Source organism: Cuculus canorus, chromosome 2, assembly GCF_017976375.1.
Source record: "Cuculus canorus isolate bCucCan1 chromosome 2, bCucCan1.pri, whole genome shotgun sequence".
NCBI lineage: Eukaryota > Metazoa > Chordata > Aves > Cuculiformes > Cuculidae > Cuculus > Cuculus canorus.
Window position 1 is genome coordinate 55,877 of NC_071402.1, and position 59,355 is coordinate 115,231.

Consider the following 59,355-nt stretch of genomic DNA (forward strand, 5'->3'; position numbering starts at 1 on the left):
GCGGCTCCTGGTGAGCGAGCCCGGAGCGCCGCCATCAACCACACAAGGCAGCCACGCAGGCAACAGCGGCGCCATCAACCATGGAGCGCGCGCATGTGGGCTCAGCCAATGGGAGCGCTCCCTCCTCAGCCTGCCACCCTTGGCGCTCCACCACCGCTGATTGGCCATTGCTCATTGAATGACGCGAGGTTCACCCAATGGTAGTGCTCAGTTTTGGGCCAGCCCTGCCCCAGCGATTCCTGACACTGATTAGTTGCTGCTCGCTGAGTGATGTGCAAATTAGCCAATGGAAGTGCTCTGTTCTTGGCCCACCTCCCCAGGCCCTCTGCCACTGCTGCCCTCTGAGTGACGAGCGACTCAGAGGTCGCTGGCCTCTGAGTGACTTGCGTTTAAACCAATGAGAGTGCTCCATTCATGGCCCACCTCCCCAGGTGCTCTTCTGGTGCTGATTGGCCATCTCTGACTGAGTGATGCACTCCTCAGCCAATGGAAGCACTCTCTCTACTGCCTGCCCAGCTCTGTGCCACCTCTGATTGGTTGTGTTGCTAAGTGACGTGTGGCTCAGCCAAGGGGAGTGTGCCCTCTCCACCTGCCATCCCAGCTCTATGTCGCCGCTGATTGGCCGACACACTCCAATCCAGGTCAATCGACTGCCCACACAGCAAAGCGGGCTGCCAAATCTGAGACTGCACTGCACGGCCTGGCCTTCCCAGTGCCAGATCCCGGCTCACGGCGTGACTGTCACACACACTGAGTGGTCTTTGCCTTGTCCTTTCTTCGTTTGAAACACCGAAAAAGTACATCGCATACAGCACCCATGGACCGATCAAAAGCTTGAACGCAGACAATGCTGTTTTACACAGGGCTCCTCCAGCTTCCATGGGCCTGGGCAGAAGAGGCCAAAGGGTCCCTAGATACGGACACGCTGCTCCCGGTCACACAGCAAAGGTAGTGACAACGCGACCCATAGAGGGTCCGGGCAAGACTGCGCATTCAGCCTAGGCATGGGCAGCTGAAGAAGGGAACTCGCTTCCCACGCAGCACTGAGAAGAGGGACCTGCGAGAGGCAACGCACAGAAAGAAGTGTTAGCAGGGTGACGAGATTAAGCAGCCCTCGGCCCTGAGACAAAAGCACGCTCCTCCTTCGCCCATGTTTCCTTCTCTGACCTTCCAATTCCCCCCGTCTAGTGCTACAGCCCACCCAAAGAAAGCCGAGAAGAGAATCTCCTTCCAAAAAACGGCAAAAGTTTTCACTTGTCTGTCCCCTTGAACGGAAACTGCACAGAACGGGAGGACTTACGATATGGAAAGCAGTGTCACTGGGCCAAATTTCAGAAACATCCAGAGAGAATATGATTCATTTGAATATTTATTCTGTTAGACATACTTTGTCAAAAAGAGAAACCAAACCAAACTGAATTTTACCCAGTGGAAACTCATTATGCTAAGAAGTTCCAAATCACATCCACGTGAAAGTGAGATATAGAAAAGCAGCCCAGGCACACTGCTATTTTGTTGTCCCTTTGAGGCACAAAAGGGACTCCTGGCAGACCTCTTAACACAGACTACGGGCCTAAGAAACACGCACGGGAAAGCAAGGGGTACAACAGCAAGGCAGCTCTTCCAGACACACACATCATTGCAAGTTCAGCCAGTGCCTTTTACCAAAGCCTCTGCAGGAAAGGGATTCAGCCCAGTAGTGAGGGACAGCAATCGGATTAGGAATTTTGATATAGTTCAGGTACACGATACTTGTATAGAGTAACAAGGCCTGGTTTAGTCTCTGGAGGACAAGACACCTTAGACCCAAGGTGAGGCCACAGACTGTGCAGCACTGCCCGTGTGCCGTGCCTTGCACACCTGCCTCAGATGGAGCTCGCCTCCATCCGCATTTCAAGCGGAACAAGAACGGAACCAAGCATAGCATTAAGACAGACTGATGGCACAAAAGCAACTGCTCCCTCCCTTCTCTGCCTGTCCAGAGAGTGCAGAGGGATGAGACGCTCCCTCCTAGTATCCCACAGATGCCCATAAGCGCCAGAATATACCTGAGATGTCAGAAGACTTTGGCATGGTCACTGGCTGATCGCTGGGCTCCACTCCTACACTGCGGTATTTGAGGACAGGGTTCGCCTTGTGAACCTGTGAAAAAAGGGGAGCCAAAATGAGGCAAATGGTTGCAGTTTAGAGGAAGGTGCAACTCGCAGGGGAGATCATCGGTGCAACGAAGGCATGCATCTGTCTGTAAGACTGCTTGCTCCCTCGGGCACTGGAGTGAGCCACCAGGAACACACAAGACATACTTCAGAGTTGTGGATTTTACAAAGATCATTCCACTTGCACAGCTCTGAAACCCATCCATCTCAGCAGAGCTGCCTCTTTCATTTGTGGGGGTGGTTTTGTTTGTTGGGTTTTGGGGTTTTTTTTCAGACCAGCTGTAAAGTTAAGGAGGAGTCGGTTTGCAACAGGGAAACTCGAAAAGACTGCCTCGACGCAGCTCAGCTGCGATGATGGCTTATTTAGCGTACTCTCACGTCCCTTCGGGTCACTTTGCAGCCCCTGTTCACAAAGAGCTCACTTACCATTTTCTCGTCTTCGCGGAGCAACTTCTTCCTTCTCCTGCTGCTCTTGTCATCATCTGCCCCGCTCTCTGTGCCTCTTCCTTACGGCTTCTCTGCCTGCCAAACATTTCTCAAATGCTCGCAACTCCCTTTTTGTCACCAGCGCAAGGCTTTCAGGAATTTGGGCACCAAAAAGGCTCTCTACTCTAAGGTTAGAAGCAGAAGGAGACAACGTTGGTGCACGGGCAGTCTGGTGGAGCAGCGCAGTACTAGCGTCAAACGGAAGCCTCCCTCTGGAGTGCTTCACCTTGCGCAAGTAGTTACTTGGTACCTCCAGGCCTCAGGAAAAGAGAAAACCTTATGCCTAAACGTGAGATGTGTTAATGCAGGTGTTACCCCATCACAGATACTCTCATGGGAGAAGCAAGCACACAGTCGTTAGTGCAGATGAGTTTTTAGCTGGTTCTGTACCCTACAAAGCTCAGTCTGCCCTAGGCTGTAGATGTCTTCACCTCCTTAGAAATGGGAGAAGTGCCATCTCTCTCTACAGGGAGCTAACCCTTTTCCGAAGCTGGAACACACCAGTCACCCCTTCAATACAGAAGCCACCTTAGTGCGGGACAGGGGAATGGTGCAGATACGAAAACTCCCCCACTCCTTGGGGACACGAGCTGCCAGGGAATTGCTTGAGTAAGTGCAAAGCACTGTTGGCTCTGCTGACAAAGAAGAGGCAAAGGCTGGTCTAAACATCATTCAGCAGCATCAGTTCTGGGTTAGCAGCCAAGCCTCTGGCACTCAACCTGAAAACAGCTTCGTTTCCTTTCAAGGGACAGAAAGGTCCCAGCAACGCCACCAGTTAGAAAAGTAGAAATCATGATAACTTAGGAGAAAAGCATGTAAAATATGCAAAGCTAATTAATCAAGTAAGCATCTGATCTAGGTGCGTGGACAGTAGCAACTAGCCAATAGTAGTATAAAATAATACGCATGAACAGTTGTTTGTAAGCAATCAAAGGATGCCAAGTTTTAGATGCAACATAACATTGTGCATATAAGGAACTCGCTAAGAGCAATAAAGGTCTCCATTTACCACCTCACTGGAGTCCGTCTTGTCACTCATTCCTGCAGCCACCATGATGGGATGAGCTTCAAACCCTCCTGCCTTCCAAAGCCCTGTTTAAGCTTGTGAGAGAGGAGAGCCCATCTAGTGCCAGGAGAAATAAAAAGACAATCTCCTTCTGTCCCGACTTCACCACTTGCAGCACCGGAAAAGCCAGGTTGAGCAAATTCTTCACGTAGAAAATCTTATCAAAACCAGAAACTCACGTCCTGTATTGCCCGCCAGTTACTTTTGCCAAACATTGCCTCAAGAAAATTTCAGGCGCCTGCTGCAGGCTTCCCATAAGAAAAGCAGCAGGTTGTTTACATGCCAATAAATCCTCAGGCACAGAGAACAGTTAGCAAAGGGATCCAGATGCGCACGGTTGCTACTCGCAAAATACATGACAGCTCTTCATATGGTTGTGGGAAATCCCATCACTGACCTCAAAGGGGGAAGGAAATCCTCAAGTACACCAATCTCTAACCCAAGGAAAAGTCTCTCCCCCAGCACAGGACAGGTCGTTGCTCAAACTTGGATCCCCATACAACTCGTGTAGGACACTTTCTGAAAACAATTGCAACGACACACGCTGCTTCAAGTCCGGCCATGCCCCTTACCCTTCTCATCCTACCAGCTGGGTCCAGCTCTGTAGGGTGGCAGCTTCCCGCTCATCCATCCACAGACAGAATAGCTCAGGCTGAGTTGGGGTTCTGACCTACTTCTCTGGCAACCTCACATGGTCAAAGGAAGGCAGAGGTAGAGCTTTCAACCTGGACACCTGAAAGAAACAACTGGAAATATTTCTTGCCCTTTCCTCAGAGGCAGGGAGAAGCTTTGAGAGTTTTGTAGAATCATAGAATAGTTAGGGTTGGAAGGGACCTTAAAGATCCTCTAGTTCCAACCCCCCTGCCATGGGCAGGGACATCCCACTAAATCAGGCTGTCCAAGGCCCCATCCAACCTAGCCTTGAACATCGCCAGGGATGTGGCATCTACAACTTCCCTTGGCAACCTCTTCTAGTGTCTCACCACTCACATAGAGAAGAAATTCTTCCTAATGCCCAGTCTAAGTCTGCCCGTCTCCAGTTTATATACATCCCCCCTTGTCCTGCCACCACAAATCTTTATGAATAGCCCCTCTCCAGCTTTCTTGTAGGCCCTTTTCAGGTACTGGAAGGTCACTATAAGATCTCCTCTGAGCCTTCTCTTCTCCAGGCTGACCAAGCCCAACTCTCTCAGCCTGTCCTCATAGGGAAGGAGCTCCAGCCCTCCAATTGTTTTAACAGACGACAGTGCAAAGCAAGTTCTGCCACATCCACTTCACTTCAGCACCAGAACCCAAGGCTGCTTTGAGCTCTTACCCTCTCCTTCGGCAATTCTTCCAGCATTTTCTCTTTTCATATTTGCTGCACTCCATCACGGGCATCGGAAGAGAAGGGGCAAAATTTCATATGCCTCTGCTCTGGCGTTTTCATTTTGAAGGGCACCGCATAGGTTAGCTTTGATCATAGAGACCACCTCCTTTTCCTAAAGGGACGTTACTGTTAGGATCTGACACAGCACCGGAGTTCTAGATTTTTGTAGGGAGGCTACAACTCCTCCCAAACAAAGCCACAAGCGGTTGAGCTGCATTCATAAGCGGCACAACAGCAGCAAGCGATTATTCTGTACAAAAATGCATGCTTCAGAAAAAGATCTGATTGGACACAGTTTGCTCTAGAAAGCTTGCACCTCCCTGCTGGCCGGCGCACACGGTTGCTGTATGCGCATTTTGTTCATTAGAACAGACAATTTTGTTCCTCACCTTAAAAGCAAGGCTTCCCTTGCTCTAACCAAGGTTCGGTTAGAGAAGTACGTTTCACCCTGGCACTCCTGTCTCGATCTGGCATTCACTAAATGTGAAGCCATCACGTGCTTAAGTTGAAGTGGAGAACACTCTGGCCAGCGCCGCCAACTCAATCGACAGTGATTATCAAAGACAAGTCGTGAGAAAGCCACGTACCTGAACGATGCTGCCATGGAGAGCACATTGCTTCTCCCTCTCCCTGCAGAGGGATCAGGATCCCGCAGGGGCTCTGTCACCACCAATACTTCTGTCAGATTCTCTTTGTTGACAAAGCAAAAGGAATGAGTTGTTACGGCAAAATACTCCAAGTAACCGTTCTTTAAATGAACCATCCCTGCAGCTCTCACCACCACGCACGACACTCCAACGCCTGGAGAATTCTAAGCTATGCCAGACTGGCCTGAGCCCACCACATGATCAGGCAGAGCTCCTCTAACACTTCCTGCCACTCCGATGCCATCGAATGGAGGACAATCGACTCTCCCCAAACATAAGTTATTACCGCACATCTCCCTTCAAATACCCCCAAAAGACAACCGGGGAGGGAGTGTCCATGACTTCTCTGGGCAAGCTGGGTCACGGCCTCCCCACCCTCACAGAAAAACATTTCTTCCTAAGATCTCATCTAATCACCTTCCAATTTAAAGCTGTTCTCCTTCACCCTATCACTCCAGGTCCTTGGAAAAAGCCCCTCCCCAGCTTTCCTGCAGCCCCTTTCCAGACTGGAAGATGCTCTGTCTCCCCAGAGCCTTTTATGCTCCAGGCTGCACAACCTCAACTCTCTCAGCCTGTCCCAATAGCAGAGGTGCTCCAGCCCTCTGATCATCTCCATGGCCTTCTCTGGGGCAGAGAATTGGCACCTGCGCCAGGAACCGCTCAGACTCATCCAACACTCAAAAGCCCTTAAAGAAATCAAAGTCCATATAGGAGAGTGGCAGCAGCAGCTTCTTTGGGAGAAGAAATACATTCTGGGCGCAGCACATGCGCGCTACCAGTTACCCCTGCAGGAGGCACACAGCACAAATAGCAAACCCTCCAGCTCTCACAGGTTGGGATACATCCATTGACCTAAAGAACCACTTCTCTACCCCTTGCTCATGCCTAGACAGTCAGCTGTTGCGTTTACAGAGTAAATGTCCTGTGGGTGGATGAAGAGATTGGTTTATGTAGTGTGTGTTCAGCACGAAATCCAGACAGCTGATCTTCTAGGTAATCTCAGCTTTAACTTCCATGACACGTTTATTAAGACATTTGAAACTGCAATCCCTTCACCTCCCTAAAGAAAGAATCGCATTTCCTCTCTGAGCTCAGACTTGGAAGTTTCATTAGTCAGTATTTTTCCATGGGAAAACTGTAGCAATTGAAGGCCCAGCCTCCATTTGGGTGGTGCCCAGACTTCTCCTCACTATGCCCAAGCAAAGCTTTATATACCCCTATCACGTTGTTAGCACCTACCCCAATGATTTGCCACTACTAAGGACCTTAGAGCTGCAGCAATTAGGCCTAACTCAGCTGGCCACAAATTATGTCTTATCCAGCAACTGACAATTCCCTTTTATTTGTTTACAACATCACAGCTTTTCAGTTCTCAAAGTCTCTACCTTTTGGCACATCTTCTGAACTTCCTTGTCACACTCTGACTGTACCACTTTCTTCTGCAGCACTAATTCTTCGAAGGCTAGAGATTCTTGCTCCTCTTGTTCTTGAAGGGCTTCTAAACACTCACTGCTTTTTTTCCCCACCTTTTTTTTTTTTTCCCACCCCCAAGAGCTGCCCTCATTTTCTCCTAGAACTTCTTTTCTTGGGCCTGTAATCTCTCACTTAGCTCCTTATCTTTGGTGTGCTAGCTGCTCATCATACTTAGCACCCAGTTCTCGGTTGCTCACCTTCTTTCAGGTGTTGTACTGCTTCAGTGCTTCACCCCAGTTGCATGGTGGTCTCATCCTGATGTCCTCTTTCTCTTCAGCTCCAGGCACCTGCAGCTTTCCAAGGGCATCCTCGAGCTGCATGATCTAGAAACAGTTGGGCAGAGTCAGGGCACAACCCATTTATCGTCCCGGCACAGGGGCTCATTGCCTGCCCCCTCCGTGCCCAGCTCTTCCCTGGCATCCCCACAGCCCCCTGGGGCCAGCCGCTGGCTCACCTTGCCTGTCTCACCCTGCAGGTCGCTGGCTGGGCTCTGCAGAGAGGACAGCTGGCTCTGGAGGTCGGACAGGGCATTGGTGATGTTCTTCTGACCTGGAGAGTCGTGGTCCAAGGGGACAACACATGGTTGGTGAGGAGGTCTCGCCCTCAGGGCCACGCTGTGAGCATGGTGTTCCTCTCACCCAGAGTGCCCCCACCCCAAACAGCTCCCACCAGGACTCTCACCTCCCTCCGCGAAGAGCTGGTGGAGCTTTTCAAGCTCGGAGCGCTCCGCCTTGCTGGCTGCCAGCTGGGCCACCTGCTCCTTCAGGGTGGCATAAAGGATGCAGAGCTGCCCGATCTCCTGAAACCCCTGCACCTGTGTCCCTGAGCTGGAGGTCTGGCTGAAAGGGGACCCTGACTCTGCCCCCAGGGTGGCAGATAGGGTATAATGGGTCCGTGGCTGTGCCCCCAGAGTTGGGGTCTGAGTGTCAGGGGACCCGGCCTGTCAATCCAGAGTTGGGGTCTTGGTGACAGGGGACCCTAGCTCTTCCCCCAGGGTGGGGGTTGAGGTGCCAGAGGACCCTGGCTGTGTCCCTGGGGTGGGGGCCTGTGTGCCAGGGGATCCTGGCTGTGTCCCTAGAGTCGCGGTCTGGTTGTTGAGTGACCCTAGCTCTAGACCCAGCTTGGGGGTCGAAGTGCTAGAGGACCCTGCCTGAGTCCCCAGCGTGGGGGCCTGTGTGCCAGGGGATCCTGGCTGTGTCCCTAGAGTCGGGGTCTGGTTGTTGGGTGAACCTAGCTCTACCCATAGCGTGGGGGTTGAAGTGCCAGAGGACCCTGGCTGTGTCCCCGGAGTGGGGGCCTGTGTGCCAGGGGATCCTGGCTGTGCCCCTAGAGTCGGGGTCTGGGTGTTGGGTGACCCTAGCTCTGTCCCCAGGGTGGGGATCGAAGTTCCAGGGGACCCTGGCTGTGTCCCCAGGTTGCCGGTCTGGGTGCCAGGCGCTGATCTGGTCCCGTGCTGGGTGTCCTCTTCTGTCCTGGAGCTCTTGACAGGGCCTGAATGGCCCCCACTGCCCTGCTGGGAAGAGGAGGCAAAGGGCAGCACGTTTAGAAGCAGCCCTGCAGAGGTGAGGACAGAGCCCAGGTCACCCTCCCACCGTTTTCCCAGAGGGGAAATTCGAGAAGGCTCGAAGTGAGAGCCGTGTTTTGTGGGAGTTTTGGGAAGGGATTTTGGTTTAAAGTTGTCATTTTGGGCCATTTAAAATGAGAGCAAAAAAATCACATTTTGTGGGAGCTCGAGTGGAAAATTCAGAGGTTTTGAGGTGAAAGTCATGGTTTTGGAGAGTTTGGGGAAGGGTTTGGGGTTGAAAGTCACGCTTTTGAGGCATTTATGAGGAGATTTGTGGTGTAAGTCATAATTGTGGGAGAGTTCGAGGGGTATGTGAGGAGACTGCTATGAGATCTCAGGAAGATATATTCTCAAGCCGATGCCCCGTGCAGCTGCGGTTTGGGAGAGTTTGGAGAGGGCTGTGAGGAGATCTGGAGGAAAGTTGCGTTTTTGGTGAGTTTGAGAGGAGTTTTGAGGTAAGAATCAACTTTTTTGGGGAGCGCGTGAGGGGATTTGAGGTAAAACAATCACATTTGGGGGGTGTTTGAGGGGAAATTCGAGAAGGCTCGAAGTGAGAGCCGTGTTTTGTGGGAGTTTTGGGAAGGGATTTCGGTTTAAAGTTGTCGTTTTGGGCCATTTATAATGAGAGTTGCAGTGAAAGTCACGTTTGGCGGTAACTTGTAAGGCGACTTGGGGTAAAAGCAACATATTTTGGGGTCATTTGAAGGGAAGTTTGAGAGTATTTGAGGTGAAAGACATGGTTGTGGGGAATTTAGGACAGAGAATTGGAGTGAAAGTGCTCCTCTGGGGGATTTTGTAAGGAGACTTGTGGTAGAAGTTGCGTTTTGGGGGATTTGGAAGGTGATTTGTGGTAAACCAGTCCTATTTTGGAGGAGCTGAAGAAGATTTGAGGTGGAAGTCGTGGTCTTGTGGAGTTTGAGAAGGGAATTGGGGTGTAAGGTGGTCTTTTGGGGGCATTTGAAAGGAGACGCGTGGTCATAAGTTACGTTTGGGGGTAGTTTTTGAGGGGACTTGGGTTAAAACCAATCCTATTTGGAGGGAGTTTGAGTGGCAATTTGAGACTATTTGAGGGGAAAGACGTGGTTTGGGGGTGTTTGGGGAAGGGATTTGTGTGAAAGTCATCTTTTGGGGGGAGTTGTGAGGAGATCTGAGATGAAAGTTGCTTTCTGGTGGATGTAGTGAGGGGGTTTGGGGTAAAAACCCACAAAGGGGAGTAGTTCAAAGCAAAATGTAAGAGGACTTGAGGGGAAAGATGTGGTTGGGGGGAATTCGGGGAAGGGATTGGGGGTGATTTTGGGGGAAGGGATTTGGGTGGGATCTTTTGCCTCAGTCTTCACCGATAACTGCTCTCCTCGCCCCTCCTGGGTCATGGGACAGAAAAATGTCCCGTGGACACCCCACCAGCGCCAGGCCTCCGGAGGGAGGAAGGAGAGGGAGAAGCTTTTTTTCGCCCCTTTTCTTTCCCCCCTGCCTCTCCCCGCCCCCCCCAAGAGCTGCCTTTATCTTCTCCTGGAACTTCTTTTCTTGGGTCTGTAATCTCTCATTTAGCTCCTTATCTTTGGTGTACTAGCTGCTCATCGTACTTAGCACCCAGTTCTCGGTTGCTCACCTTCTTTCAGGTGGTGTACTGCTTCAGTGCTTCTCACTGGCTTTAGCACGTTCAACGGAGCGTCTCTGGACCCTATCCCTGTTTCATTCCTGGTTCCTCATCTTCTTTCAGTTCTACTGCTTCAGTACTCTTCACTGGGTTTATTACGTTCAACCGAGTGTCATTGGCATTGCTGTTTCTCCGAGATTCCTCCCCTGACTGATATCAGGCATTTGCTTCCGGGGTTTGTGGCCCTCTTTGGGCACCATTTGGAGCAAGTAAAGGCTCAGCCTCCCTTTGGGTGGTGCAACCACCAACTCCTCCTTATTATGCCCAAGCAAGGCTTTCTACACCTTTAGCACCTCGTTAGCAGCTACCCCGGTGATTTGCCACTTCTAAGGATCTTACAGCTGCAGCAATTAGGCCTAACTCAGCTGGCCACAAATTCTCTCTTATGGAGCAACCTACAGGAAAACTATCCTCTTAGACATAGTGAGGCCACCTCTCTGCTACCATAGGATGAATCGGTGCAGGTCAGCTCTCACCTTCAGCAACATTCATTTTCATAGAATCATAGAATGGTTTGCTTGGAAAAAACCTTTCAGATCTTCAATCCGACCATACCTGTCTAGGACTGCATATCCACGACCACTTAGCAGTCAGCTTCTGCTAGCTGGCTCCTTCCTTCTCAACTTCCAAGGTCTTCAAGGCAAACAACGCCAAGCTCTAAGGAACACTCCCAACCCCCCTTGTCTGCTTTCCCTCTGCCCTCTTTCAGCTCAAAACTGTTGCCCTCGTCCTATCCCTGCACTCCCTGACCAAGAGCCCCTCCCAGGTATTCCTGGAGCCCCTTTGCATACTGGAAGCTGCTAAGGCCTCTTTCTCCAGGCTCTGGATTTCCCAGGCCCTTGTTGCAGCAAAGCACACTTCCCTTCTGGCTTCTGAATTTCAGCCTGGCTTCTTGCACAGACCGCACAGACCCCCCACTTCACTCCACCCTCCCCCTCTGTCCTTCTCCACCCCTACAGGGCCGGGGGGAATTGGAACTGGGGGCTGAGGTTAATCAAGGTGATGCTTCCCGTCCCTGTCGCTGCTGTCCATGGCCCTTCCTCGGGAAGAGCGGAGCTGGATTTTAGTTTTGAAACCAATCTTGCTTAAAAAAAAACCAAAAAACCCCAAAAAGAAAATAATAAAACAATAACAAGATGTTGAAGTTTTTTTATTGATCCAAACCGACTAAAATCAGAAAGTCGCTTTTCTCCCAGCATCTGTTGCTGCCCGTGCTGCCCAGCTGTTGGGTGCTGGGTTACGGCCGGAGGTTCTCTGGTGTCCAGGAGAGGTGTCTGTGAGAAGGTGCTGGCTCATCCTCTGTTGAGGCGGCAGAACCTGGGGGCGAGGGGCAGGGCTGAGCACCCCTGCAGCCCCAGGGCAGCTCTGCCAGCCCAGGACAGGGCCCCTGCCCGGCAGCAGACACCCAGACATGGGGTACTGCCCCCGCCCCGACGCAGGGGTGCTGGTGTCCAGGACCCCCCTACCGCGCTGTCCCCTTCCCACCCACAGGGGCCCTTTGCCAGTCTGCTCCAGCTGTACCTTCCTTGCCCGCCAGAGCAGGCTACCGTCTCTTCCACCAGCCTCGGGAGACACAGCCGTCCTTGCCCACTCTTGCTGTCACCTCCTGCTGGGAAGGAGAGGGCGGGCTGGCTCAGACACGGGCCTGAATCCAGCAACCCTCCCACCGCCAGCTCTCCCTGGGGGAACTGAGGCATGGACCCCTCGGCGGGCTCAGTGTCCCCTCTCAGCCTCTCTCGTCCCTGCCGTGTCCCTACCTTCACCATTCTTACCTGGCTCGGCGGCGGGGTGCTGGGTGGCTTGGGCTGGAGGAACGGGTATTGCGGCAGTGGGTAGGTGGTAACGTGCAGGCCTCCGCTGCTCCGTGCCTCGCTGAGGAACCTGCACTCAGCTGATGGCTCCCTGTGGGACGGGGGTGCTCAGCGCTCGGCACAGCGTGTGCGCCCTGTGCCAGGCGGAGGGCACAGGGGCACTCACTGCTGGGATCAAGCCCTCCCAGCTCCCCCAATCCCGCTGGATCTGCTCTCTCCCCAAGGTGCCAGTGAACTGGCTGTGCCTGTGGTCAGTCCCTGCACCCCGTGCGAGGGACACCAGGAGGCAGGAGCTGGGCTGCCCCAGCTGCAGGGCTGCATTTGGGGTAGGCGTTTCACAGGAGGCACCTGATGCCGCCCCAAGCCCGAAGTCAGGGCTGAGACCAGACACAACTCATCACGCGCAGCTCAAACGCCCTTGAGACGGAGACCTGGGCAGGGCAGGGCAGCTTTGGGGGGAGCTGTAAAACCCCGCAGAGCTGGGGCAAGCACAGCCGACCCCCTGCGACATCTCCTCCCCAAGCCCTCTACCCTCCCCTCGGGAAGAGCTCCCCCTTGCCAGGACTCGGGCTGGGCCAGCTCGCACCCACGGGGCTGCAGATGGGTCCCCGTCTCCCCTACCTGTTGCTGTGCTGCTGCGTCTCCTTGGTTTGGGGATTGGTGGTGGAGCTTGCAGTGAGGCGGGTGGGCAACGGCGGCAGCAATGGGAGGGTCACCTTTTTCCTGGGGAGGGCAGAGGCTGCGTGTGGGTGACTGGGACAATCGGCCCACCCCGGCTCAGGGCAGCACCTCAGAGCCTTGGGCTTGTACCCAATGGCAGCCCCCTGTCCCCGGGCAGGGGTCACTGTGCCCCTGCTGCCAGACAGGGCTGTCCAGGGGGCTTTGCAGGGCGCTTGGCAGGGCTGGACACCCAAGCCCCCGTGTCCCACACAGCGGGGCAGCGCCAGCACCCATCTCCCCCATCCCACCCACGGTGCCGGGTGTTACTCACAGTCCGGGTGCCGTCACAGCGAGGGGTTGGTCACAGGACAGGCAGTGGCAATGGGCCTGCGGGTACCTGGGGAGGGGAGAGAAAGGCTGGGTGAGCTCCAGGGGGGACACGGCTCACAGGCAGCAGCAAGGAGCCGCGCACTGCCCTGTAGGGAGTTACCACATTTGCAGGGGGGCCACCGGGCGTTGAGCCCGATTTGTCCCCCACCAGCCTAACACGGTCTGTCTGCTTCCAGAACCGAGGGGTTTGGAGTAGGGAGAGCAGTTGTTTGTGGGCTGGGAACCAGCTCAACCTCGTATTAGGCACCAGAGAATCCACAGAGGGGAGTGTCCAAACCCCACCAGAAGCACAGGAACTGCTCCTACGGACACCCACGCCACTGCAGTCCCATGGGATCTGGGCGTGCTGGCAAGGCCAAAGGAAGCGATTATAGTAGTCCTTATTGGGATGGGATGCTCCCAGCCTGGGAGCCAGCGCTGAGCCTGGGGGATGCAGCGTTCCCATGGGTTTAGTATAGGCTTTGTCACCACTGCCTGAGGACCAGCACATGCTTGCTTTTGCCCTGCCACCCAGCTCCGAAACCCGGCAGCTGCCCAGGGCTGGCAGGGACATGGAGTGAAGGGCACAGGCACCCACACCTGCCATCCCAAGTGGCCCTCGCAGCGCTTGCCTCAGCGCTAATTACACCCCGGGGCCTTGCCAGGAGGGCAGGTCACAAGCCAGGTCCGCAGGGCACTGCGTGTCACAGCCCTGCCCGGGAGGACGAGCCACCAGCCCTGACCCTCAACCCAGAAAAGCCTTTGTACCCACACCCCAGTATCCCCTCCTTGTGCCTTCTCTGGCATGGGGAAGCTGCTGCTGGCTCCTGGTGGGAGGAGAAGACCCAGCTGCTTCCTCTCCATCCCCACTGTTTGCTGGCTAAATTGCTCCCGTGCCAGGGTACCACGCTGGCCGTGATGGCCACAGGGCATAAACAGGACAAGCGCTCTCCCCAAAGCCACCCCTGTGCCCATCACACTCACTTCATCCCAGCTGCTCCATCGGCTGTCCCTGTCTGTGGCACGATGTCCTTGAGCTGCTTCAGGGTGTTCTTACAGTGCTCCAGTTGGCTCTGGACAGGCGCCAGCTCCGGGCGATCCAGCTGTGGACAGGTGGACCAGCTCAGCGTGCTGCCCCGGCGTGGGACGTGGTGGTCCCCGGGAGAGAGCCGGGAGGGGAGACCCTCGGACGGAGGCTGCCTTAGTCTGCCCGGCCCAAAAGTGCCTGCGTTTGGCAGCGGGGACGAATCAGCCCTCACCTTGGAGTCCATCACCTCCCTGAGCTGCTGCTGCAGCTGCTGCAAGCCCTGCTCCTGGGCCATCCCCTGGCTCTGGATCTTCTCTATTATCTCCATCAGCCGCTCCATGCTGGCCTCAAACTGGCTTCGGCTGACTTGGCTGCCCGCGGTGGATTTGGTTGCTTTCTGGCAACAGGGAGAGGCAGGAGAGAGGTGAGGAAGGTTTGATGGGAGACGGGCAGGGCCCGCCGGTGTCGGAAGGAGAAGTGGCGATATGGCCCCCCTTGCCCCATCAGCCCTGTGGGCTTGGTCCCTGCAGGGAGACACCGAGGCCTGGTGAGGGGCCCACAGTTGGTCTGGAAATCCTCCCTCCCTCTGTCCGGTTCTGCCATCGAGCACCCAAGGGACAGGGGGCATTTGTCACTCTGCCCGGGATCCCCTTGCCTGGCACAGCGGCCCCTTGAGGACATACCGAATCGACTTCCAGGACTTCCTTCTCTCCTTTCTTCTCCTCCAGCCTCTCCAGGAACAGGAACAGAGCCTTCCAAAGCAGAAAGCACCCCATGATGACGCAGCACGGTGGGAGCTGCCTCCCAGCCAGCCGAGCACATCCCCCACACGCCCCAAACCTCCAGGAAAGACATGTTCATAGAATCGTAGAATCGTAGAATAGTTAGGGTTGGAAGGGACCTTAAAGATCATTTAGTTCCAAACCCTTGCCATGGGCAGGGACATCCCACCAAATCAGGCTGACCAAGGCCCCGTCCAACCTGGCCTTGAACACCTCCGGGGATGGGGCAGACACAACTTCCCCGGGCAACCTGTTCCACTGTCTCACCACTCTCATAGTGAAGAAATTCTTCCTCATGTCCAGTCTAGATCTGCCCCTCTCCAGTTTCTACCCATTCCCCATCGTCCTAGCCCCACGAGCCTTTGTGAATAGCCCCTCTCCAGCTTTCCTGTAGGCCCCCTTCAGGTACTGGAAGGTAATTTTGGGGCTCTGCAGGGCTGCGAGCAGGTTAGTGGGGGGGACAAATCTCTCGCCATCCCCAGCCTGGGGCTGGCCTAGAGGATGCTCAGACCCCACGGGGTTTTCAGCCACCCACCTCTATATCTCTCTGCTTCTTCTCAGAGCCATCCAGGAGGTCTCTCACAGCAGAGCCCAGCCACTCATGTTGTGCTTGCAGCTGCGCAATGCTGGCCTGCATGTGCTTCAGGAGCTTCTCCTCCTGCTGCAGGAGGAAGGCGACAAGTTGGTGCTGTGCGAGGGGGACTGGCTGCCCCGTGGAGGCAAACCCAGGTGACTTGGCCAGCGGCCACGGGCTGTCGGTGCCAGCAGGACATTTCGCCCAAGGCTTTTTTTTCCTTCCATGCTGCTGGCTTGTAGAAGCCAAGCACGGGGGCAGCGAGGGACTCCTCCACGTCACAGCAAAGCACAGCCAGTCGTGGTGGGGTCCCAGCAGCCCCTCCCAAGGTCCCCACGCCACCACCTCCCTACCTGGCTCTTCTCATGCCGCTGCCTCGCCACCTTGCCCGCTGCCTGCTGGCACATGACGGATTCCACCTGCTCCTGCAGCTTCTCATAGTGCTGCAGGAGCTGCTCCACCTGCGTGCCGGTGTCCTTGCTGCAGATGGGGTGCGCTGCGTGCCCCTCTGCCTGCCTCAGGCTCTCCACCACCACCCTCAACTCATCCAGCTGCAGGAAGTGGAGAAGGAACAGGCTCTGAGGTGGGATGGACGCAGCCAGCGAGCCTAGGTGCCATGGAGGCTGCATGGCCCCATCCATCCCAGCGACGTGGCTGGGAAACCCACCAGGATCACCCCACTCAGCCAGTGGCTGGTGGGACTGTGCCCCCGCACCTCACCTGTGCCTGCAGCTGGTCGGCACTCTTGTCCACCAGCTGCTCCAGCGTGGCCTGGCTCTTCTGCTGCTGCTCTCCCAGCTCCTGCTTTAATTCCTGCAGCAGCAACCTGGACAGAGAGACAGAGGCACAGGCAGGCTTAGCCTCCATGGGGCTGCTGCAGTGTGCCCCAATGCGCCATGGTTCCAGCACCCTGAGCTCCCATGCAGCCCCATGGCGTAGGAAACCCTCTCCCACCCTTTCACCCCAGTTGCAGGGTGGTCTCATACCTGATGTCCTCTTTCCCTTCAGCTCCAGGCACCTGCAGCTTTCCAAGGGCGTCCTCCAGCTGCATGATCTGGAAACGGTGGTGGGGCAGAGTCAGGGCACAACCCCCTTATTGTCCCGGCACGGGGGCTCATTGCCTGCCCCCTCCGTGCCCAACTCCTCCCTGGCATCCCCGCAGCCCCCTCGGGGCCAGCCGCTGGCTCACCTTGCCTGTCTCACCCTGCAGGTCGCTGGCTGGGCTCTGCAGAGAGGACAGCTGGCTCTGGAGGTCGGACAGGGCACTGGTGATATTCTTCTGACCTGGAGAGTCGTGGTCCAAGGGGACACGTGGTTGGTGAGGGGGTCTCGCCCTCGGGGCCAGGCTGTGAGCATGGTGTTTCTCTCACCCAGAGTGCCCCCACCCCAAACAGCTCCCACCAGCCCCACCAGGACTCTCACCTCCCTCCGCGAAGAGCTGGTGGAGCTTTTCAAGCTCGGAGCGCTCCGCCTTGCTGGCTGCCAGCTGGGCCACCTGCTCCTTCAGGTTGGCATAGAGAATGCCGAGCTGCCCGATCTCCTGAAACACCTGTGCCTGTGTCCCTGCGATGGAGGTCTGGCTGCAAGAGGACCCTGACTCTGCCTCCAGGGTGGCGGATTGGGTGGTGGGGGACCCTGGCTCTGCTCCCTGGGTAGGGATCTGGGTGAGAGCGGACCCAGGCTGTTTCCCCAGAGTGGGGGATTGGGTGCCAGTGAACCCTGGCTCTGCCCCCAGGGTGGGGGCCTGTGTGCCAGGGGATCCTGGCTGTTTCCCCAGAGTGGGGGATTGGGTGCCAGGGAACCCTGGCTCTGCCCCCAGGGTGGGGGTCTGGGTGCCATGGGTTCCAGGCTTAACCCCCTGGGTGGGGGTTGAAGTGCCAGGGGACCCCGGCTGTTTCCCCAGCGTGGGGGATTGGGTGCCAGGGGAGCCTGGCTCTGCCCCCGGGGTCAGGGTCGAGGTGCCAGGGGACCCTGGCTGTGTCCCCAGGGTGGGGGCCTGTGTGCCAGGGGATCCTGGCTGTTTCCCCAGCGTGGGGGATTGGGTGCCAGGGGAGCCTGGCTCTGCCCCCGGGGTGCGGGTCGAAGTGCTAGGGGACCCTGGCTGTGTCCCCAGAGTGGGGGCCTGTGTGCCAGGGGATCCTGGCTGTGCCCCTAGAGTCAGGGTCTGGGTGTTGGGGGACCCTAGCTCTGCCCCCAGGGTGGGGGTCTGGGTGACAGGGGACCCTGGCTGGGTCCCCAGGTTGCCGGTCTGGGTGCCAGGCGCTGATCTGGTCCCGCGCTGGGTGTCCTCTTCTGCCCTGGGGCTCTTGACAGGGCCTGAGGGGCCCCCACTGCCCTGCTGGGAAGAGAAGGCAAAGGGCAGCACGTTTAGAAGCAGCCCTGCAGAGGTGAGGACAGAGCCCAGGTCACCCTCCCACCGTTTCCCCAGTCCCTGTCTGCCTGTCCTTCAGCCTCTTCTGGGGAAAGAAGGGATACAGGGCTCAGCCGGGCCACAGAAGTTAGGGCCGGGGTGGCAGGGGGGATGAGCAGAGAGGCAGAGAGCAGGGTGAGGGCTCAGCTTCATCCTAGGGGCACCAAGCTCACCAAGCCAAGTGCCTTCTGCAGCTGCTGGATTTCCGCTTCCATGCGTTCCTGCGCTGCCTTCATTGCGTCGATCTCAAGGAGAGCCTGGGGAAGAGGGGTGGCAGGGATGAGTCCCTGGGAGGGCCCCTGGGGACCAGGACCTTCAGCCCCGCTGTGTCCAGCACAGAGCGCGCGGGCAGCACATGATCCGGCCCCACAACTGCAGCCACCGTTGGCTGCGTCAGAGCCGCCAGAACTCACTGGTGGCAACGTAGGGAGGACCCAGAGCACGCGGAGCAGCATTTCGGCCCCAGCTCTTCCGCCCCGAAACTCCATCCCTTTCCCGCAGTGCAGCCCCACATGCCACTGTGAGCTGGGTTTAAAACCAGACCTTGGTCTGAGGCCAGCACAGTGACAGCGCAGAGCCCGGAGGAGCAGGCGTCTTGCAGGGGAGCACCCGGGGCACTGGGCAGAGCCTCACCTTGGAGACGCTGCTCTCGCTTGCGTCTTTCTCCAGCTGCCCCACAGAGGTGACCTGGAGACTGCTCGCTGTCCCCGCCAGTGCGTCCTTCACACTGACGAGTGGCTCCAGCTCTGTGCCGGGGCCTCCACCCTCTTCCCCTTCTTTGCTGGGGCACTGCAGGCTGTGGGTGCTCCCCAGGAGGGGTGTCGGGCTGCGCCCCACCGCCCGGAGAGGCAGGTCCTGCAACCCCAGGTGCTGGAGTATGGCCTCCAGCAGGCCGTGCAGCTCCCCAAAGTCGACCGAAAAGGGAGAACCGAAGGCAGCATCCAGCCTCTGGGACAGGGTGAGCGAGGCCATGGCTGCTGCCCTGCCTGGTATCACAACGCTGCCCCCACGGCGGGACAGGAGCCTTTCTGCCTGAACACCCACTGACAGCAAAGGACCAGCACTGAGTGGCCACAGGCAGTGGGTGACCCACAGAGAGCGAAGTGTGCCACGCACGCCGAGTGTCACAGGGACACTGAGTGACCCACAGGCAGTGGGTGACCCACAGAGAGCGAGTGAGCCACACACGCCGAGTGTCACAGGGACACTGAGTGACCCACAGGCAGTGGGTGACCCACAGAGAAAAGTGAGCCACGCACGCCGAGTGTCACACGGACACTGAGTGACCCACAGGCAGTGGGTGACCCACAGAGAGCGAGTGAGCCACGCACGCCGAGTGTCACACGGACACTGAGTGACCCACAGGCAGTGGGTGCCCCCACACTGTGCGTGCCCACAGCTAGTGTCACAATGGGGGCGGGACAGGGCTCATTGTGACACTATCCGTTGCCAGGCAATGCCCCCAGGAACCGTGGGCACCATCACGGGGTCCCTGCCAGGACCTGGGATCAAATTCTCTCTGCGCATGGCAGATGCCCGGGGTCCCTGCTGCCTTCTCCAGCCCCTCCCTGGCAGCTTGAACCACGCAGGCAGTGCGGGAGCTGCCACCACTGCTCAAAAATACCCCAAACCCCCCAAGTCTGGGTGCGCAGCGAGAGGGGAATAAAGAACCAAAACAATTTCTGAGGGGGAAATCCCAATTTTGTCTTCCTCTCTGGGCTCCGTCCAGCCCTCATTAAAATCCATGCAAAACCTCCTCCTGCCTTTCCTCCCACTGCCCATTACGCAGAGCCCTTGAACTGACTCGTGGGCAAAGCGATACCCCGTGCAGCTGCGGTTTGGGAGAGTTTGGAGAGGGCTGTGAGGAGATCTGGGGGAAAGTTGTGTTTTTGGGGTGTTTGTGAGAGGAGATTTGAGGTGAAAAAAAAAAAAAAATCACCTTTTTGGGGACCGCATGAGGTGATTTGGCGTAAAGAAAAAAATATCATGTTTTGGGGAGTTTGTGAGGGGATACGGGGCAAAAAAATCACATTTTGTGGGAGCTCGAGTGGAAAATTCAGAGGTTTTGAGGTGAAAGTCATGGTTTTGGAGAGTTTGGGGAAGGGTTTGGGGTTGAAAGTCACGCTTTTGAGGCATTTATGAGGAGATTTGTGGTCTAAGCCGTAATTGTGGGAGAGTTCGAGGGGTGTGTGAGGAGACTGTTATGAGATCTCAGGCAGATATATTCTCAAACCGATGCCCCGTGCAGCTGCGATTTGGGAGAGTTTGGAGAGGGCTGTGAGGAGATCTGGAGGAAAGTTGCGTTTTTGGTGAGTTTGAGAGGAGTTTTGAGGTAAGAATCATAATGAGGTAAGACTTTTTTGGGGAGCGCGTGAGGGGATTTGAGGTAAAACAATCACATTTGGGGGGTGTTTGAGGGGAAATTCGAGAAGGCTCGAAGTGAGAGCCGTGTTTTGTGGGAGTTTTGGGAAGGGATTTCGGTTTAAAGTTGTCGTTTTGGGCCATTTATAATGAGAGTTGCAGTGAAAGTCACGTTTGGCGGTAACTTGTAAGGCGACTTGGGGTAAAAGCAACATATTTTGGGGTCATTTGAAGGGAAGTTTGAGAGTATTTGAGGTGAAAGACATGGTTGTGGGGAATTTAGGGACAGAGAATTGGAGTGAAAGTGCTCCTCTGGGGGATTTTGTAAGGAGACTTGTGGTAGAAGTTGCCTTTTGGGGGATTTGGAAGGTGATTTGTGGTAAACCAGTCCTATTTTGGAGGAGCTGAAGAAGATTTGAGGTGGAAGTCGTGGTCTTGTGGAGTTTGAGAAGGGAATTGGGGTGTAAGGTGGTCTTTTGGGGGCATTTGAAAGGAGACGCGTGGTCATAAGTTACGTTTGGGGGTAGTTTTTGAGGGGACTTGGGTTAAAACCAATCCTATTTGGAGGGAGTTTGAGTGGCAATTTGAGACTATTTGAGGGGAAAGACGTGGTTTGGGGGTGTTTGGGGAAGGGATTTGTGTGAAAGTCATCTTTTGGGGGGAGTTGTGAGGAGATCTGAGATGAAAGTTGCTTTCTGGTGGATGTAGTGAGGGGGTTTGGGGTAAAAACCCACAAAGGGGAGTAGTTCAAAGCAAAATGTAAGAGGACTTGAGGGGAAAGATGTGGTTGGGGGGAATTCGGGGAAGGGATTGGGGGTGATTTTGGGGGAAGGGATTTGGGTGGGATCTTTTGCCTCAGTCTTCACCGATAACTGCTCTCCTCGCCCCTCCTGGGTCATGGGACAGAAAAATGTCCCGTGGACACCCCACCAGCGCCAGGCCTCCGGAGGGAGGAAGGAGAGGGAGAAGCTTTTTTTCCGCCCCTTTTTCTTTCCCCCCTGCCTCTCCCCGCCCCCCCCCAAGAGCTGCCTTTATCTTCTCCTGGAACTTCTTTTCTTGGGTCTGTAATCTCTCATTTAGCTCCTTATCTTTGGTGTACTAGCTGCTCATCGTACTTAGCACCCAGTTCTCGGTTGCTCACCTTCTTTCAGGTGGTGTACTGCTTCAGTGCTTCTCACTGGCTTTAGCACGTTCAACGGAGCGTCTCTGGACCCTATCCCTGTTTCATTCCTGGTTCCTCATCTTCTTTCAGTTCTACTGCTTCAGTACTCTTCACTGGGTTTATTACGTTCAACCGAGTGTCATTGGCATTGCTGTTTCTCCGAGATTCCTCCCCTGACTGATATCAGGCATTTGCTTCCGGGGTTTGTGGCCCTCTTTGGGCACCATTTGGAGCAAGTAAAGGCTCAGCCTCCCTTTGGGTGGTGCAACCACCAACTCCTCCTTATTATGCCCAAGCAAGGCTTTCTACACCTTTAGCACCTCGTTAGCAGCTACCCCGGTGATTTGCCACTTCTAAGGATCTTACAGCTGCAGCAATTAGGCCTAACTCAGCTGGCCACAAATTCTCTCTTATGGAGCAACCTACAGGAAAACTATCCTCTTAGACATAGTGAGGCCACCTCTCTGCTACCATAGGATGAATCGGTGCAGGTCAGCTCTCACCTTCAGCAACATTCATTTTCATAGAATCATAGAATGGTTTGCTTGGAAAAAACCTTTCAGATCTTCAATCCGACCATACCTGTCTAGGACTGCATATCCACGACCACTTAGCAGTCAGCTTCTGCTAGCTGGCTCCTTCCTTCTCAACTTCCAAGGTCTTCAAGGCAAACAACGCCAAGCTCTAAGGAACACTCCCAACCCCCCTTGTCTGCTTTCCCTCTGCCCTCTTTCAGCTCAAAACTGTTGCCCTCGTCCTATCCCTGCACTCCCTGACCAAGAGCCCCTCCCAGGTATTCCTGGAGCCCCTTTGCATACTGGAAGCTGCTAAGGCCTCTTTCTCCAGGCTCTGGATTTCCCAGGCCCTTGTTGCAGCAAAGCACACTTCCCTTCTGGCTTCTGAATTTCAGCCTGGCTTCTTGCACAGACCGCACAGACCCCCCACTTCACTCCACCCTCCCCCTCTGTCCTTCTCCACCCCTACAGGGCCGGGGGGAATTGGAACTGGGGGCTGAGGTTAATCAAGGTGATGCTTCCCGTCCCTGTCGCTGCTGTCCATGGCCCTTCCTCGGGAAGAGCGGAGCTGGATTTTAGTTTTGAAACCAATCTTGCTTAAAAAAAAACCAAAAAACCCCAAAAAGAAAATAATAAAACAATAACAAGATGTTGAAGTTTTTTTATTGATCCAAACCGACTAAAATCAGAAAGTCGCTTTTCTCCCAGCATCTGTTGCTGCCCGTGCTGCCCAGCTGTTGGGTGCTGGGTTACGGCCGGAGGTTCTCTGGTGTCCAGGAGAGGTGTCTGTGAGAAGGTGCTGGCTCATCCTCTGTTGAGGCGGCAGAACCTGGGGGCGAGGGGCAGGGCTGAGCACCCCTGCAGCCCCAGGGCAGCTCTGCCAGCCCAGGACAGGGCCCCTGCCCGGCAGCAGACACCCAGACATGGGGTACTGCCCCCGCCCCGACGCAGGGGTGCTGGTGTCCAGGACCCCCCTACCGCGCTGTCCCCTTCCCACCCACAGGGGCCCTTTGCCAGTCTGCTCCAGCTGTACCTTCCTTGCCCGCCAGAGCAGGCTACCGTCTCTTCCACCAGCCTCGGGAGACACAGCCGTCCTTGCCCACTCTTGCTGTCACCTCCTGCTGGGAAGGAGAGGGCGGGCTGGCTCAGACACGGGCCTGAATCCAGCAACCCTCCCACCGCCAGCTCTCCCTGGGGGAACTGAGGCATGGACCCCTCGGCGGGCTCAGTGTCCCCTCTCAGCCTCTCTCGTCCCTGCCGTGTCCCTACCTTCACCATTCTTACCTGGCTCGGCGGCGGGGTGCTGGGTGGCTTGGGCTGGAGGAACGGGTATTGCGGCAGTGGGTAGGTGGTAACGTGCAGGCCTCCGCTGCTCCGTGCCTCGCTGAGGAACCTGCACTCAGCTGATGGCTCCCTGTGGGACGGGGGTGCTCAGCGCTCGGCACAGCGTGTGCGCCCTGTGCCAGGCGGAGGGCACAGGGGCACTCACTGCTGGGATCAAGCCCTCCCAGCTCCCCCAATCCCGCTGGATCTGCTCTCTCCCCAAGGTGCCAGTGAACTGGCTGTGCCTGTGGTCAGTCCCTGCACCCCGTGCGAGGGACACCAGGAGGCAGGAGCTGGGCTGCCCCAGCTGCAGGGCTGCATTTGGGGTAGGCGTTTCACAGGAGGCACCTGATGCCGCCCCAAGCCCGAAGTCAGGGCTGAGACCAGACACAACTCATCACGCGCAGCTCAAACGCCCTTGAGACGGAGACCTGGGCAGGGCAGGGCAGCTTTGGGGGGAGCTGTAAAACCCCGCAGAGCTGGGGCAAGCACAGCCGACCCCCTGCGACATCTCCTCCCCAAGCCCTCTACCCTCCCCTCGGGAAGAGCTCCCCCTTGCCAGGACTCGGGCTGGGCCAGCTCGCACCCACGGGGCTGCAGATGGGTCCCCGTCTCCCCTACCTGTTGCTGTGCTGCTGCGTCTCCTTGGTTTGGGGATTGGTGGTGGAGCTTGCAGTGAGGCGGGTGGGCAACGGCGGCAGCAATGGGAGGGTCACCTTTTTCCTGGGGAGGGCAGAGGCTGCGTGTGGGTGACTGGGACAATCGGCCCACCCCGGCTCAGGGCAGCACCTCAGAGCCTTGGGCTTGTACCCAATGGCAGCCCCCTGTCCCCGGGCAGGGGTCACTGTGCCCCTGCTGCCAGACAGGGCTGTCCAGGGGGCTTTGCAGGGCGCTTGGCAGGGCTGGACACCCAAGCCCCCGTGTCCCACACAGCGGGGCAGCGCCAGCACCCATCTCCCCCATCCCACCCACGGTGCCGGGTGTTACTCACAGGTCCGGGTGCCGTCACAGCGAGGGGTTGGTCACAGGACAGGCAGTGGCAATGGGCCTGCGGGTACCTGGGGAGGGGAGAGAAAGGCTGGGTGAGCTCCAGGGGGGACACGGCTCACAGGCAGCAGCAAGGAGCCGCGCACTGCCCTGTAGGGAGTTACCACATTTGCAGGGGGGCCACCGGGCGTTGAGCCCGATTTGTCCCCCACCAGCCTAACACGGTCTGTCTGCTTCCAGAACCGAGGGGTTTGGAGTAGGGAGAGCAGTTGTTTGTGGGCTGGGAACCAGCTCAACCTCGTATTAGGCACCAGAGAATCCACAGAGGGGAGTGTCCAAACCCCACCAGAAGCACAGGAACTGCTCCTACGGACACCCACGCCACTGCAGTCCCATGGGATCTGGGCGTGCTGGCAAGGCCAAAGGAAGCGATTATAGTAGTCCTTATTGGGATGGGATGCTCCCAGCCTGGGAGCCAGCGCTGAGCCTGGGGGATGCAGCGTTCCCATGGGTTTAGTATAGGCTTTGTCACCACTGCCTGAGGACCAGCACATGCTTGCTTTTGCCCTGCCACCCAGCTCCGAAACCCGGCAGCTGCCCAGGGCTGGCAGGGACATGGAGTGAAGGGCACAGGCACCCACACCTGCCATCCCAAGTGGCCCTCGCAGCGCTTGCCTCAGCGCTAATTACACCCCGGGGCCTTGCCAGGAGGGCAGGTCACAAGCCAGGTCCGCAGGGCACTGCGTGTCACAGCCCTGCCCGGGAGGACGAGCCACCAGCCCTGACCCTCAACCCAGAAAAGCCTTTGTACCCACACCCCAGTATCCCCTCCTTGTGCCTTCTCTGGCATGGGGAAGCTGCTGCTGGCTCCTGGTGGGAGGAGAAGACCCAGCTGCTTCCTCTCCATCCCCACTGTTTGCTGGCTAAATTGCTCCCGTGCCAGGGTACCACGCTGGCCGTGATGGCCACAGGGCATAAACAGGACAAGCGCTCTCCCCAAAGCCACCCCTGTGCCCATCACACTCACTTCATCCCAGCTGCTCCATCGGCTGTCCCTGTCTGTGGCACGATGTCCTTGAGCTGCTTCAGGGTGTTCTTACAGTGCTCCAGTTGGCTCTGGACAGGCGCCAGCTCCGGGCGATCCAGCTGTGGACAGGTGGACCAGCTCAGCGTGCTGCCCCGGCGTGGGACGTGGTGGTCCCCGGGAGAGAGCCGGGAGGGGAGACCCTCGGACGGAGGCTGCCTTAGTCTGCCCGGCCCAAAAGTGCCTGCGTTTGGCAGCGGGGACGAATCAGCCCTCACCTTGGAGTCCATCACCTCCCTGAGCTGCTGCTGCAGCTGCTGCAAGCCCTGCTCCTGGGCCATCCCCTGGCTCTGGATCTTCTCTATTATCTCCATCAGCCGCTCCATGCTGGCCTCAAACTGGCTTCGGCTGACTTGGCTGCCCGCGGTGGATTTGGTTGCTTTCTGGCAACAGGGAGAGGCAGGAGAGAGGTGAGGAAGGTTTGATGGGAGACGGGCAGGGCCCGCCGGTGTCGGAAGGAGAAGTGGCGATATGGCCCCCCTTGCCCCATCAGCCCTGTGGGCTTGGTCCCTGCAGGGAGACACCGAGGCCTGGTGAGGGGCCCACAGTTGGTCTGGAAATCCTCCCTCCCTCTGTCCGGTTTCTGCCATCGAGCACCCAAGGGACAGGGGGCATTTGTCACTCTGCCCGGGATCCCCTTGCCTGGCACAGCGGCCCCTTGAGGACATACCGAATCGACTTCCAGGACTTCCTTCTCTCCTTTCTTCTCCTCCAGCCTCTCCAGGAACAGGAACAGAGCCTTCCAAAGCAGAAAGCACCCCATGATGACGCAGCACGGTGGGAGCTGCCTCCCAGCCAGCCGAGCACATCCCCCACACGCCCCAAACCTCCAGGAAAGACATGTTCATAGAATCGTAGAATCGTAGAATAGTTAGGGTTGGAAGGGACCTTAAAGATCATTTAGTTCCAAACCCTTGCCATGGGCAGGGACATCCCACCAAATCAGGCTGACCAAGGCCCCGTCCAACCTGGCCTTGAACACCTCCGGGGATGGGGCAGACACAACTTCCCCGGGCAACCTGTTCCACTGTCTCACCACTCTCATAGTGAAGAAATTCTTCCTCATGTCCAGTCTAGATCTGCCCCTCTCCAGTTTCTACCCATTCCCCATCGTCCTAGCCCCACGAGCCTTTGTGAATAGCCCCTCTCCAGCTTTCCTGTAGGCCCCCTTCAGGTACTGGAAGGTAATTTTGGGGCTCTGCAGGGCTGCGAGCAGGTTAGTGGGGGGGACAAATCTCTCGCCATCCCCAGCCTGGGGCTGGCCTAGAGGATGCTCAGACCCCACGGGGTTTTCAGCCACCCACCTCTATATCTCTCTGCTTCTTCTCAGAGCCATCCAGGAGGTCTCTCACAGCAGAGCCCAGCCACTCATGTTGTGCTTGCAGCTGCGCAATGCTGGCCTGCATGTGCTTCAGGAGCTTCTCCTCCTGCTGCAGGAGGAAGGCGACAAGTTGGTGCTGTGCGAGGGGGACTGGCTGCCCCGTGGAGGCAAACCCAGGTGACTTGGCCAGCGGCCACGGGCTGTCGGTGCCAGCAGGACATTTCGCCCAAGGCTTTTTTTTCCTTCCATGCTGCTGGCTTGTAGAAGCCAAGCACGGGGGCAGCGAGGGACTCCTCCACGTCACAGCAAAGCACAGCCAGTCGTGGTGGGGTCCCAGCAGCCCCTCCCAAGGTCCCCACGCCACCACCTCCCTACCTGGCTCTTCTCATGCCGCTGCCTCGCCACCTTGCCCGCTGCCTGCTGGCACATGACGGATTCCACCTGCTCCTGCAGCTTCTCATAGTGCTGCAGGAGCTGCTCCACCTGCGTGCCGGTGTCCTTGCTGCAGATGGGGTGCGCTGCGTGCCCCTCTGCCTGCCTCAGGCTCTCCACCACCACCCTCAACTCATCCAGCTGCAGGAAGTGGAGAAGGAACAGGCTCTGAGGTGGGATGGACGCAGCCAGCGAGCCTAGGTGCCATGGAGGCTGCATGGCCCCATCCATCCCAGCGACGTGGCTGGGAAACCCACCAGGATCACCCCACTCAGCCAGTGGCTGGTGGGACTGTGCCCCCGCACCTCACCTGTGCCTGCAGCTGGTCGGCACTCTTGTCCACCAGCTGCTCCAGCGTGGCCTGGCTCTTCTGCTGCTGCTCTCCCAGCTCCTGCTTTAATTCCTGCAGCAGCAACCTGGACAGAGAGACAGAGGCACAGGCAGGCTTAGCCTCCATGGGGCTGCTGCAGTGTGCCCCAATGCGCCATGGTTCCAGCACCCTGAGCTCCCATGCAGCCCCATGGCGTAGGAAACCCTCTCCCACCCTTTCACCCCAGTTGCAGGGTGGTCTCATACCTGATGTCCTCTTTCCCTTCAGCTCCAGGCACCTGCAGCTTTCCAAGGGCGTCCTCCAGCTGCATGATCTGGAAACGGTGGTGGGGCAGAGTCAGGGCACAACCCCCTTATTGTCCCGGCACGGGGGCTCATTGCCTGCCCCCTCCGTGCCCAACTCCTCCCTGGCATCCCCGCAGCCCCCTCGGGGCCAGCCGCTGGCTCACCTTGCCTGTCTCACCCTGCAGGTCGCTGGCTGGGCTCTGCAGAGAGGACAGCTGGCTCTGGAGGTCGGACAGGGCACTGGTGATATTCTTCTGACCTGGAGAGTCGTGGTCCAAGGGGACACGTGGTTGGTGAGGGGGTCTCGCCCTCGGGGCCAGGCTGTGAGCATGGTGTTTCTCTCACCCAGAGTGCCCCCACCCCAAACAGCTCCCACCAGCCCCACCAGGACTCTCACCTCCCTCCGCGAAGAGCTGGTGGAGCTTTTCAAGCTCGGAGCGCTCCGCCTTGCTGGCTGCCAGCTGGGCCACCTGCTCCTTCAGGTTGGCATAGAGAATGCCGAGCTGCCCGATCTCCTGAAACACCTGTGCCTGTGTCCCTGCGATGGAGGTCTGGCTGCAAGAGGACCCTGACTCTGCCTCCAGGGTGGCGGATTGGGTGGTGGGGGACCCTGGCTCTGCTCCCTGGGTAGGGATCTGGGTGAGAGCGGACCCAGGCTGTTTCCCCAGAGTGGGGGATTGGGTGCCAGTGAACCCTGGCTCTGCCCCCAGGGTGGGGGCCTGTGTGCCAGGGGATCCTGGCTGTTTCCCCAGAGTGGGGGATTGGGTGCCAGGGAACCCTGGCTCTGCCCCCAGGGTGGGGGTCTGGGTGCCATGGGTTCCAGGCTTAACCCCCTGGGTGGGGGTTGAAGTGCCAGGGGACCCCGGCTGTTTCCCCAGCGTGGGGGATTGGGTGCCAGGGGAGCCTGGCTCTGCCCCCGGGGTCAGGGTCGAGGTGCCAGGGGACCCTGGCTGTGTCCCCAGGGTGGGGGCCTGTGTGCCAGGGGATCCTGGCTGTTTCCCCAGCGTGGGGGATTGGGTGCCAGGGGAGCCTGGCTCTGCCCCCGGGGTGCGGGTCGAAGTGCTAGGGGACCCTGGCTGTGTCCCCAGAGTGGGGGCCTGTGTGCCAGGGGATCCTGGCTGTGCCCCTAGAGTCAGGGTCTGGGTGTTGGGGGACCCTAGCTCTGCCCCCAGGGTGGGGGTCTGGGTGACAGGGGACCCTGGCTGGGTCCCCAGGTTGCCGGTCTGGGTGCCAGGCGCTGATCTGGTCCCGCGCTGGGTGTCCTCTTCTGCCCTGGGGCTCTTGACAGGGCCTGAGGGGCCCCCACTGCCCTGCTGGGAAGAGAAGGCAAAGGGCAGCACGTTTAGAAGCAGCCCTGCAGAGGTGAGGACAGAGCCCAGGTCACCCTCCCACCGTTTCCCCAGTCCCTGTCTGCCTGTCCTTCAGCCTCTTCTGGGGAAAGAAGGGATACAGGGCTCAGCCGGGCCACAGAAGTTAGGGCCGGGGTGGCAGGGGGGATGAGCAGAGAGGCAGAGAGCAGGGTGAGGGCTCAGCTTCATCCTAGGGGCACCAAGCTCACCAAGCCAAGTGCCTTCTGCAGCTGCTGGATTTCCGCTTCCATGCGTTCCTGCGCTGCCTTCATTGCGTCGATCTCAAGGAGAGCCTGGGGAAGAGGGGTGGCAGGGATGAGTCCCTGGGAGGGCCCCTGGGGACCAGGACCTTCAGCCCCGCTGTGTCCAGCACAGAGCGCGCGGGCAGCACATGATCCGGCCCCACAACTGCAGCCACCGTTGGCTGCGTCAGAGCCGCCAGAACTCACTGGTGGCAACGTAGGGAGGACCCAGAGCACGCGGAGCAGCATTTCGGCCCCAGCTCTTCCGCCCCGAAACTCCATCCCTTTCCCGCAGTGCAGCCCCACATGCCACTGTGAGCTGGGTTTAAAACCAGACCTTGGTCTGAGGCCAGCACAGTGACAGCGCAGAGCCCGGAGGAGCAGGCGTCTTGCAGGGGAGCACCCAGGGCACTGGGCAGAGCCTCACCTTGGAGACGCTGCTCTCGCTTGCGTCTTTCTCCAGCTGCCCCACAGAGGTGACCTGGAGACTGCTCGCTGTCCCCGCCAGTGCGTCCTTCACACTGACGAGTGGCTCCAGCTCTGTGCCGGGGCCTCCACCCTCTTCCCCTTCTTTGCTGGGGCACTGCAGGCTGTGGGTGCTCCCCAGGAGGGGTGTCGGGCTGCGCCCCACCGCCCGGAGAGGCAGGTCCTGCAACCCCAGGTGCTGGAGTATGGCCTCCAGCAGGCCATGCAGCTCCCCAAAGTCGACCGAAAAGGGAGAACCGAAGGCAGCATCCAGCCTCTGGGACAGGGTGAGCGAGGCCATGGCTGCTGCCCTGCCTGGTATCACAACGCTGCCCCCACGGCGGGACAGGAGCCTTTCTGCCTGAACACCCACTGACAGCAAAGGACCAGCACTGAGTGGCCACAGGCAGTGGGTGACCCACAGAGAGCGAATGAGCCACGCACGCCGAGTGTCACAGGGACAGTGAGTGACCCACAGGCAGTGGGTGACCCACAGAGAGCGAGTGAGCCACACACGCCGAGTGTCACAGGGACACTGAGTGACCCACAGGCAGTGGGTGACCCACAGAGAAAAGTGAGCCACGCACGCCGAGTGTCACACGGACACTGAGTGACCCACAGGCAGTGGGTGACCCACAGAGAGCGAGTGAGCCACGCACGCCGAGTGTCACACGGACACTGAGTGACCCACAGGCAGTGGGTGCCCCCACACTGTGCGTGCCCACAGCTAGTGTCACAATGGGGGCGGGACAGGGCTCATTGTGACACTATCCGTTGCCAGGCAATGCCCCCAGGAACCGTGGGCACCATCACGGGGTCCCTGCCAGGACCTGGGATCAAATTCTCTCTGCGCATGGCAGATGCCCGGGGTCCCTGCTGCCTTCTCCAGCCCCTCCCTGGCAGCTTGAACCACGCAGGCAGTGCGGGAGCTGCCACCACTGCTCAAAAATACCCCAAACCCCCCAAGTCTGGGTGCGCAGCGAGAGGGGAATAAAGAACCAAAACAATTTCTGAGGGGGAAATCCCAATTTTGTCTTCCTCTCTGGGCTCCGTCCAGCCCTCATTAAAATCCATGCAAAACCTCCTCCTGCCTTTCCTCCCACTGCCCATTACGCAGAGCCCTTGAACTGACTCGTGGGCAAAGCGATACCCCGTGCAGCTGCGGTTTGGGAGAGTTTGGAGAGGGCTGTGAGGAGATCTGGGGGAAAGTTGTGTTTTTGGGGTGTTTGTGAGAGGAGATTTGAGGTGAAAAAAAAAAAAAATCACCTTTTTGGGGACCGCATGAGGTGATTTGGCGTAAAGAAAAAAATATCATGTTTTGGGGAGTTTGTGAGGGGATACGGGGCAAAAAAAATCACATTTTGTGGGAGCTCGAGTGGAAAATTCAGAGGTTTTGAGGTGAAAGTCATGGTTTTGGAGAGTTTGGGGAAGGGTTTGGGGTTGAAAGTCACGCTTTTGAGGCATTTATGAGGAGATTTGTGGTCTAAGCCGTAATTGTGGGAGAGTTCGAGGGGTGTGTGAGGAGACCGTTATGAGATCTCAGGCAGATATATTCTCAAACCGATGCCCCGTGCAGCTGCGATTTGGGAGAGTTTGGAGAGGGCTGTGAGGAGATCTGGAGGAAAGTTGCGTTTTTGGTGAGTTTGAGAGGAGTTTTGAGGTAAGAATCATAATGAGGTAAGACTTTTTTGGGGAGCGCGTGAGGGGATTTGAGGTAAAACAATCACATTTGGGGGGTGTTTGAGGGGAAATTCGAGAAGGCTCGAAGTGAGAGCCGTGTTTTGTGGGAGTTTTGGGAAGGGATTTCGGTTTAAAGTTGTCGTTTTGGGCCATTTATAATGAGAGTTGCAGTGAAAGTCACGTTTGGCGGTAACTTGTAAGGCGACTTGGGGTAAAAGCAACATATTTTGGGGTCATTTGAAGGGAAGTTTGAGAGTATTTGAGGTGAAAGACATGGTTGTGGGGAATTTAGGGCAGAGATTTGGAGTGAAAGTGCTCCTCTGGGGGATTTTGTAAGGAGACTTGTGGTAGAAGTTGCGTTTTGGGGGATTTGGAAGGTGATTTGTGGTAAACCAGTCCTATTTTGGAGGAGCTGAAGAAGATTTGAGGTGGAAGTCGTGGTCTTGTGGAGTTTGAGAAGGGAATTGGGGTGTAAGGTGGTCTTTTGGGGGCATTTGAAAGGAGACGCGTGGTCATAAGTTACGTTTGGGGGGTAGTTTTTGAGGGGACTTGGGTTAAAACCAATCCTATTTGGAGGGAGTTTGAGTGGCAATTTGAGACTATTTGAGGGGAAAGACGTGGTTTGGGGGTGTTTGGGGAAGGGATTTGTGTGAAAGTCATCTTTTGGGGGGAGTTGTGAGGAGATCTGAGATGAAAGTTGCTTTCTGGTGGATGTAGTGAGGGGGTTTGGGGTAAAAACCCACAAAGGGGGGTAGTTCAAAGCAAAATGTAAGAGGTCTTGAGGGGAAAGATGTGGTTTGGGGGAATTCGGGGAAAGGATTGGGGGTGATTTTGGGGGAAGGGATTTGGGTGGGATCTTTTGCCTCAGTCTTCACCGATAACTGCTCTCCTCGCCCCTCCTGGGTCATGGGACAGAAAAATGTCCCGTGGACACCCCACCAGCGCCAGGCCTCCGGAGGGAGGAAGGAGAGGGAGAAGCTTTTTTCCCCCCCTTTTTTTTTCCCCCTGCCTCTCCCGCCCCCCCCCAAGAGCTGCCTTTATCTTCTCCTGGAACTTCTTTTCTTGGGCCTGTAATCTCTCATTTAGCTCCTTATCTTTGGTGTACTAGCTGCTCATCATACTTAGCACCCAGTTCTTCGGTTGCTCACCTTCTTTCAGGTGGTGTACTGCTTCAGTGCTTCTCACTGGCTTTAGCACGTTCAACTGAGCGTCTCCGGACCCTATCCCTGTTCATTCCTGGTTCCTCATCTTCTTTCAGTTCTACTGCTTCGGTACTCTTCACTGGCTTTATTACGTTCAACCCAGTGTCATTGGCATTGCTGTTTCTCCGAGATTCCTCCCCTGACTGATATCAGGCATTTGCTTCCGGGGTTTGTGGCCCTCTTTGGGCACCATTTGGAGCAAGTAAAGGCCCAGCCTCCCTTTGGGTGGTGCAACCACCAACTCCTCCTTATTATGCCCAAGCAAGGCTTTCTACACCTTTAGCACCTCGTTAGCAGCTACCCCCGGTGATTTGCCACTTCTAAGGATCTTACAGCTGCAGCAATTAGGCCTAACTCAGCTGGCCACAAATTCTCTCTTATGGAGCAACCTACAGGAAAAACTATCCTCTTAGACATAGTGAGGCCACCTCTCTGCTACCATAGGATGAATCAGTGCAGGTCAGCTCTCACCTTCAGCAACATTCATTTTCATAGAACCATAGAATGGTTTTGCTTGGAAAAAACCTTTCAGATCTTCAATCCGACCATACCTGTCTAGGACTGCATTCCCAGGACCACTTATCAGTCAACTTCTGCTAGCTGGCTCCTTCCTTCTCAACTTCCAAGGTCTTCAAGGCAAACAACACCAAGCTCTAAGGAACACTCCCAACCCCCTTTGTCTGCTTTCCCTCTGCCCTCTTTCAGCTCAAAACTGTTGCCCTCGTCCTATCCCTGCACTCCCTGAGCAAGAGCCCCTCCCAGGTATTCCTGGAGCCCCTTTGCATACTGGAAGCTGCTAAGGCCTCTTTCTCCAGGCTCTGGATTTCCCAGGCCCTTGTTGCAGCAAAGCACACTTCCCTTCTGGCTTCTGAATTTCAGCCTGGCTTCTTGCACAGACCGCACAGACCCCCCACTTCACTCCACCCTCCCCCTCTGTCCTTCTCCACCCCTACAGGGCCGGGGGGAATTGGAACTGGGGGCTGAGGTTAATCAAGGTGATGCTTCCCGTCCCTGTCGCTGCTGTCCATGGCCCTTCCTCGGGAAGAGCGGAGCTGGATTTTAGTTTTGAAACCAATCTTGCTTAAAAAAAAACCAAAAAACCCAAAAAGAAAATAATAAAACAATAACAAGATGTTGAAGTTTTTTTATTGATCCCAAACCGACTAAATCAGAAAGTCGCTTTTCTCCCAGCATCTGTTGCTGCCCGTGCTGCCCAGCTGTTGGGTGCTGGGTTACGGCCGGAGGTTCTCTGGTGTCCAGGAGAGGTGTCTGTGAGAAGGTGCTGGCTCATCCTCTGTTGAGGCGGCAGAACCTGGGGGCGAGGGGCAGGGCTGAGCACCCCTGCAGCCCCAGGGCAGCTCTGCCAGCCCAGGACAGGGCCCCTGCCCGGCAGCAGACACCCAGACATGGGGTACTGCCCCCGCCCCGACGCAGGGGTGCTGGTGTCCAGGACCCCCCTACCGCGCTGTCCCCTTCCCACCCGCAGGGGCCCTGTGCCAGTCTGCTCCAGCTGTACCTTCCTTGCCCGCCAGAGCAGGCTACCGTCTCTTCCACCAGCCTCGGGAGACACAGCCGTCCTTGCCCACTCTTGCTGTCACCTCCTGCTGGGAAGGAGAGGGCGGGCTGGCTCAGACACGGGGCTGAATCCAGCAACCCTCCCACCGCCAGCTCTCCCTGGGGGAACTGAGGCATGGACCCCTCGGCGGGCTCAGTGTCCCCTCTCAGCCTCTCTCGTCCCTGCCGTGTCCCTACCTTCACCATTCTTACCTGGCTCGGCGGCGGGGTGCTGGGTGGCTTGGGCTGGAGGAACGGGTATTGCGGCAGTGGGTAGGTGGTAACGTGCAGGCCTCCGCTGCTCCGTGCCTCGCTGAGGAACCTGCACTCAGCTGATGGCTCCCTGTGGGACGGGGGTGCTCAGCGCTCGGCACAGCGTGTGCGCCCTGTGCCAGGCGGAGGGCACAGGGGCAACACCCTGCTGGGATCAAGCCCTCCCAGCTCCCCCAATCCCGCTGGATTCTGCTCTCTCCCCAAGGTGCCAGTGAACTGGCTGTGCCTGTGGTCAGTCCCTGCACCCCGTGCGAGGTGACACCAGGAGGCAGGAGCTGGGCTGCCCCAGCTGCAGGGCTGCATTTGGGGTAGGCGTTTCACAGGAGGCACCTGATGCCGGCCCCAAGCCCGAAGTCAGGGCTGAGACCAGACACAACTCATCACGCGCAGCTCAAACGCCCTTGAGACGGAGACCTGGGCAGGGCAGGGCAGCTTTGGGGGGAGCTGTAAAACCCCGCAGAGCTGGGGCAAGCACAGCCGACCCCTGCGACATCTCCTCCCAAGCCCTCTACCCTCCCCTCGGGAAGAGCTTCCCCCTTGCCAGGACTCGGCTGGGCCAGCTCGCACCCACGGGGCTGCAGATGGGTCCCCGTCTCCCCTACCTGTTGCTGTGCTGCTGCGTCTCCTTGGTTTGGGGATTGGTGGTGGAGCTTGCAGTGAGGCGGGTGGGCAACGGCGGCAGCAATGGGAGGGTCACCTTTTTCCTGGGGAGGGCAGAGGCTGCGTGTGGGTGACTGGGGACAATCGGCCCACCCCGGCTCAGGGGCAGCACCTCAGAGCCTTGGCTTGTACCCAATGGCAGCCCCCTGTCCCCGGGCAGGGGTCACTGTGCCCCTGCTGCCAGACAGGGCTGTCCAGGGGGCTTTGCAGGGCGCTTGGCAGGGCTGGACACCCAAGCCCCCGTGTCCCACACAGCGGGGCAGCGCCAGCACCCATCTCCCCCATCCCACCCACGGTGCCCGGGTGTTACTCACGGTCCGGGTGCCGTCACAGCGAGGGGGTTGGTCACAGGACAGGCCGTGGCAATGGGCCTGCGGGTACCTGGGGAGGGGAGAGAAAGGCTGGGTGAGCTCCAGGGGGGACACGGCTCACAGGCAGCAGGCAAGGAGCCGCGCACTGCCCTGTAGGGAGTTACCACATTTGCAGGGGGGGCCACCGGGCGTTGAGCCCGATTTGTCCCCCACCAGCCTAACACGGTCTGTCTGCTTCCAGGAACCGAGGGGTTTGGAGTAGGGAGAGCAGTTGTTTGTGGGCTGGGAACCAGCTCAACCTCGTATTAGGCACCAGAGAATCCACAGAGGGGAGTGTCCAAACCCCACCAGAAGCACAGGAACTGCTCCTACGGACACCCACGCCACTGCAGTCCCATGGGATCTGGGCGTGCTGGCAAGGCCAAAGGAAGCGATTATAGTAGTCCTTATTGGGATGGGGATGCTCCCAGCCTGGGAGCCAGCGCTGAGCCTGGGGGATGCAGCGTTCCCATGGGTTTAGTATAGGCTTTGTCACCACTGCCTGAGGACCAGCACATGCTTGCTTTTGCCCTGCCACCCAGCTCCGAAACCCGGCAGCTGCCCAGGGCTGGCAGGGACATGGAGTGAAGGGCACAGGCACCCACACCTGCCATCCCAAGTGGCCCTCGCAGCGCTTGCCTCAGCGCTAATTACACCCCGGGGCCTTGCCAGGAGGGCAGGTCACAAGCCAGGTCCGCAGGGCACTGCGTGTCACAGCCCTGCCCGGGAGGACGAGCCACCAGCCCTGACCCTCAACCCAGAAAAGCCTTTGTACCCACACCCCAGTATCCCCTCCTTGTGCCTTCTCTGGCATGGGGAAGCTGCTGCTGGCTCCTGGTGGGAGGAGAAGACCCAGCTGCTTCCTCTCCATCCCCACTGTTTGCTGGCTAAATTGCTCCCGTGCCAGGGTACCACGCTGGCCGTGGTGGGCCACAGGGCATAAACAGGACAAGCGCTCTCCCAAAGCCACCCCTGTGCCCATCACACTCACTTCATCCCAGCTGCTCCATCGGCTGTCCCTGTCTGTGGCACGATGTCCTTGAGCTGCTTCAGGGTGTTCTTACAGTGCTCCAGTTGGCTCTGGACAGGCGCCAGCTCCGGGCGATCCAGCTGTGGACAGGTGGACCAGCTCAAGCGTGCTGCCCCGGCGTGGGACGTGGTGGTCCCCGGGAGAGAGCCGGGAGGGGAGGACCCTCGGACGGAGGCTGCCCTTAGTCTGCCCGGCCCAAAAGTGCCTGCGTTTGGCAGCGGGGACGAATCAGCCCTCACCTTGGAGTCCATCACCTCCCTGAGCTGCTGCTGGCAGCTGCTGCAAGCCCTGCTCCTGGGCCATCCCCTGGCTCTGGATCTTCTCTATTATCTCCATCAGCCGCTCCATGCTGGCCTCAAACTGGCTTCGGCTGACTTGGCTGCCCGCGGTGGATTTGGTTGCTTTCTGGCAACAGGGAGAGGCAGGAGAGAGGTGAGGAAGGTTTGATGGGAGACGGGCAGGGCCCGCCGGGTGTCGGAAGGAGAAGTGGCGATATGGCCCCCCCTTGCCCCATCAGCCCTGTGGGCTTGGTCCCTGCAGGGGAGACACCGAGGCCTGGTGAGGGGCCCACAGTTGTCTGGAAATCCTCCCTCCCTCTGTCCGGTTCTGCCATCGAGCACCCAAGGGACAGGGGGCATTTGTCACTCTGCCCGGGATCCCCTTGCCTGGCACAGCGGCCCCTTGAGGACATACCGAATCGACTTCCAGGACTTCCTTCTCTCCTTTCTTCTCCTCCAGCCTCTCCAGGAACAGGAACAGAGCCTTCCAAAGCAGAAAGCACCCCATGATGACGCAGCACGGTGGGAGCTGCCTCCCAGCCAGCCGAGCACATCCCCACACAACGCCCCAAACCTCCAGGAAAGACATGTTCATAGAATCGTAGAATCGTAGAATAGTTAGGGTTGGAAGGGACCTTAAAGATCATTTAGTTTCCAAACCCTTGCCATGGGCAGGGACATCCCACCAAATCAGGCTGACCAAGGCCCCGTCCAAACCTGGCCTTGAACACCTCCGGGGATGGGGCAGACACAACTTCCCCGGGCAACCTGTTCCACTGTCTCACCACTCTCATAGTGAAGAAATTCTTCCTCATGTCCAGTCTAGATCTGCCCCTCTCCAGTTTCTACCCATTCCCCATCGTCCTAGCCCCACGAGCCTTTGTGAATAGCCCCTCTCCAGCTTTCCTGTAGGCCCCCTTCAGGTACTGGAAGGTAATTTTGGGGCTCTGCAGGGCTGCGAGCAGGTTAGTGGGGGGGACAAATCTCTCGCCATCCCCAGCCTGGGGCTGGCCTAGAGGATGCTCAGACCCCACGGGGTTTTCAGCCACCCACCTCTATATCTCTCTGCTTCTTCTCAGAGCCATCCAGGAGGTCTCTCACAGCAGAGCCCAGCCACTCATGTTGTGCTTGCAGCTGCGCAATGCTGGCCTGCATGTGCTTCAGGAGCTTCTCCTCCTGCTGCAGGAGGAAGGCGACAAGTTGGTGCTGTGCGAGGGGGACTGGCTGCCCCGTGGAGGCAAACCCAGGTGACTTGGCCAGCGGCCACGGGCTGTCGGTGCCAGCAGGACATTTCGCCCAAGGCTTTTTTTTTCCTTCCATGCTGCTGGCTTGTAGAAGCCAAGCACGGGGGCAGCGAGGGACTCCTCCACGTCACAGCAAAGCACAGCCAGTCGTGGTGGGGTCCCAGCAGCCCCTCCCAAGGTCCCCACGCCACCACCTCCCTACCTGGCTCTTCTCATGCCGCTGCCCTCGGCCACCTTGCCCGCTGCCTGCTGGCACATGACGGATTCCACCTGCTCCTGCAGCTTCTCATAGTGCTGCAGGAGCTGCTCCACCTGCGTGCCGGTGTCCTTGCTGCAGATGGGGTGCGCTGCGTGCCCCTCTGCCTGCCTCAGGCTCTCCACCACCACCCTCAACTCATCCAGCTGCAGGAAGTGGAGAAGGAACAGGCTCTGAGGTGGGATGGACGCAGCCAGCGAGCCTAGGTGCCATGGAGGGCTGGCATGGCCCCATCCATCCCAGCGACGTGGCTGGAAACCCACCAGGATCACCCCACTCAGCCAGTGGCTGGTGGGGACTGTGCCCCCGCACCTCACCTGTGCCTGCAGCTGATCGGCACTCTTGTCCACCAGCTGCTCCAGCGTGGCCTGGCTCTTCTGCTGCTGCTCTCCCAGCTCCTGCTTCTAATTCCTGCAGCAGCAACCTGGACAGAGAGACAGAGGCACAGGCAGGCTTAAGCCTCCATGGGGCTGCTGCAGTGTGGCCCCAATGCGCCATGGTTCCAGCACCCTGAGCTCCCATGCAGCCCCATGGCGTAGGAAACCCTCTCCCACCCTTTCACCCCAGTTGCAGGGTGGTCTCATACCTGATGTCCCTCTTTCCCTTCAGCTCCAGGCACCTGCAGCTTTCCAGGGGCGTCCTCCAGCTGCATGATCTGGAAACGGTGGTGGGGCAGAGTCAGGGCACAACCCCCTTATTGTCCCGGCACGGGGGGCTCATTGCCTGCCCCCTCCGTGCCCAACTCCTCCTGGCATCAACCCGCAGCCCCCTCGGGGCCAGCCGCTGGCTCACCTTGCCTGTCTCACCCTGCAGGTCCGCTGGCTGGGCTCTGCAGAGAGGACAGCTGGCTCTGGAGGTCGGACAGGGCCACTGGTGATATTCTTCTGACCTGGAGAGTCGTGGTCCAAGGGGACACGTGGTTGGTGAGGGGGTCTCGCCCTCGGGGCCAGGCTGTGAGCATGGGTGTTTCTCTCACCCAGAGTGCCCCCACCCCAAACAGCTCCCACCAGCCCCACCAGGACTCTCACCTCCCTCCGCGAAGAGCTGGTGGAGCTTTTCAAGCTCGGAGCGCTCCCGCCTTGCTGGCTGCCAGCTGGGGCCCCTGCTCCTTCAGGTTGGCATAGAGAATGCCGAGCTGCCCGATCTCCTGAAACACCTGTGCCTGTGTCCCTGCGATGGAGGTCTGGCTGCAAGAGGACCCTGACTCTGCCTCCAGGGTGGCGGATTGGGTGGTGGGGGACCCTGGCTCTGCTCCCTGGGTTAGGGATCTGGGTGCCAGCGGACCCAGGCTGTTTCCCCAGAGTGGGGGATTGGGTGCCAGTGAACCCTGGCTCTGCCCCCAGGGTGGGGGTTGAGGTGCCAGCGGACCCTGGCTGTTTCCCCAGAGTGGGGGATTGGGTGCCAGGGAACCCTGGCTCTGCCCCCAGGGTGGGGGTCTGGGTGCCATGGGTTCCAGGCTTAACCCCCTGGGTGGGGTTGTGAAGTGCCAGGGGACCCCGGCTGTTTCCCCAGCGTGGGGGGATTGGGTGCCAGGGGAGCCTGGCTCTGCCCCCGGGGTCAGGGTCGAGGTGCAGGGGACCCTGGCTGGTGTCCCCAGGGTGGGGGCCGTGTGCCAGGGGATCCTGGCTGTTTCCCCAGCTGTGGGGGATTGGGTGCCAGGGGATCCTGGCTCTGCCCCCGGGGTGCGGGTCGAAGTTGCTATGGGGACCCTGGCGTTGTCCCAGAGTGGGGGCCTGTGTGCCAGGGGATCCTGGCTTGTGCCCCTAGAGCTCAGGGTCTGGGTGTTGGGGGACCCTAGCTCTGCCCCCAGGGTGGGGGTCTGGGTGACAGGGGACCCTGCTGGGTTCCCCAGGTTGCCGGTCTGGGTGCCAGGCGCTGATCTGGTCCCGCGCTGGGTGTCCTTCTTCTGCCCCTGGGGCTCTTGACAGGGCCTTGAGGGGGCCCCAACTGCCCTGCTGGGAAGAGAAGGCAAAGGGCAGCACGTTTAGAAGCAGCCCTGCAGAGGTGAGGACAGGAGCCCAAGGTCACCCTCCCACCGTTTCCCCAGTCCCTGTCTGCTGTCCTTCAGCCTCTTCTGGGGAAAGAAGGGATACAGGGCTCAGCCGGGCCACAGAAGTTAGGGCCGGGGTGCAGGGGGGATGAGCAGAGAGGCAGAGAGCAGGGTGAGGGCTCAGCTTCATCCTAGGGGCACCAAGCTCACCAAGCCAAGTGCCTTCTGCAGCTGCTGGATTTCCGCTTCCATGCGTTCCTGCGCTGCCTTCATTGCGTCGATCTCAAGGAGAGCCTGGGGAAGAGGGGTGGCAGGGATGAGTCCCTGGGAGGGCCCCTGTGGACCAGGACCTCAGCCCCCGCTGTGTCCAGCACAGAGCGTGCGGGCAGCACATGATCCGGCCCCACAACTGCAGCCACCAGTTGGCTGCGGTCAGAGCCGCCAGAACTCACTGGTGGCAACGTAGGGAGGGACCCAGAGCACGCGGAGCAGCATTTCGGCCCCAGCCTCTTCCACCCCGAAACTCCATCCCTTTCCCGCAGTGCAGCCCCACATGCCACTGTGAGCTGGTTTAAAACCAGACCTTGGTCTGAGGCCAGCACAGTGACAGCGCAGAGCCCGGAGGAGCAGGCGTCTTGCAGGGGGAGCACCCAGGGCACTGGGCAGAGCCTCACCTTGGAGACGCTGCTCTCGCTTGCGTCTTTCTCCAGCTGCCCCACAGAGGTGACCCTGGAGACTGCATCGCTGTCCCCGCCAGTGCGTCCTTCACACTGACGAGTGGCTCCAGCTCTGTGCCGGGGCCTCCACCCTCTCCCCTTCTTTTGCTGGGGCACTGCAGGCTGTGGGTGCTCCCCAGGAGGGGTGTCGGGCTGCGCCCCACCGCCCGGAGAGGCAGGTCCTGCAACCCCAGGTGCTGGAGTATGGCCTCCAGCAGGCCGTGCAGCTCCCCAAAGTCGACCGAAAAGGGAGAACCCGAAGGCAGCATCCAGCCTCTGGGACAGGGTGAGCGAGGCCATGGCTGCTGCCCTGCCTGGTATCACAACGCTGCCCCCACGGGCGGGACAGGAGCCTTTCTGCCTGAACACCCACTGACAGCAAAGGACCAGCACTGAGTGGCCACAGGCAGTGGGTGGACCCCACAGAGAGCGAGGTGAGCCACGCACGCCGAGTGTCCACAGGGACACTGAGTGACCCACAGGCAGTGGGTGACCCACAGAGAGCGAGTGAGCCACGCACGCCGAGTGTCACAGGGACACTGAGTGACCCACAGGAGTGGGTGACCCACAGAGAAAAGTGAGCCACGCACGCCGAGTGTCACACGGACACTGAGTGACCCACAGGCAGGTGGGTGACCCACAGAAGAGCGAGTGAGCCACGCACGGCCGAGTGTCACACGGACACTGAGTGACCCACAGGCAGTGGGTGCCCCCACACTGTGCGTGCCCACAGCTAGTGTCACAATGGGGGCGGGACAGGGCTCATTGTGACACTATCCGTTGCCAGGCAATGCCCCAGGAACCGTGGGCACCATCACGGGGGTCCCTGCCAGGAACCTGGGATCAAATTCCTCTCTGCGCATGGCAGATGCCCGGGGTCCCTGCTGCCTTCTCCAGCCCCTCCCTGGCAGCTTGAACCACGCAGGCAGTGCGGGAGCTGCCACCACTGCTCAAAAATACCCCAAACCCCCCCAAGTCTGGGTGCGCAGCGAGAGGGGAATAAAGAACCAAAACAATTTCTGAGGGGGGAAATCCCAATTTTGTCTTCCTCTCTGGGCTCCGTCCAGCCCTCATTAAAATCCATGGCAAAACCTCCTCCTGCCTTTCCTCCCACTGCCATTACGCAGAAGCCCTTGAACTGACTCGCTGGGCAAAGCGATACCCCGTGCAGCTGCGGTTTGGGAGAGTTTTGGAGAGGGCTGTGAGGAGATCTGGGGGAAATTTGTGTTTTTGGGGTGTTTGTGAGAGGAGATTTGAGGTGAAAAAAAAAAAAATCACCTTTTTGGGGACCGCATGAGGTGATTTGGCGTAAAGAAAAAAATATCATGTTTTGGGGAGTTTGTGAGGGGATACGGGGCAAAAAAAATCACATTTTGTGGGAGCTTCGAGTGGAAAATTCAGAGGTTTTTGAGGTGAAAGTCATGGTTTGGAGAGTTTGGGGAAGGGTTTGGGGTTGAAAGTCACGCTTTTGAGGCATTTATGAGGAGATTTGTGGTCTAAGCCATAATTGTGGGAGAGTTCGAGGGGTGTGTGAGGAGACCGTTATGAGATCTCAGGCAGATATATTCTCAAACCGATGCCCCGTGCAGCTGCGATTTGGGAGAGTTTGGAGAGGGCTGTGAGGAGATCTGGAGGAAAGTTGCGTTTTTGGAGAGTTTGGAGAGGAGTTTTGAGGTAGAGATCATAATGAGGTAAGACTTTTTTGGGGAGCGCGTGAGGGGATGTTGAGGTAAAACAATCACATTTGGGGGGTGTTTTGAGGGGAAATTCGGAAGGCTCGAAGTGAGAGCCGTGTTTTGTGGGAGTTTTGGGAAGGGATTTCGGTTTAAAGTTGTCGTTTTGGGCCATTTATAATGAGAGTTGCAGTGAAATTCACGTTTGGCGGTAACTTGTAAGGCGACTTGGGGTAAAAGCAACATATTTTGGGGTCATTTGAAGGGAAGTTTTGAGAGTATTTGAGGTGAAAGACATGGTTGTGGGGAATTTAGGGCAGAGATTTGGAGTGAAAGTGCTCCTCTGGGGATTTTGTAAGGGACTTGTGGTAGAAGTTGCGTTTTGGGGGATTTGGAAGGTGATTTGTGGTAAACCCAGTCCTATTTTGGAGGAGCTGAAGAAGATTTGAGGTGGAAGTCGTGGTCTTGTGGAGTTTGAGAAGGGAATTGGGGGTGTAGTTGGTCTTTTGGGGCATTTGAAAGGAGACGCGTGGTCATAAGTTACGTTTGGGGTAGTTTTTGAGGGGACTTGGGGTTAAAACCCATCCTATTTGGAGGGAGTTTGAGTGGCAATTTGAGGACTATTTGAGGGGAAGACGTGGTTTGGGGTGTTTGGGAAGGGATTTGTGTGAAAGTCATCTTTTGGGGGGAGTTGTGAGGAGATCTGAGATGAAAGTTGCTTTCTGGTGGATGTAGTGAGGGGGGTTTGGGGTAAAAACCCACAAAGGGGGGTAGTTCAAAGCAAAATGTAAGAGGTCTTGAGGGGAAAGATGTGGTTTGGGGAATTCGGGAAAGGATTGGGGGTGATTTTGGGGGGGAAGGGATTTGGGTGGGATCTTTGCCTCAGTCTTCACCGATAACGGCTCCTCCTCGCCCCTCCTGGGTCATGGGACAGAAAAATGTCCCGTGGCCACCCCACCAGCGCCAGGCCTCCGGAGGGAGGAAGGAGAGGGAGAAGCTTTTTTCCCCCCCTTTTTTTTTCCCCCTGCCTCTCCCGCCCCCCCCAAGAGCTGCCTTTATCTTCTCCTGGAACTTCTTTTCTTGGGCCTGTAATCTCTCATTAGCTCCTTATCTTTGGTGTACTAGCTGTCATCATACTTAGCACCCAGTTCTCGGTTGCTCACCTTCTTTTCAGGTGGTGTACTGCTTCAGTGCTTCTCACTGGCTTTAGCACGTTCAAACTGAGCGTCTCCGGACCCTATCCCTGTTTCATTCCTGGTTCCTCATCTTCTTTCAGTTCTACTGCTTCGGTACTCTTCACTGGCTTTATTACGTTCAACCCAGTTGTCATTGGCATTGCTGTTTCTCCGAGATTCCTCCCTGACTGATATCAGGCATTTGCTTCCGGGGTTTGTGGCCCTCTTTGGGCACCATTTGGAGCAAGTAAAGGCCCAGCCTCCCTTTGGGTGGTGCAACCACCAACTCCTCCTATTATGCCCAAGCAAGGCTTTCTACAACCTTTAGCACCTTCGTTAGCAGCTACCCCGGTGATTTGCCACTTCTAAGGATCTTACAGCTGCAGCAATTAGGCCTAACTCAGCTGGCCAACAAATTCTCTCTTATGGAGCAACCTACAGGAAAAACTATCCTCTTAGACATAGTGAGGGCACCTCTCTGCTACCATAGGATGAATCAGTGCAGGTCAAGCTCTCACCTTCAGCAACATTCATTTTCATAGAACCATAGAATGGTTTGCTTGGAAAAAACCTTTCAGATCTTCAATCCGACCATACCTGTCTAGGACTGCATTCCCAGGACCACTTATCAGTCAACTTCTGCTAGCTGGCTCCTTCCTTCTCAACTTCCAAGGTCTTCAAGGCAAACAGCACCAAGCTCTAAGGAAACACTCCCAACCCCTTTGTCTGCTTTCCCTCTGCCCTCTTTCAGCTCAAACTGTTGCCCTCGTCCCTATCCTGCACTCCCTGACGCAAGAGCCCCTCCCAGGTATTCCTGGAGCCCCTTTGCATACTGGAAGCTGCTAAGGCCTCTTTCTCCAGGCTCTGGATTTCCCAGGCCCTTGTTGCAGCAAAGCACAACTTCCCTTCTGGCTTCTGAATTTCAGCCTGGCTTCTTGCACAGACCGCACAGACCCCCCACTTCACTCCACCCTCCCCCTCTGTCCTTCTCCACCCCTACAGGGCCGGGGGGAATTGGAACTGGGGGCTGAGGTTAATCAAGGTGATGCTTCCCGTCCCTGTCGCTGCTGTCCATGGCCCCTTCCTCGGGAAGAGCGGAGCTGGATTTTAGTTTTGAAACCAATCTTGCTTAAAAAAAACCAAAAACCCCAAAAAGAAAATAATAAAACAATAACAAGATGTTGAAGTTTTTTTATTGATCCAAACCGACTCAAAATCAGAAAGTCGCTTTTCTCCCAGCATCTCTGTTGCTGCCCGTGGCTGCCCAGCTGTTGGGTGCTGGGTTACGGCCGGAGGTTCTCTGGTGTCCAGGAGAGGTGTCTGTGAGAAGGTGCTGGCATCATCCTCTGTTGAGGCGGCAGAACCTGGGGGCGAGGGGCAGGGCTTGAGCACCCCTGCAAGCCCCAGGGCAGCTCTGCCAGCCCAGGACAGGGCCCCTGCCCGGCAGCAGACACCCAGACATGGGGTACTGCCCCCGCCCCGACGCAGGGGTGCTGGTGTCCAGGACCCCCTACCGCACTGTCCCCCTTCCCACCCGCAGGGGGCCCTGTGCCAGTCTGCTCCAGCTGTACCTTCCTTGCCCGCCAGAGCAGGCTACCGTCTCTTCCACCAGCCTCGGGACGACACAGCCGTCCTTGCCCACTCTTGCTGTCACCTCCTGCTGGGAGGAGAGGGCGGGCTGGCTCAGACACGGGGCTGAATCCAGCAACCCTCCCACCGCCAGCTCTCCCTGGGGGAACTGAGGCATGGACCCCTCGGCGGGCTCAGTGTCCCCTCTCAGCCTCTCTCGTCCCTGCCGTGTCCCTACCTTCACACATTCTTACCTGGCTCGGCGGCGGGGTGCTGGGTGGGCTTGGGCTGGAGGAACGGGTATTGCGGCAGTGGGTAGGTGGTAACGTGGCAGGCCTCCGCTGCTCCGTGCCTCGCTGAGGAACCTGCACTCAGCTGATGGCTCCCTGTGGGACGGGGGTGCTCAGCGCTCCGGCACAGCGTGTGCGCCCTGTGCCAGGCGGAGGGCACAGGGGCACACCCTGCTGGGATCAAGCCCTCCCAGCTCCCCCAATCCCGCTGGATTCTGCTCTCTCCCCAAGGTGCCAGTGAACTGGCTGTGCCTGTGGTCAGTCCCTGCACCCCGTGCGAGGGACACCAGGAGGCAGGAGCTGGGCTGCCCCAGCTGCAGGGCTGCATTTGGGGTAGGCGTTTCACAGGAGGCACCTGATGCCGCCCCAAGGCCCGAAGTCAGGGCTGAGACCAGACACAAACTCCTCACGCGCAGCTCAAACGCCCTTGAGACGGAGACCTGGGCAGGGAAGGGCAGCTTTGGGGGGAGCTGTAAAACCCCGCAGAGCTGGGGCAAGCACAGCCGACCCCCTGCGACATCTCCTCCCCAAGCCCTCTACCCTCCCCTCGGGAAGAGCTCCCCCTTGCCAGGACTCGGGCTGGGGCCAGCTCGCACCCACGGGGCTGCAGATGGGGTCCCCGTCTCCCCTACCTGTTGCTGTGCTGCTGCGTCTCTTGGTTTGGGGATGGTGGGTGGAGCTTGCAGTGAGGCGGGTGGGCAACGGCGGCAGCAAATGGGAGGGTCACCTTTTTCCTGGGGAGGGGCAGAGGCTGCGTGTGGGTGACTGGGACAATCGGCCCACCCCGGCTCAGGGCAGCACCTCAGAGCCTGGGCTTGTACCCAATGGCAGCCCCCTGTCCCCGGGCAGGGGTCACTGTGCCCCTGCTGACCAGACAGGGCTGTCCAGGGGGCTTTGCAGGGCGCTTGGCAGGGCTGGACACCCAAGCCCCCGTGTCCCACACAGCGGGGCAGCGCCAGCACCCATCTCCCCATCCCACCCACGGTGCCGGGTGTTACTCACGGTCCGGGTGCCGTCACAGCGAGGGGTTGGTCACAGGACAGGCAGTGGCAATGGGCCTGCGGGTACCTGGGGAGGGGAGAGAAAGGCTGGGTGAGCTCCAGGGGGACACGGCTCACAGGCAAGCAGCAAGGAGCCGCGCACTGCCCTGTAGGGAGTTACCACATTTGCAGGGGGGCCACCGGGCGTTGAGCCCGATTTGTCCCCACCAGCCTAACACGGTCTGTCTGCTTCCAGAACCGAGGGGTTTGGAGTAGGGAGAGCAGTTGTTTGTGGGCTGGGAACCAGCTCAACCTCGTATTAGGCACCAGAGAATCCACAGAGGGGAGTGTCCAAACCCCACCAGAAGCACAGGAACTGCTCCTAACGGACACCCCACGCCACTGCAGTCCCATGGGATCTGGGCGTGCTGGCAAGGCCAAAGGAAGCGATTATAGTAGTCCTTATTGGGATGGGATGCTCCCAGCCTGGGAGCCAGCGCTGAGCCTGGGGGATGCAGCGTTCCCATGGGTTTAGTATAGGCTTTGTCACCAATGCCTGAGGACCAGCACATGCTTGCTTTGCCCTGCCACCCCAGCTCCGAAACCCGGGCAGCTGCCCAGGGCTGGCAGGGACATGGGAGTGAAGGGCACAGGCACCCACACCTGCCATCCCAAGTGGCCCTCGCAGCGCTTGCCTCAGCGCTAATTACACCCCGGGGCCTTGCCAGGAGGGCAGGTCACAAGCCAGGTCCGCAGGGCACTGCGTGTCACAGCCCTGCCCGGGAGGACGAGCCACCAGCCCTGACCCTCAACCCAGAAAAGCCTTTGTACCCACACCCCAGTATCCCCTCCTTGTGCCTTCTCTGGCATGGGGAAGCTGCTGCTGGCTCCTGGTGGGAGGAGAAGACCCAGCTGCTTCCTCTCCATCCCCACTGTTTGCTGGCTAAATTGCTCCCGTGCCAGGGTACCCACGCTGGCCGTGATGGCCCACAGGCATAAACAGGACAAGCGCTCTCCCCCAAAGCCACCCCTGTGCCCATCACACTCACTTCATCCCAGCTGCTCCATCGGCTGTCCCTGTCTGTGGCACGATGTCCTTGAGCTGCTTCAGGGTGTTCTTACAGTGCTCCAGTTGGCTCTGGACAGGCGCCAGCTCCGGGCGATCCAGCTGTGGACAGGTGGACCAGCTCAGCGTGGCTGCCCCGGCGTGGGACGTGGTGGTCCCCGGGAGAGAGAGCCGGGTAGGGGAGACCCTCGGACGGAGGCTGCCTTAGTCTGCCCGGCCCAAAAGTGCCTGCGTTTGGCAGCGGGGGACGAATCAGCCCTCACCTTGGAGTCCATCACCTCCCTGAAGCTGCTGCTGCAGCTGCTGCAAGCCCTGCTCCTGGCCATCCCCTGGCTCTGGATCTTCTCTATTATCTCCATCAGCCGCTCCATGCTGGCCTCAAACTGGCTTCGGCTGACTTGGCTGCCCGCGGTGGATTTGGTTGCTTTCTGGCAACAGGGAGAGGCAGGAGAGAGGTGAGGAAGGTTTGATGGGAGACGGGCAGGGCCCGCGGTGTCGGAAGGAGAAGTGGCGATATGGCCCCCCTTGCCCCATCAGCCCTGTGGGCTTGGTCCCTGCAGGGAGACACCGAGGCCTGGTGAGGGGCCCACAGTTGGTCTGGAAATCCTCCCTCCCTCTGTCCGGTTCTGCCATCGAGCACCCAAGGGACAGGGGGCATTTTGTCACTCTGCCCGGGATCCCCTTGCCTGGCACAGCGGCCCCTTGAGGACATACCGAATCGACTTCCAGGACTTCCTTCTCTCCTTTCTTCTCCTCCAGCCTCTCCAGGAACAGGAACAGAGCCTTCCAAAAGCAGAAAGCACCCATGATGACGCAAGCACGGTGGGAGCTGCCTCCCAGCCAGCCGAGCACATCCCCCACAACGCCCCAAACCTCCAGGAAAGACATGTTCATAGAATCGTAGAATCGTAGAATAGTTAGGGTTGGAAGGGACCTTAAAGATCATTTAGTTCCAAACCCTTGCATGGGCAGGGACATCCCACCAAATCAGGCTGACCAAGGCCCCGTCCAACCTGGCCTTGAACACCTCGGGGATGGGGCAGACACAACTTCCCCGGGCAACCTGTTCCACTGTCTCACCACTCTCATAGTGAAGAAATTCTTCCTCATGTCCAGTCTAGATCTGCCCCTCTCCAGTTTCTACCCATTCCCCATCGTCCATAGCCCCACGAGCCTTTGTGAATAGCCCCTCTCCAGCTTTCCTGTAGGGCCCCCTTCAGGTACTGGAAGGTAATTTGGGGCCTCTGCAGGGCTGCGAGCAGGTTAGTGGGGGGGACAAATCTCTCGCCATCCCCAGCCTGGGGCTGGCCTAGAGGATGCTCAGACCCCACGGGGGTTTTCAGCCACCCACCTCTATATCTCTCTGCTTCTTCTCAGAGCCATCCAGGAGGTCTCTCACAGCAGAGCCCAGCCACTCATGTTGTGCTTGCAGCTGGCGCAATGCTGGCCTGCATGTGCTTCAGGAGCTTCTCCTCCTGCTGCAGGAGGAAGGCGACAAGTTGGTGCTGTGCGAGGGGACTGGCTGCCCCGTGGAGGCAAACCCAGGTGACTTGGCCAGCGGCCACGGGCTGTCGGTGCCAGCAGGACATTTCGCCCAAGGCTTTTTTTTCCTTCCATGCTGCTGGCTTGTAGAAGCCAAGCACGGGGGCAGCGAGGGACTCCTCCACGTCACAGCAAAGCATAGCCAGTCGTGGTGGGGTCCCAGCAGCCCCCTCCCAAGGTCCCCCACGCCACCACCTCCCTACCTGGCTCTTCTCATGCCGCTGCCTCGCCACCTTGCCCGCTGCCTGCTGGCACATGACGGATTCCACCTGCTCCTGCAGCTTCTCATAGTGCTGCAGGAGCTGCTCCACCTGCGTGCCGGTGTCCTTGCTGCAGATGGGGTGCGCTGCGTGCCCCTCTGCCTGCCTCAGGCTCTCCACCCACCACCCTCAACTCATCCAGCTGCAGGAAGTGGAGAAGGAACAGGCTCTGAGGTGGGATGGACGCAGCCAGCGAGCCTAGGTGCCATGGAGGCTGCATGGCCCCATCCATCCCAGCGACGTGGCTGGGAAAACCCACCAGGATCACCCCACTCAGCCAGTGGCTGGTGGGACTGTGCCCCCGCACCTCACCTGTGCCTGCAGCTGATCGGCACTCTTGTCCACCAGCTGCTCCAGCGTGGCCTGGCTCTTCTGCTGCTGCTCTCCCAGCTCCTGCTTCAATTCTTGCAGCAGCAACCTGGACAGAGAGACAGAGGCACAGGCAGGCTTAGCCTCCATGGGGCTGCTGCAGTGTGCCCCAATGCGCCATGGTTCCAGCACCCTGAGCTCCCATGCAGCCCCATGGCGTAGGAAACCCTCTCCCACCCTTTCACCCCAGTTGCAGGGTGGTCTCATACCTGATGTCCTCTTTCCCTTCAGCTCCAGGCACCTGCAGCTTTCCAGGGGCGTCCTCCAGCTGCATGATCTGGAAACGGTGGTGGGGCAGAGTCAGGGCACAACCCCCTTATTGTCCCGGCACGGGGGCTCATTGCCTGCCCCCTCCGTGCCCCAACTCCTCCCTGGCATCCCCGCAGCCCCCTCGGGCCAGCCGCTGGCTCACCTTGCCTGTCTCACCCTGCAGGTCGCTGGCTGGGCTCTGCAGAGAGGACAGCTGGCTCTGGAGGTCGGACAGGGCACTGGTGATATTCTTCTGACCTGGAGAGTCGTGGTCCAAGGGGACACGTGGTTGGTGAGGGGGTCTCGCCCTCGGGGCCAGGCTGTGAGCATGGTGTTTCTCTCACCCAGAGTGCCCCCACCCCAAACAGCTCCCACCAGCCCCACCAGGACTCTCACCTCCCTCCGCGAAGAGCTGGTGGAGCTTTTTCAAGCTCGGAGCGCTCCGCCTTGCTGGCTGCCAGCTGGGCCACCTGCTCCTTCAGGTTGGCATAGAGAATGCCGAGCTGCCCGATCTCCTGAAACACCTGTGCCTGTGTCCCTGCGATGGAGGTCTGGCTGCAAGAGGACCCTGACTCTGCCTCCAGGGTGGCGGATTGGGTGGTGGGGGACCCTGGCTCTGCTCCCTGGGTAGGGATCTGGGTGCCAGCGGACCCAGGCTGTTTCCCCAGAGTGGGGGATTGGGTGCCAGTGAACCCTGGCTCTGCCCCCAGGGTGGGGGTTGAGGTGCCAGCGGACCCTGGCTGTTTCCCCAGAGTGGGGGATTGGGTGCCAGGGAACCCTGGCTCTGCCCCCAGGGTGGGGGTCTGGGTGCCATGGTTCCAGGCTTAACCCCCTGGGTTGGGGGTTGAAGTGCCAGGGGACCCCGGCTGTTTCCCCAGCGTGGGGGATTGGGTGCCAGGGGAGCCTGGCTCTGCCCCCGGGGTCAGGGTCGAGGTGCCAGGGGACCCTGGCTGTGTCCCCAGGGTGGGGGCCTGTGTGCCAGGGGATCCTGGCTGTTTCCCCAGCGTGGGGGATTGGGTGCCAGGGGAGCCTGGCTCTGCCCCCGGGGTGCGGGTCGAAGTGCTAGGGGACCCTGGCTGTGTCCCCAGAGTGGGGGCCTGTGTGCCAGGGGATCCTGGCTGTGCCCCTAGAGTCAGGGTCTGGGTGTTGGGGGACCCTAGCTCTGCCCCCAGGGTGGGGGTCTGGGTGACAGGGGACCCTGGCTGGGTCCCCAGGTTGCCGGTTCTGGGTGCCAGGCGCTGATCTGGTCCCGCGCTGGGTGTCCTCTTCTGCCCTGGGGCTCTTGACAGGGCCTGAGGGGCCCCCACTGCCCTGCTGGGAAGAGAAGGCAAAGGGCAGCACGTTTAGAAGCAGCCCTGCAGAGGTGAGGACAGAGCCCAGGTCACCCTCCCACCGTTTCCCCAGTCCCTGTCTGCCTGTCCTTCAGCCTCTTCTGGGGAAAGAAGGGATACAGGGCTCAGCCGGGCCACAGAAGTTAGGGCCGGGGTGGCAGGGGGGATGAGCAGAGAGGCAGAGAGCAGGGTGAGGGCTCAGCTTCATCCTAGGGGCACCAAGCTCACCAAGCCAAGTGCCTTCTGCAGCTGCTGGATTTCCGCTTCCATGCGTTCCTGCGCTGCCTTCATTGCGTCGATCTCAAGGAGAGCCTGGGGAAGAGGGGTGGCAGGGATGAGTCCCTGGGAGGGCCCCTGGGGACCAGGACCTTCAGCCCCGCTGTGTCCAGCACAGAGCGCTGCGGGCAGGCACATGATCCGGCCCCACAACTGCAGCCACCGTTGGCTGCGTCAGAGCCGCCAGAACTCACTGGTGGCAACGTAGGGAGGACCCAGAGCACGCGGAGCAGCATTTCGGCCCCAAGCTCTTCCACCCCGAAACTCCATCCCTTTCCCGCAGTGCAGCCCCACATGCCACTGTGAGCTGGGTTTAAAACCAGACCTTGGTCTGAGGCCAGCACAGTGACAGCGCAGAGCCCGGAGGAGCAGGCGTCCTTGCAGGGGAGCACCCAGGGCACTGGGCAGAGCCTCACCTTGGAGACGCTGCTCTCGCTTGCGTCTTTCTCCAGCTGCCCCACAGAGGTGACCTGGAGACTGCTCGCTGTCCCCGCCAGTGCGTCCTTCACACTGACGAGTGGCTCCAGCTCTGTGCCGGGGCCTCCACCCTCTTCCCCTTCTTTGCTGGGGCACTGCAGGCTGTGGGTGCTCCCCAGGAGGGGTGTCGGGCTGCGCCCCACCGCCCGGAGAGGCAGGTCCTGCAACCCCAGGTGCTGGAGTATGGCCTCCAGCAGGCCATGCAGCTCCCCAAAGTCGACCGAAAAGGGAGAACCGAAGGCAGCATCCAGCCTCTGGGACAGGGTGAGCGAGGCCATGGCTGCTGCCCTGCCTGGTATCACAACGCTGCCCCCACGGCGGGACAGGAGCCTTTCTGCCTGAACACCCACTGACAGCAAAGGACCAGCACTGAGTGGCCACAGGCAGTGGGTGACCCACAGAGAGCGAGTGAGCCACGCACGCCGAGTGTCACAGGGACACTGAGTGACCCACAGGCAGTGGGTGACCCACAGAGAGCGAGTGAGCCACGCACGCCGAGTGTCACAGGGACACTGAGTGACCCACAGGCAGTGGGTGACCCACAGAAGAAAAGTGAGCCACGCACGCCGAGTGTACACGGACACTGAGTGACCCACAGGCAGTGGGTGACCCACAGAGAGCGAGTGAGCGCACGGCACGCACGCCGACAGTGTCACCGGGACACTTGAGTGACCCACAGGCAGTGGGTGCCCCCACACTGTTGCGTGCCCACAGCTAGTGTCACAATGGGGGCGGGACAAGGGCTCATTGTGACACTATCCGTTTGCCAGGCAAGGCCCCCAGGAACCGTGGGCACCATCACGGGGTCCCTGCCAGGACCTGGGATCAAATTCTCTCTGCGCCATGGCAGATGCCCGGGGTCCCTGCTGCCTTCTCCAGCCCCTCCCTGGCAGCTTGAACCACGCAGGGCAGTGCGGGAGCTGCCACCACTGCTCAAAAATACCCCAAACCCCCCAAGTCTGGGTGCGCAGCGAGAGGGGGAATAAAGAACCAAAACAATTTCTGAGGGGGAAATCCCAATTTTGTCTTCCTCTGGGCTCCGTCCAGCCCTCATTAAAATCCATTGCAAACCCTCCTCCTGCCTTTCCTCCCACTTGCCCATTACGCAGAGCCCTTGAACTGACTCGCTGGGCAAAGCGATACCCCGTGCAGCTGCGGTTTTGGGAGAGTTTGGAGAGGGCTGTGAGGAGATCTGGGGGAAATTTGTGTTTTTTGGGGTGTTTGTGAGAGGAGATTTGAGGTGAAAAAAAAAAAAAATCACCTTTTTGGGGACCGCATGAGGTGATTTGGCGTAAAGAAAAAAATATCATGTTTTGGGGAGTTTTGTGAGGGGATACGGGGCAAAAAAAATCACATTTTGTGGGAGCTCGAGTGGAAAATTCAGAGGTTTTGAGGTGAAAGTCATGGTTTTGGAGAGTTTGGGGAAGGGTTTGGGGTTGAAAGTCACGCTTTTGAGGCATTATGAGGAGATTTGTGGTCTAAGCCATAATTGTGGGAGAGTTCGAGGGGTGTGTGAGGAGACTGTTATGAGATCTCAGGCAGATATATTCTCAAACCGATGCCCCGTGCAGCTGCGATTTGGGAGAGTTTGGAGAGGGCTGTGAGGAGATCTGGAGGAAAGTTGCGTTTTTGGTGAGTTTGAGAGGAGTTTTGAGGTAAGAATCATAATGAGGTAAGACTTTTTTGGGGAGCGCGTGAGGGGATTTGAGGTAAAACAATCACATTTGGGGGGTGTTTGAGGGGAAATTCGAGAAGGCTCGAAGTGAGAGCCGTGTTTTTGTGGAGTTTTGGGAAGGGATTTCGGTTTTAAAGTTTGTCGTTTTGGGGCCATTTATAATGAGAGTTTGCAGTGAAAGTCACGTTTGGCGGTAACTTGTAAGGCGACTTGGGGTAAAAGCAACATATTTTGGGGTCATTTGAAGGGAAAGTTTGAGAGTATTTGAGGTGAAAGACATGGTTGTGGGGAATTTAGGGCAGAGATTTGGAGTGAAAGTGCTCCTCGGGGGATTTTGTAAGGAGACTTGTGGTAGAAGTTGCCGTTTTGGGGATTTGGAAGGTGATTTGTGGTAAACCAGTCCTATTTTGGAGGAGCTGAAGAAGATTTGAGGTGGAAGTCGTGGTCTTGTGGAGTTTGAGAAGGGAATTGGGGTGTAAGGTGGTCTTTTGGGGCATTTGAAAGGAGACGCCGTGGTCATAAGTTACGTTTGGGGGTAGTTTTTGAGGGGACTTGGGGTAAAACCAATCTATTTGGAGGGAGTTTGAGTGGCAATTTGAGACTATTTGAGGGGGAAAGACGTGGTTTGGGGGTGTTTGGGGAAGGGATTTGTGTGAAAGTCATCTTTTGGGGGAGTTGTGAGGAGATCTGAGATGAAAGTTGCCTTTCTGGTGGATGTAGTGAGGGGGTTTGGGGTAAAAACCCACAAAGGGGGGTAGTTCAAAGCAAAATGTAAGAGGTCTTGAGGGGAAAGATGTGGTTTGGGGGAATTCGGGGAAAGGATTGGGGGTGATTTTGGGGGAAGGGATTTGGGTGGGATCTTTTGCCTCAGTCTTCACCGATAACTGCTCTCTCGCCCTCCTGGGTCATGGGACAGAAAAATGTCCGTGGACACCCCACCAGCGCCAGGGCCTCCGGAGGGAGGAAGGAGAGGGAGAAGCTTTTTTCCCCCCCTTTTTTTTTCCCCCTGCCTCTCCCGCCCCCCCCAAGAGCTGCCTTTATCTTCTCCTGGAACTTCTTTTCTTGGGCCTGTAATCTCTCATTTAGCTCCTTATCTTTGGTGTACTAGCTGCTCATCATACTTAGCACCCAGTTCTCGGTTGCTCACCTTCTTTCAGGTGGTGTACTGCTTCAGTGCTTCTCACTGGCTTTAGCACGTTCAACTGAGCGTCTCCGGACCCTATCCCTGTTTCATTCCTGGTTCCTCATCTTCTTTCAGTTCTACTGCTTCGGTACTCTTCACTGGCTTTATTACGTTTCAACCCAGTGTCATTGGCATTGCTGTTTCTCCGAGATTCCTCCCCTGACTGATATCAGGCATTTGCTTCCGGGGTTTGTGGCCCTCTTTGGGCACCATTTGGAGCAAGTAAAGGCCCAGCCTCCCTCTTGGGTGGTGCAACCACCAACTCCTCCTTATTATGCCCAAGCAAGGCTTTCTTACACCTTTAGCACCTCGTTAGCAGCTACCCCGGTGATTTGCCACTTCTAAGGATCTTACAGCTGCAGCAATTAGGCTAACTCAGCTGGCCACAAATTCTCTCTTATGGAGCAACCTACAGGAAAACTATCCTCTTAGACATAGTGAGGCCACCTCTCTGCTGCCATAGGATGAATCGGTGCAGGTCAGCTCTCACCTTCAGCAACATTCATTTTCATAGAACCATAGAATGGTTTGCTTGGAAAAAACCTTTCAGATCTTCAATCCGACCATACCTGTCTAGGACTGCATTCCCAGGACCACTTATCAGTCAACTTCTGCTAGCTGGCTCCTTCCTTCTCAACTTCCAAGGTCTTCAAGGCAAACAACACCAAGCTCTAAGGAACACTCCCAACCCCCCTTTGTCTGCTTTCCCTCTGCCCTCTTTCAGCTCAAAACTGTTGCCCTCGTCCTATCCCTGCACTCCCTGAGCAAGAGCCCCTCCCAGGTATTCCTGGAGCCCCCTTTGCATACTGGAAGCTGCTAAGGCCTCTTTCTCCAGGCTCTGGATTTCCCAGGCCCTTGTTGCAGCAAAGCACACTTCCCTTCTGGCTTCTGAATTTCAGCCTGGCTTCTTGCACAGACCGCACAGACCCCCCACTTCACTCCACCCTCCCCCTCTGTCCTTCTCCACCCCTACAGGGCCGGGGGGAATTGGAACTGGGGGCTGAGGTAATCAAGGTGATGCTTCCCGTCCCTGTCGCTGCTGTCCATGGCCCTTCCTCGGGAAGAGCGGAGCTGGATTTTAGTTTTGAAACCAATCTTGCTTAAAAAAAAAACCAAAAAACCCCAAAAAGAAAATAATAAACAATAACAAGATGTTGAAGTTTTTTTATTGATCCAAACCGACTAAAATCAGAAAGTCGCTTTTCTCCCAGCATCTGTTGCTGCCCGTGCTGCCCAGCTGTTGGGTGCTGGGTTACGGCCGGAGGTTCTCTGGTGTCCAGGAGAGGTGTCTGTGAGAAGGTGCTGGCTCATCCTCTGTTGAGGCGGCAGAACCTGGGGGCGAGGGGCAGGGCTGAGCACCCCTGCAGCCCCAGGGCAGCTCTGCCAGCCCAGGACAGGGCCCCTGCCCGGCAGCAGACACCCAGACATGGGGTACTGCCCCCGCCCCGACGCAGGGGTGCTGGTGTCCAGGACCCCCCTACCGCGCTGTCCCCTTCCCACCCGCAGGGGCCCTGTGCCAGTCTGCTCCAGCTGTACCTTCCTTGCCCGCCAGAGCAGGCTACCGTCTCTTCCACCAGCCTCGGGAGACACAGCCGTCCTTGCCCACTCTTGCTGTCACCTCCTGCTGGGAAGGAGAGGGCGGGCTGGCTCAGACACGGGGCTGAATCCAGCAACCCTCCCCACCCGCCAGCTCTCCCTGGGGGAACTGAGGCATGGACCCCTCGGCGGGCTCAGTGTCCCCTCTCAGCCTCTCTCGTCCCTGCCGTGTCCCTACCTTCACCATTCTTACCTGGCTCGCGGCGGGGTGCTGGGTGGCTTGGGCTGGAGGAACGGGTATTGCGGCAGTGGGTTAGGTGGTAACGTGCAGGCCTCCGCTGCTCCGTGCCTCGCTGAGGAACCTGCACTCAGCTGATGGCTCCCTGTGGGACGGGGGTGCTCAGCGCTCGGCACAGCGTTGTGCGCCCTGTGCCAGGCGGAGGGCACAAGGGGCACACCCTGCTGGGATCAAGCCCTCCCAGCTCCCCCAATCCCGCTGGATCTGCTCTCTCCCCAAGGTGCCAGTGAACTGGCTGTGCCTGTGGTCCAGTCCCTGCACCCCGTGCGAGGGACACCAGGAGGCAGGAGCTGGGCTGCCCCAGCTGCAGGGCTGCATTTGGGGTAGGCGTTTCACAGGAGGCACCTGATGGCCGCCCCAAGCCCGAAGTCAGGGCTGAGACCAGACACAAACTCATCACGCGCAGCTCAAACGCCCTTGAGACGGAGACCTGGGCAGGGCAGGGCAGCTTTGGGGGAGCTGTAAAACCCCGCAGAGCTGGGGCAAGCACAGCCGACCCCCTGCGACATTCTCCTCCCCAAGCCCCTCTACCCTCCCCTCGGGAAGAGCTCCCCCTTGCCAGGACTCGGGGCTGGGCCAGCTCGCACCCACGGGGCTGCAGATGGGTCCCCGTCTCCCCTACCTGTTGCTGTGCTGCTGCGTCTCCTTGGTTTGGGGATTGGTGGTGGAGCTTGCAGTGAGGCGGGTGGGCAACGGCGGCAGCAATGGGAGGGGTCACCTTTTTCCTGGGGAGGGCAGAGGCTGCGTGTGGGTGACTGGGGACAATCGGCCCACCCCGGCTCAGGGCAGCACCTCAGAGCCTTGGGCTTGTACCCAATGGCAGCCCCCTGTCCCCGGGCAGGGGTCACTGTGCCCCTGCTGCCAGACAGGGCTGTCCAGGGGGCTTTGCAGGGCGCTTGGCAGGGCTGGACACCCAAGCCCCCGTGTCCCACACAGCGGGGCAGCGCCAGCACCCATCTCCCCCATCCCACCCACGGTGCCGGGTGTTACTCACGGTCCGGGTGCCGTCACAGCGAGGGGTTGGTCACAGGACAGGCAGTGGCAATGGGCCTGCGGGTACCTGGGGAGGGGAGAGAAAGGCTGGGTGAGCTCCAGGGGGGACACGGCTCACAGGCAGCAGCAAGGAGCCCGCGCACTGCCCTGTAGGGAAGTTACCACAGTTTGCAGGGGGGCCACCGGGCGTTGAGCCCGATTTGTCCCCCACCAGCCTAACACGGTCTGTCTGCTTCCAGAACCGAGGGGTTTGGAGTAGGGAGAGCAGTTGTTTGTGGGCTGGGAACCAGCTCAACCTCGTATTAGGCACCAGAGAATCCACAGAGGGGAGTGTCCAAACCCCACCAGAAGCACAGGAACTGCTCCTACGGACACCCACGCCACTGCAGTCCCATGGGATCTGGGCGTGCTGGCAAGGCCAAAGGAAGCGATTATAGTTAGTCCTTATTGGGATGGGATGCTCCCAGCCTGGGAGCCAGCGCTGAGGCCTGGGGGATGCAGCGTTCCCATGGGTTTAGTATAGGCTTTGTCACCACTGCCTGAGGACCAGCCACATGCTTGCTTTTGCCCTGCCACCCAGCTCCGAAACCCGGCAGCTGCCCAGGGCTGGCAGGGACATGGAGTGAAGGGCACAGGCACCCACACCTGCCATCCCAAGTGGCCCTCGCAGCGCCTTGCCTCAGCGCTAATTACACCCCGGGGCCTTGCCAGGAGGGCAGGTCACAAGCCAGGTCCGCAGGGCACTGCGTGTCACAGCCCTGCCCGGGAGGACGAGCCACCAGCCCTGACCCTCAACCCAGAAAAGCCTTTGTACCCACACCCCAGTATCCCCTCCTTGTGCCTTCTCTGGCATGGGGAAGCTGCTGCTGGCTCCTGGTGGGAGGAGAAGACCCAGCTGCTTCCTCTCCATCCCCACTGTTTGCTGGCTAAATTGCTCCCGTGCCAGGGTACCACGCTGGCCGTGATGGCCACAGGGCATAAACAGGACAAGCGCTCTCCCCAAAGCCACCCCTGTGCCCATCACACTCACTTCATCCCAGCTGCTCCATCGGCTGTCCCTGTCTGTGGCACGATGTCCTTGAGCTGCTTCAGGGTGTTTCTTACAGTGCTCCAGTTGGCTCTGGACAGGCGCCAGCTCCGGGCGATCCAGCTGTGGACAGGTGGACCAGCTCAGCGTGCTGCCCCGGCGTGGGACGTGGTGGTCCCCGGGAGAGAGCCGGGAGGGGAGACCCTCGGACGGAGGCTGCCTTAGTCTGCCCGGCCCAAAAGTGCC

At 58.4% G+C, this 59,355-nt stretch overlaps 2 protein-coding genes and 4 long non-coding RNA genes across 9 annotated transcripts; all 6 read right to left on the reverse strand.

Annotated features, from left to right (window-relative positions):
* Positions 1–11,581: 11,581 nt before the first annotated feature.
* LOC128851505 (uncharacterized) lies at positions 11,582–12,953 on the reverse strand. Of its 2 annotated transcripts, none has more exons than XR_008448872.1 (4): positions 12,851–12,953; positions 12,191–12,320; positions 11,940–12,024; positions 11,582–11,735 (listed from the first exon to the last, which is right to left on the reverse strand). It is a non-coding gene; the product is annotated as an uncharacterized LOC128851505 (long non-coding RNA). The 2 variants fall into 2 exon arrangements; XR_008448873.1 differs by having other exon boundaries at positions 11,940–12,027.
* Positions 12,954–13,216: 263 nt separating this feature from the next.
* LOC128851460 (glutamine-rich protein 2-like) lies at positions 13,217–19,023 on the reverse strand. Its single transcript, XM_054060491.1, has 12 exons — positions 18,685–19,023; positions 18,225–18,308; positions 17,064–17,979; positions 16,831–16,925; positions 16,628–16,695; positions 16,362–16,467; positions 15,995–16,192; positions 15,603–15,728; positions 14,969–15,037; positions 14,518–14,682; positions 14,243–14,361; positions 13,217–13,286 (listed from the first exon to the last, which is right to left on the reverse strand). Exons 1-12 carry the CDS (start codon positions 19,021–19,023, stop codon positions 13,217–13,219), a joined length of 2,355 nt encoding a protein of 784 aa, XP_053916466.1.
* A 3,741-nt stretch (positions 19,024–22,764) lies between these two features.
* Positions 22,765–24,136, reverse strand: LOC128851504 (uncharacterized). Of its 2 annotated transcripts, none has more exons than XR_008448869.1 (4): positions 24,034–24,136; positions 23,374–23,503; positions 23,123–23,207; positions 22,765–22,918 (listed from the first exon to the last, which is right to left on the reverse strand). It is a non-coding gene; the product is annotated as an uncharacterized LOC128851504 (long non-coding RNA). The 2 variants fall into 2 exon arrangements; XR_008448870.1 differs by having other exon boundaries at positions 23,123–23,210.
* Positions 24,137–24,253: 117 nt separating this feature from the next.
* LOC128851461 (glutamine-rich protein 2-like) lies at positions 24,254–30,208 on the reverse strand. Its single transcript, XM_054060504.1, has 12 exons — positions 29,870–30,208; positions 29,410–29,493; positions 28,249–29,164; positions 28,016–28,110; positions 27,813–27,880; positions 27,547–27,652; positions 27,180–27,377; positions 26,788–26,913; positions 26,154–26,222; positions 25,702–25,866; positions 25,427–25,545; positions 24,254–24,470 (listed from the first exon to the last, which is right to left on the reverse strand). The coding sequence occupies exons 1-12, from the start codon at positions 30,206–30,208 to the stop codon at positions 24,254–24,256; spliced, it is 2,502 nt and encodes an 833-aa protein (XP_053916479.1).
* A 3,756-nt stretch (positions 30,209–33,964) lies between these two features.
* Positions 33,965–35,321, reverse strand: LOC128851511 (uncharacterized). Of its 2 annotated transcripts, none has more exons than XR_008448877.1 (4): positions 35,219–35,321; positions 34,557–34,686; positions 34,306–34,390; positions 33,965–34,101 (listed from the first exon to the last, which is right to left on the reverse strand). It is a non-coding gene; the product is annotated as an uncharacterized LOC128851511 (long non-coding RNA). The 2 variants fall into 2 exon arrangements; XR_008448878.1 differs by having other exon boundaries at positions 34,306–34,393.
* Positions 35,322–48,221: 12,900 nt separating this feature from the next.
* LOC128851095 (uncharacterized) lies at positions 48,222–49,778 on the reverse strand. Its single transcript, XR_008448352.1, has 4 exons — positions 49,639–49,778; positions 49,245–49,371; positions 48,608–48,676; positions 48,222–48,321 (listed from the first exon to the last, which is right to left on the reverse strand). It is a non-coding gene; the product is annotated as an uncharacterized LOC128851095 (long non-coding RNA).
* Positions 49,779–59,355: the final 9,577 nt, after the last annotated feature.

Bases quoted from the DNA above. Each gene is read 5' to 3' on its own strand.
- LOC128851460 (XM_054060491.1), bottom strand. From the start codon at position 19,023: ATGGCCTCGCTCACCCTGTCCCAGAGGCTGGATGCTGCCTTCGGTTCT. The intron at 18,309-18,684 runs GTGAGGCTCTGC...CCTCTTCCCCAG, and splicing joins GCGAGAGCAGCGTCTCCAAG to GCTCTCCTTGAGATCGACGC. The intron at 17,980-18,224 runs GTGAGCTTGGTG...TTCTCTTCCCAG, and splicing joins TGCAGAAGGCACTTGGCTTG to CAGGGCAGTGGGGGCCCCTC.
- LOC128851461 (XM_054060504.1), bottom strand. From the start codon at position 30,208: ATGGCCTCGCTCACCCTGTCCCAGAGGCTGGATGCTGCCTTCGGTTCT. The intron at 29,165-29,409 runs GTGAGCTTGGTG...TTCTCTTCCCAG, and splicing joins TGCAGAAGGCACTTGGCTTG to CAGGGCAGTGGGGGCCCCTC. The intron at 26,914-27,179 runs GTAGGGAGGTGG...TTCCTCCTGCAG, and splicing joins AGCGGCATGAGAAGAGCCAG to CAGGAGGAGAAGCTCCTGAA.